General features: G+C 44.2%; 1 protein-coding gene and 1 long non-coding RNA gene across 5 annotated transcripts; one reads left to right on the forward strand and one right to left on the reverse strand.

Annotated features, from left to right (window-relative positions):
- The first annotated feature begins 12,013 nt into the window (after window positions 1-12,013).
- Window positions 12,014-50,494, forward strand: RRN3 (RNA polymerase I transcription factor RRN3). 4 transcript variants are annotated; one of them, NM_001257664.1, is given in 18 exon segments: window positions 12,026-12,169; window positions 13,703-13,808; window positions 15,284-15,340; window positions 23,151-23,240; window positions 23,341-23,470; window positions 23,926-23,985; window positions 25,035-25,098; window positions 26,124-26,193; window positions 29,841-29,939; window positions 33,001-33,093; window positions 35,716-35,854; window positions 37,804-37,934; window positions 39,611-39,741; window positions 40,609-40,793; window positions 42,557-42,665; window positions 45,455-45,607; window positions 47,218-47,305; window positions 48,602-50,494. In NM_001257664.1, coding segments are annotated over 18 exon segments (1,956 nt in total). In that variant the 5' UTR covers window positions 12,026-12,080; the 3' UTR covers window positions 48,764-50,494.
- Window positions 15,460-19,554, reverse strand: LOC144338356 (uncharacterized). The gene is made up of 3 exons (XR_013412381.1): window positions 19,146-19,554; window positions 18,265-18,838; window positions 15,460-17,676 (listed from the first exon to the last, which is right to left on the reverse strand). It is a non-coding gene; the product is annotated as an uncharacterized LOC144338356 (long non-coding RNA).
- Window positions 50,495-52,024: the final 1,530 nt, after the last annotated feature.

Below are 52,024 nucleotides of genomic sequence, written 5' to 3' on the forward strand. Positions count from 1 at the left end.
TTAAAATAGTTTTAGTTTCCTTTTGAAATGTCCGATTATAGGCAAAAGTGGGTTTTTAAATGGTATAATACTTTGAGTGGGAACTTCCAAAATTTTTAGTTTTTTTAATATTTCTTCCCCTTTCGCTGTCCTTTGTTTCAGCATTTCTATATTTATAATTTTAATAACTCACACTGGAAGAATTTATGCATTGCAGATGCTTGGAATAAACAACTGGAAAGACATCCTAGGAGAAATAAGCCAGTCACAAAAAGACACATGCAGGACGAGTCCACTTGTGTGAGGTACCTAGAATAATCAAATTCAGAGGGAAAAAGTAGGATGGGGGTTGCCAGGGGCTGCAGGGAGGGTGAAATGGGGCATTGTTTAGTGCCTGTACGTTTCAGTTTCACAAGATAAGAAAGTTCCAGAGGTAGATGGTGGTGATGATGGCACAACAGTGTGAATTTACTTAACACCACTGAACTGTACACTTATAAATGGTTAAGAAGAGGGCTGGGAGTGGTGGCTCACACCTGTAATGGCAGCACTTTGGGAAACCGAGGTGGGCGGATCACTTGAGGTCAGGAGTTCAAGACCAGCCTGACCAACATGGTGAAACCCTGCTTCCATTGAAAATACAGCCTGGGTGACAAAGCAAGACTCTGTCTCAAAACAAAACAAATGGTTAAGTATATATTATGTTATTTGTATCTCACTACAAAAAAAAAATTGGGTTAAACTGGCAATTTATAAGCCATGTAACATTTATACGTTTCTTTCTGTTTTTGTTTGTTTGTTCGTTTGTTTTGAGATGGATTCTCGCTCTGTCACCCAGGCTGGAGTGCAGTGGCTTGATCGTGGCTCACTGCAAACTCTACCTCCCAGGTTCAAGCGATTCTCCTGCTTCAGCCTCCTGAGTAGCTGGGATTACAGGCACCCACCACCACGCCTGGCTAATTTTTGTATTTTAGGTGGGACAGGATTTCACCATGGTAGTCAGGCTGGTCTCGATCTCCTGACCTCAAGCCATTCACCCACCTTGACCTCCCAAAGTACTGGGATTACAGGCATGAACCACCTGCCCAGTCTTACAAATTTCTTTCTAAGTAATAATTCCATGCAACAGTTGAGTACATTCAAAGTGTACCAGGTGAGCACAGCTATTTTAATAACTCTAGAACTACAGTTATGAACTTAGAGAAAAATCAACTTTAATGCACAGCAGAACAAAGACATCGTAGAGGATAGTGTGTTTGTATTTGCAGACGCAGCCTACAGAAAAGCCTTTTCTCGTACAATGGCTCATCAATACTAGTATGACTGGAATTTTTTTTTTTTTGAGACAGAGTCTTACTCTGTCGCCAGGCTGGAGTGGTGCAGTGGCATGGTCTCGGCTCACTGCAGGCTCTGCCTCCTGGGTTCAAATGATTCTGCTGCCTCAGCCTCCCGAGTAACTGGGACTACAGGCACACCACCACGCCCAGCTGATTTTTGTATTTTTAGTAGAGACGGGGTTTTACCATGTTGGCCAGGATGGTCTCCATCTCTTGACCTCATGATCCGCCCGCCTCGGCCTCTCAAAGTTCTGGGATTACAGGCGTGAACCACCACGCTTGGCCGTATGACTGGACCTTATCTTGGGTGAATAGAGGTCATTTTTAAGAACTGTGATTAGTGAGTTTCAGGTGCTTCCTATGGTATGCCTAGAAGCAGAAAATGCTTATCTTGAGAGAAAAATACAAACTGATATAATTTTCTGATTTTTTTTTTTTTGGTAGATGCGGAGTTTTGCCATGTTGCCCAGGCTGATCTGCAACTACTGGGCTCAAAAGACCTACTCACCTCAGTCTCCTAAAGTGCTGGGATTCCAGGCATGAGCCACTGTGCCCAGCCAGTTTTCTTAATTAATATAGTTATTTATATACTTTAAAAACAGTAGGGAGTCTCTCTAAGCGTGCTGTGGCTCCGGAAGCTACCTGATTAACAAAATTAAAAAAAAAAAAAAAGAAACTATAATTTTCTGGCTTATTCTTTCCATGTTTTAAAATACATGTTTTGGTTTTTGTTTTGTTTTGCTTTTTTGAGACAAAGTCTCACTCTTGCCACCAGGCTGCAGTGCAATGGCGTGATCTGGGATCACTGCAACCTCTGCCTCCCAGTTTCAAGCCATTCTCCTGCCTCACCCTCCTGAGTAGCTGGGATTACAAGCATGTAGCACCACACCTGGCTAATTTTTGTATTTTTCGTAGAGGTAGGGTTTCACCGTGTTGGCCAGGCTGGTCTTGAACTCCTGACCTCAGGCGATCCACCAGCCTTGGCCTCCCAAAGTGCTGGGATTACAGGCGTGAACCACCATGCCTGGCTGGCACCTTTTTTTTTTTTTTTTTTTTTTAAATCACTTAACATATATATAGGAGAACTTTCCATTTTGGGAGTCAAAGAGATTTTTTTGTTTTGAGACAGGGTCTCCCTCTGTGGCCCAGGCTGGACCTGGATCTTGGCTCTGTCCAACTTCCACCTCCCCGGCTCAAGCGATCCTCCCACTTCAGCCTTCCAAGTAGCTGGGTCTACAGGCACATGCTACCACACCCCGCTACTTTTTATAGTTTTTATAGAGACGGGGTTTTACCGTGTTGCCCAGGCTGGTCTTGAACTCCTGAGCTCAAGCTATCCACCTGCTTCAGCCTCTCAAAGTACTGGGATTACAGGCATGAGCCATCTCGCCCAGCCTATTGTTTATTTAATAGCCACTAAGTGCCAACTACTATAGAGGACATAAAGATGATTCAGTCTCTGCAGAAGTCATTTTCTTTCTCTCTCTTTCCTGTCGTACAGCACAAAATTAATGGACTAAATAGTCTGTCACTAGATAAACAAGCCCTAAATAATCAAGCACTTGCTGCAGTTTTTAGAAAGTTTAAAAAGCCGTATGAAACAAAGTATACTTCAAGTAATAAGAGGCAAAATATGCGAAGTGTTACTGCTGGGCAATTTATGGACTATTCTTTTCTACAATATATCTGCTGTGGTCTGAATATGTTCCCCAAGATTCATATGTAAAAACTTAACCATCAGTCTGGTAGTATTAAGAGGTGGGACGTCATTAAGTCATGAGGGCATGGGATTAGTGACCTCATAAAAAGGCTGGCAGGAACGAGCTAGGTCCTTTCATTGCCCTTACATCCCTGTGTCACTTGAGGACCCAGCACTGGTCCCCCTGGGAGGACATAGTAGCGAGGTACCTTACTGGAAATGGCCACCATGCCCTCACCAGATACCAACCTGCTGGCAACTTAATCTTGGACTTCCCAGCCTCCAGAACTGTGAGAAAGAAATTTCTGGGTTTTTTTGTTTTTTTATTTGTTTGTTTGTTTGAGATAGAGTCTCTGTCACCTAGGGTGGAGTGTAGTGGCACGATCTCGGCTCACTGCAACATCCGCCTCCTGGGTTCAAGTGACTCTCCCACCTCAGCCTCCTGAGTAACTGGGACTACAGGTATGCACCACTACACCCAGCTTTTGTGTGTGTGTGTGTGTGTGTGTGTGTGTGTGTGTGTGTGTGTGTGTTTGTAGAGTTGTAGAGACAGGGTTTCTCCATGTTGCCCAGGCTGCTCTCGAACTCCTGAGCTTACATGATCCGCCTGCCCTGGCCTCCCAGCATGCTGGGATTAAAGGCGTGAGCCACCATGCCTGGCCAAAATTTCCGTTTTTTATAAATAACCCAGCCTCTGGTACTTTCTTATAGCCGCACGAACAGATAAAGTCTGTACCTATCTGTCTATCTCCCTCATAGGTCAGTTTCCACCTGACCGTAACCACATCAAGTATCCCAGTATATCTCATATTTACAGAAAAATAAATGGGCAAATATTGTCATTTACAGAGGACCTGCTCTGTGGTGTACACTGTGACATATTTTGTGGTTTGTGCTTATGTGCTCTGATCCTTACAATAGCTCTAAAATAGCTCAAAACGTTATTCCCATTTTGTAGATCAGGAAATTGAAGTTCTGGAAACATAAGGCAATTGCCCAAAGCAATAGAGTAAATGACAAAGCTAGGATTTCTTTCTTTCTTCCATTAATTAATTAATTATTTGAGATAGGGTCCTGGTTGCAGGATGCAGTGGTGAGATCATAGCTCACTGCAGTCTGGACCTCCTGGGCTCAATTGATCCTCACGCCTCAGCCTCCTGAGTAGCCGGGACTACAGGTGCACACCAACACTCATGGCTAATTTTTTTATTTTTCTGTAGAGATCTGCCTAGGCTAGGCAGAGATTCTGGCTAGCCTGGTCTCAAACTCCTGGGCTCAAGCAATTCTCCTGCCTCAGCCTCCCAAATAGCTGGGACTGCAGGCGTGTGCCACGACTCCCAGCTGATTTGTTTATACCAGTGGTTCTTAATTCAAAAGCCATTTGGTATACTGTCACCTCATCTCTCTACCAGTGTTGATTACATTACAGGAGGGCACCTTATCTAAATTGGCCAATGATAAATTTTTTTTTTTGGCATCTTACTATATCTTTGTATCCTTAGAACAAATTCTCCTTTTCTGCTTAAGCTAGCTTGACTTCGTTTCTTTCACTAGCAAGCTAAGAGGCTTTGGCCAACAGAACTAGTCTAGGGTAGTTGTAAAATTTATCTCCAAGGAAATGCTGCTCTTTTGAAAACACAATTTTTTTTTTTTTTTTTTTTTTTTTTTTTTTTTTTTTTTTTTTTGAGACGGAGTCTCGCTCTGTCGCCCAGGCTGGAGTGCAGTGGCCGGATCTCAGCTCACTGCAAGCTCCGCCTCCCGGGTTCACGCCATTCTCCTGCCTCAGCCTCCCGAGTAGCTGGGACTACAGGCGCCCGCCACCTCGCCCGGCTAGTTTTTTTGTATTTTGTAGTAGAGACGGGGTTTCACTGTGTTAGCCAGGATGGTCTCGATCTCCTGACCTCGTGATCCGCCCGTCTCGGCCTCCCAAAGTGCTGGGATTACAGGCTTGAGCCACCGCGCCCGGCCAAAAACACAATTTAATGGGTCTTCTGGGTATATGATGATAGTAAAGCAAAATTTTGTTCTGGAGTGAAGAAGCTCTTTATGTTGTTATATTACAAACAATATATTACTCAGTGAAGTGAAAGGCCACACTGGGCAGGGTGGCAACTTTGCAGATAGCATGTTAATCCTTGCTTGTTTTTTGTCATTTCTGTTTTTGGAGGGGGAGGGTCTTAATTTTCTTTGTCCCTCCCCCCACCCCCCCTTATTTTCTCTGGGGAAGGCAAGACTGGAAAAGGAGGCTTTTATCCTGGCAAGGTGAGTTTGCCCACAGGACAATTTGACTGAATAGAGGCTCCACAAAGAATGGACATGACCAAAGAACTCCAACAGGAAATTATGCTATTTAGTTTATTTAGTTTCAAGGTTTTCTTTTTCTCCTTTTTTTTTTTTTTTTTTTTTTTTGTTTTTTTGAGACCAAGTCTCGCTCTGTTGCCCAGGCTGGAGTGCAGTGTCGCGATCTTGGCTCACTGCAACTTCCACCTCCTGAGTTCAAGCGATTCTCCAGCCTCACCCTCCCGAGTAGCTGTGATTACAGGCACCTGCCACCACACCTGGCTAATTTTTTGTATTTTTAGTAGAGAAGGAGTTTCACCATGTTGGCCAGGCTGGTCTTGAACTCCTGATCTCAAGTGATCCACCTGCCTCAGCCTCCCAAAGTGCAGGGATGACAGGCATGAACCGCCGGGCTCGGCCAGTATTTTTCTTGTATTATGCTCAGAGTTTCCTTTAAATCTTTTAAAAAACGGCAGGGCGCGGTGGCTCACGCCTGTAATCCCAGCACTTTGGGAGGCCGAGGCGGGCGGATCACAAGGTCAGGAGATCGAGACCATCCTGGCTAACACGGTGAAACCCCGTCTCTACTAAAAATACAAAAAATTAGCCGGGCGTGGTTGTGGGCGCCTGTAGTCCCAGCTACTCGGGAGGCTGAGGCAGGAGAATGGCGTGAACCCGGGAGGCGGAGCTTGCAGTGAGCCGAGATCGCGCCACTGCACTCCAGCCTGGGCGACAGAGCGAGACTCCGTCTCAAAAAAAAAAAAAAAAAAAAAAAAAAACAACTTGGCAGCCTTAGTCTTAGCTATGCTTTGGGAAAATAAGGAGCTGCACCCAAGCTTAAGAAGATATTGCTGGAAGTGTACATTGGCACAGCCTTTGGAAAGCTTCTTGGTGCCCTCCTGTAACCCAATCAACACTGCCTAGAGAGATGAGGTCATACCGCATCAAACAGCTTCCAGTGACTCTTTGCTGTGGAGAAGAAGGTCGCTTTTTTTTTTTTTGAGAGGAAGTTTTGATGCCCTATAGGCTGGAGTGCAATGGTGCGATCTCAGCTCACTGCAACCTCCGCCTCCCAGGTTCAAGTGATTCTCCTGCCTCAGCCTCCCGAGTAGCTGGGATTACAGGCATGGGCCACCATGCCGGGCTAATTTTGTATTTTTAGTAGAGACAGGGTTTCTCCATGTTGGTCAGACTGGTCTCGAACTCCCAACCTCAGGTGATCCACCCACCTTGGCCTCCAAAAGTGCTGGGATTACAGGTGTCAGCCACCACGCCTGGCCAAGAAGGTCACTCTTTATGCTCAACAAATGTATTGCATATGGCTGAAAAGTAGGGAGGATCCAGATGAACAATTTCTAAATAGAAAAACTAATAGTAGCCAGACATGATGGCTCATACCTGTAATCCCAGCATTTTAGGAGGTCGAGGCAGGTGGATCACCTGCGGTCAGGCATTTGAGACCAGCTTGGGCAACATGGAGAAACCCCGTCTCTACTAAAAATACAAAAATTAGCCAGGTGTGGTGGTGGGCGCCTGTAGTCCCAACTACTCAGCAGGCTGAGGCAGGAGAATCGCTTGAACCCGGAGGCAGAGGTTGCAGTGAGCTGAGATTGTACCACTGTACTGCAGCGTGGGCAACAGAGTGAGACTGTGTCTCAAAAAAAAAAAAAAAAATTGTAGATATCCAATTTGTTCCTTTCTCCTTTCCCAAAAGCTTTTTGCGCCTCCTCCAGCCCAACAATTCCATCCTAGAAAAATGCTTGTACACATGCATCAGGACACTATACAAGAATATTCAGGCTGGTCACGGTGGTTCACACCTATAATCTCAGCACCTTGGGAGGCTGAGGTGGGAGGATGGCTTGAGCCCAGGAGTTAGAGACCAGCCTGGGCAATATAGTGAGACCTTGTCTCTATCCAAAAAAAAAAAAAAAAATTACTGGTGCAGTGGCTCACACTTGTAATCCCAGCACTTTGGGAGGCCAACGTGGGTGGATCACCTGAGGTCAGGAGTTCGCGACTAGCCTGGCCAACATAGCGAAACCCTGTCTCTACTAAAAATACAAAAAGTAGCTGGGCGTGGTGGCAGGTGCCTGTAATCCCAGTTACTTGGGAGGCTGAGTCAGGAGAATACTTTGAACCCAGGAGGCAGAGGTTGCAGTGAGCCAAGACTGCGCCACTGCACTCCAGCCTATGCAACAAGAGCAAAACTCTGTCTCAAAAAAAAAAAAAGAAAAATGAAAAAGGGCTATCACAGTAGTGATTTACATAATGGAGGGAGAAAGGAAATAATTTAAATGTTTATGATAGGAAAATTGATAAGTCATGGTACATTCCTATAATGAAATGCTGTGTGGCAAATAAAATAAACTGGCCGGGCCCGGTGGCTCACACCTGTAATCCCAGCACTTTGGGAGGCCGAGGCGGGCGGATCACCTGAGGTCGGGAGTTCGAGACCAGCCTGATCAATATGAAGAAGCCCCGTCTATACTAAAAATACAAAATTAGCTAGGCATCTTGGCCCATGCCTGTAATCCCAGCTACTCGGGAGGCTGAGGCAGGAGAATTGCTTCAACCCAGGAGGCGGAGGTTGTGGTGAGCCAAGATCAGGCCATTGCATTCCAGCCTGGGCAACAAGAGCGAAACTCTGTTTCAAAACAAAAACAAAAACAAAACACGAAAAGAAACCACAACTGTGTACAACAGGGATGGATTTCAACATCCAGGACCATAATGTTGGCCAGCCTCAGTGGCTCACGCCTGTAATCCCAGCACTTTGGGAGGCCGAGGCAGGTAGATCTCCTGAAGTCAGGAGTTTGAGACCACCCTGGGCAACAACCCTGTCTCTACCGAAAATACAAAAAAATTAGCGGGGGGTGGTGGTGGGCATCTGTAATTCCAGCTACTCGGGAAGCTGAGGCAGGAGAATCACTTGAACCTGGAAGGCAGAGGTTGCAGTGAGCAGAAATCGCATCACTGCACTCCAGTCTGGGCAACAGAGGGAGACTCCGTCTCAGAAAAAAAAAAAAAAAAGCATAATGTTGAAAACAAACAGCAGTATAATACAGCATGGAGGTAACTTTATAAAATGCAAAGACAAAAAAAGCAAATATAGTGCATTGTTTAGGAGTATAAATATGGGAATTATACAAAGAAAACTAAAACGACTTTTAAAAATCATGATGGTGACTACTTTTGGGAGGAAAGCGGGTAGAAGGTGGAATCCGAGAGCAGCACACAGTAAGCGTCAATTGTTCTAGTTAATGTTCGGCTTCTTTTTTTTTTTTTTGAGACGGAGTCTCGCTCTGTCACCCAGGCTGGAGTGCAGTGGCCGGATCTCAGCTCACTGCAAGCTCCGCCTCCCGGGTTCACGCCATTCTCCTGCCTCAGCCTCCCGAGTAGCTGGGACTACAGGCACCTGCCACCTCGCCCGGCTAAGTTTTTGTATTTTTAGTAGAGACGGGGTTTCACTGTGTTACCCAGGATGGTCTCGATCTCCTGACCTCGTGATCCGCCCGTCTTGGCCTCCCAAAGTGCTGGGATTACAGGCTTGAGCCACCGCGCCCGGCCAATGTTCGGCTTCTTAAATTGAGTGATATGTTCACAGGTATTCATTATATTTTTATAACTTACATTAACATATTTTTTTGTACATGTCAAATTTTTTTTCCTTTTTTTTTTTTTTTTTTTTTTTTAGAGATGAGATTTTGCTTTGTCACCCAGGCCGAAGAGTGTCATGGTGCAGTCATAGCTCACTGCAGCCTCCAACTCCCGGGCTCAAGCGATTCTCCCACCTCTGTCTCCCAAATAATTGGAACTACAAGCACATGCCACCATGCCTAAGTAACTTTTTAAAAAGTATTGTTTGTAGAGACAGAGTCTGGCTGTGTTGCCTGGGCTGGTCTCAAACTCCTGGCTTCAAGTTATCCTCCTGCCTCGGCCTCCCAAAGCTCTGGCATTACAGGCGTGAGTCACCGCACCCAGACTCAGACTTTTTTTAAGTGAAAGAATGGGGGTGTAGGTGGGGAGACACACTTTGGGGGCCAAGGCGGGAGGATTACTTAGGCCAGGAGTTTGAGATCAGCCTGGGCAACAAAGTGAGACCTCGTGTTTATCAAAAATACAAAAAATTAGCTGGGCTTGGTGGTATGGGTTTGGGAGGCTGAGATGAGAGGATTGCTTAAGCTGTAGGAGCCTGAGGCTGCAGTGAGCTGCGATCGCGTCATTGCACTCTAACTTGGGCGAGACAATGAGATCCTCTCTCAAACCAAACCAGGTAATTGTCAAATTGCTGTTTTGCTATTGTTTTTTGTTTTTGCTTTGCTTTGCCTTGGAAGTGAAGAAGAGATTCTCATTTAAACAGCTATCTTGAAGTATCCTTGTGAGCTAGTGTGCAATTATTTCCTCTGTCCTTGAGACACAGATGATTCCTGTCCAACATTCCCAAGGAACTCAGTAAGGACCAAACAGAGACTCAGGAAAGACAGTTACTGATTTTACACTGTTGCAAAACAGAGCTATGGTTTATGTTTAACACATTGCTGGCGGGGTGTGGTGGCTCATGCCTGTAATCCCAGCACTTTGGGATGCCAAGGCAGGCGGATCACTTGAGGTCAATAATTCGAGACCAGCCTGGCCAACATGGTGAAACCCCATCTCTACTAAAAATACATACAAAAATTAGCTGGGCATGGTGGCGCGTGCCTGTAATCTTAGCTACTGGGAAGGCTGAGGCACAAGAATCACTTGAACCTGGGAAGCGGAGGTTGCAGTGAGCCGAGATCACGACACTGTACTCCAGCCAGGGTGACAGAGCGAGACTGTGTCTCAAAAAAACAAACAAAAAATAAACCAAATTGCTGTATTTTATTTTGTGAAATAGGGTCTAGCTCTGTCGCCCAGGCTGGAGTGCAGTGGTGCAATCACAGCTCACTGCAGCCATGACCTCCAGGGTTCAAGCGATCCTCTTGCCTCAGTTTCCAAGTAGCTGGGACTACAGGTATGCACCATCTTATGTTGCCCAGGCTGGTCTTGAAGTCCTGGAGAGAGATACATATAAACACACACACACACACACACACACACACACACACACACACACAGTTTTTTTTTTTTTTTTTTTTTTTTGAGACACAGTTTCGCTCTTGTTACCCAGGCTGGAGTGCAATGGCACGATCTTGGCTCACTGCAACCTTTGCCTCCCAGGTTCAATCGATTCTCCTGCCTCAGCCTCCCAAGTAGCTGGGATTACAGGCACCACCACCACGCCCAGCTAATTTTGTATTTTTAGTAGAGACAGGGTTTCGTCACGGCCAGGCTGGTCTCAAACTCCTGGCCTCAGGTGATCCACCTGCCTCAGCCTCCCAAAGTGTTGGGATAACAGGCGTGAGCCACTGTGCTCGGCCCATACATATGCATTTTTAAAAATTTATTTATTTATTTAGAGACAGGGTCTCGCTCTGTTGCCCAAGTGGGAGTGCGGTGATGTTATCTCCCTGGCTCAAGCAATCCTCAGTCTCACGAGTAGCTGGGACTACAGGTGTGTGCCACCACACCTAGATAATTTTTATTGTTTTTATTTTTTAAATTTTTCGTAGAGATGGGGTTTCACGGCGTCACCCAGCCTGGATATTTTTGTATTTTTGATAGGCCTGTATAGTTTCCAAAGTTGCAACCTTTTCCCCTCCCTGAGGGTAGGGGCAGCCTCTGCTCTCCCTCTACATCCCCTACAGTCCCGAGGTTTTGGCCTCTGCTGTTTCCTGTTTCCTATGCTTGGAACACCAGTCGCTCTTTTGTTGGTCTGGTTGACTCCTGTTCCTCTTTTAAAAATTTAAGTTTGGCCAGGCACGGTGGCTCACACTTGTAATCCCAGCACTTTGGGAGGCCGAGGCGGGTGGATGACCTGAGGTCAGCAGTTCGAGACCAGTTTGGCCAACATAGTGCAACCCCGTCTCTACTAAAAATACAAAAGTTAGCCGGGTATGGTGGCATGCGCCTGTAATCCCAGCTACTTGGGAGGCTGAGGCACGAGAATTGCTTGAACCCAGGAGGCGGAAGTTGCAGTGAGCTGGGATCACGACACTGCACTCCACCTGGGCAACAGAGACGGAGGTTGCAGTGAGCTGAGATCACGCCACTGCACTCCAGCCTGGGCAACAGGGCAAGACTAGGTCTCAAAAGAAAGAAAAAAAAAGTCAAGGGGGTAACACCTCTTGGAAACTCTCCTGCTGTTTCTCATTCCAGCATCATCACAGCCTTGAGGCTCTGGGGTAGATCACTTCGTCGAGCTCGTTTACGTGAGGATAACGTTATCTTGGTGGTCTGTAAGAATGTTGCATTGAGTACAGAGCCCAGGCTCCTGGGTCACCCGGGTTCAAATCCCCTTTCCTCCGTGAGGATCTGGGTCAATCACAGTGCTTCAGTTTCTTTGATTTAACTGAGGGAGGCTTTGACTCCAAAAAATTAACACTCGAGTGTACCCGGCCACAGCTTAGCACATCCAGAGTATTTCCACCCTTTCTTTGGGATTCTTGGGCCTGGATGGAGCAGGACCTTCCTGCCTCTCCTTACTCGCGCATTCGCGCTGAGTGGAACAAGTGGTCCAAGTAGAATGAGGGGCGGGGTTTGGCGGCGCTCTAGCTCGCGGAGAGCACACGCTCTCCCCACGCGGGGTCCCTGATTGGCTGAAGGTTGCGCCGGCAAGCGCAACTTCCGGGACAGAGGGCTGTGGCTGGAAGGAGCAGAGCATCCGGCCTGAGGCGCAGCGGTCGTGTTAGTTCGGCCCAATGGCGGCACCACTGCTTCACACGCGGTTGCCGGGAGATGCGGCTGCTTCGGCCTCTGCAGTCAAGACGCTGGGCGCGTCGAGGACTGGGTAAGATTCAGGCCGCTTCCTTCTGCGCGTCCGAGACCAAAGCTCAGGACTGCGCTTAGGGGAGCGGATTGAAAGGGTCTGGGACAAAGCTAATGGCGTGTGGTAAGAGCACGGGGTCGAGGGTCATCTCATGTTCGCGGGAATGAGCTCATTCCTCATAACTGGGTAATAGACATGGGTGGGGCCTGGAAAAGTCAGTATATTATCTGTTCTGGAGCCCCCCTTTCCCGACTGTATTTCTTCGTGATTTCCCAGGCCTCGGTACTGCCTTCTGCGCCTTGACTCCTCTTCCCGCTTCTTCGTCCAAATTTGGAAGGGATTCCCTGGGCTATTCGGTTTATCAGCCGAATGTTGTCACTCATGGCAAATTGAATATTACATCTTTTTTGTTTGAAATTTGTTTCGACACACGTATTTGTTTAGCAGTCTTTATTTTGCTCCGCTTTTAAATCCCTAACCCCCATAGCACACTTGGCGTTTAACTTTCAGAGTCATTAGGATGCTATGTTTTTTCATTAATTTACTCTGTGTAAGTAAAGCAGACCTTGTAAAACAATTAGCATAATATGATTCATAATATTTATCGATCTCCTGCTTACTATGTTAAACACTGGGGACAGTGGTTTATCCAAAGACACTAATGTCCCTGCTTTCTACAGAGCTTATATCCTATGGGGGAAAGGCAGTACATAGGCCAATAAATTACGATGGTTTCAGTTATACAACAGGGTAATGGGGAGGGAGAAGGGAGAGAAGGAGTACTTGAGATTTCTCGTGGGGAAGACATCTGACATTTGAGCTTCCACTTGAATGAAGACAAAAGTCTAGGCAGGGAGTAGTTGCTCACGCCTGTAATCACAGCACTTTGAAATGCCGAGGTGGGCGGATCACCTGAAGTCAGGAGATCGAGACCAGCCTGGCCAACATGCCAAAACCCCATCTCTACTAAAAATACAAAAATTAGCCGAGCGTGGTGGCGGGTGCCTGTAATCCCAGCTACTCAGGAGGCTGAGGCAGGAGAATTGTTTGAACCCGGGAGATGGAGGTTGCAGTTAAGCTGAGATCACACCACTGCACTCCAGCCTGGGCAGCAGAGCAAGACACATCTCAAAAACAAACAAACAAACAAACAAAAAAATCCAGCCACGTGGAGATTTGGGAAAAGAGTATTTCCGATAGAGTGAACAGTAAGTGAAATGAGAACCAGCTTGGCATGTCGAAGAGCAGAAAAGACATTATGGCTGTAGTAAAACAAGGTGTTGGAGATGAGGTGAGAGAGGTAGGCAGGGGCCAGATTAATGTAGGATCTTAAATACCACACTGAGAGATTTGAATTTTTACTATAAGTGCAGTGGGAAGACAGTTTTCGGTTGCTGAGCAAAGGAGGGATTGTTGGTTAGGAGTGGAAGCAGGGAGACCAGTAAAGAGGCTTTAACAATAGTTCCACTGAATGATGTTGGTTCAATAAATGTTGGCTATTATAATTTTTAATATTTTCATGAACTTAATAGCTTGTTAATTTTGGTTCCACAGGATTTCAAATATGCGTGCATTAGAGAATGATTTTTTCAATTCTCCCCCAAGAAAAACTGTTCGGTTTGGTGGAACTGTGACAGAAGTCTTGCTAAAGTATAAAAAGGTAAGAGGAGATAATGTATGAGGTTTGCTTTTGGTCAGGTCAGAATACAACTATTGCTGTTATACTAAAGACCAATAGAAATAGCAAGCTTAATTAAGATACCAGTTGAAATCAAATATTTAATAATAGCATGATGCCGTCAGTGCAAACTTAGAGTAATAGTGTCCTTTTTTTCCCCCACCTTGGCCCGTTTCACAGGTAATAATGAGAGAGTAATAATGTCTTTACTGAGGTTTCACCTCTTCACATGCTTTATTTACAAAGCATCTTTTAGCTTTAGCAAGTGCTAGAATTAAAAACAATTACAGAGTTTTATTTACTTATTTATTTTTATTTTTTTAATTTTTTGAGCCGGAGTCTCACTCTGTCGCCCAGGCTGGAGTGCAGTGGCGTGATCTCAGCTCACAGCATCCTCCACCTCCCAGGTTCAAGCAATTCCCCTGCCTCAGTCTCCTGAATAGCTGGGATTACAGACACGTACCACCACACCTGGCTAATTTTTAAATTTTTTTAGTAGAGATGGGGTTTCGGCATGTTGGCCAGGCTGGTCTCAAACTCCTGACCTTGTGATCCGCCCACCTCGGCCTCCCAAAGTGCTGGGATTACAGGCGTGAGCCACTGTGCCTGGCCTACAGCATTTTATTTTTTGAGGAACTTACCTAAGCATTACTTTAGGACAGTAAACCATCATCTGACTAGAGATTTTTGTTTCTGTGGTAGTTCAGAAGCATTTCTACTATATCTCAGGAGTAGAGGGAAAATGTTAAGTAACCGTATGTTTATATGTAATATCCATTTGTATCCATATTTGAGTGAATACTTTTTTAGATCCTCCTGAATAGATCATTATAGCTGGCTGTTTTTTTCCCTCATGCTTTTTGAGAATTCGCAGGAGTATCAACTGTTATATTCAAATGTCAATACAGAAGTATAGCCAAATGTAGTTTATCATTTTCCTTTTTCCAAGCCCTCTGGCTGCACTAACATGAGTGTTTAAATTTTTGTAGTCATGATTTTATAATCTGCAATTGACATGTGAAAGTTAGTGTTCCTTTTATAATTTCATCTGATGTTAAGGTATGGTTAAAAGTCTTGCTGTTGCGGCCGGGCGCGGTGGCTCAAGCCTGTAATCCCAGCACTTTGGGAGGCCGAGACGGGCGGATCACGAGGTCAGGAGATCGAGACCATCCTGGCTAACACAGTGAAACCCCGTCTCTATTAAGAAATACAAAAAAAACTAGCCGGGCGAGGTGGCGGGCGCCTGTAGTCCCAGCTACTTGGGAGGCTGTGGCCGGAGAATGGCGTGAACCCGGGAGGCGGAGCTTGCAGTGAGCTGAGATCCGGCCACTGCACTCCAGCCTGGGTGACAGAGCGAGACTCCGTCTCAAAAAAAAAAAAAAAAAAAAAAAAAGTCTTGCTGTTGCTACTAAATAGGAAACAAAAGCATAACTTAATTCTTTCCCCTTCTTGTTAAGGGTGAAACAAATGACTTCGAGTTGTTGAAGAACCAGCTGTTAGATCCAGACATAAAGGTAATTAATTTTGTGTTTGATCATTAGCAAAATTATTGCCACTTTATACAGACATAGTTTGTTCTTTGGCTCCTATTCTGTCTTCTAGAACTTGCTCTCTCCATGGTCCTCCCTTACTTTAATCTGGTGGTTCTCAACCAGGGACAGTTTTACACCCTAGGAGACATTTGGTAATGGCTGCAGATATTTTTGTTTGTCACAATTGGGAGGAAGGGGTGCTACTGGCATCTAGTGGGTGAATGACAAGAGATACTGCTAAACATCTCATAGTGCACAGGGCAACCTCCTATAACCAAGAGTGATCCAGCCCCAAATGACAACAGTGTTGAGGCTGGGAAACCCTGTTCTAATGCTTCCTTTCTATTAGATTACTACCTCTTTCCTCCGTGCTGTGTGCAACTCTCTTGTCTCTTTAAAGCTAAAACAAACCAAAAAACAACCACTGATTCAGCATTTCCAAGTTCGAGATATACCTATCATGTAGTAAAACCTTGATACATTTTGTTTCACCATTCTTCCTTTACTGCCCAATTTTGAAGAGAATGGTTTATTACCATGGCAACAGTAGTTAGATTGCCTGGAGTAAAATTCCAATTTTATTATCCAGTGCATGACCTTGAGCAAATTGTTTTAACCTCTCTACCTGTTTTTCACTGTGTAAAACCAATAAAACAATAGAGATTTCAAAAATATGGAGTGTTTTGTTTTTTAAGAGATGAGGTCTTGCTGTGTTGCCCCGGCTATATACAGGTGTGATCATAGCACACTACAGCCTTGAATTCCTGGCCTCAAATGATCCTTTCTCTTCAACCTCCTAAGAAGCTGGGACTATAGGTGCATGCCACTGTGCCTGGCTTTAAACATGGAAATATTTAACAAGGATTCAATGAGCTAATATGCAAGAAGCACTTAGAACAGTCTCTGACTCAAAATAAGGGCAGTAATTGTCATCTGTTGGTTTTGTTCCAGCTGACTTCGCTGTATCATTTCTCACTCACATTTAAGTCCACTGTTCTTATCACTGTAGTAATGAGAGGTGACAGCGTGCTGGCAGCCCTCGCAGCCCTCACTCGCTTTTGGCACCTCCTTGACCTCGGCGCCCACTCTGGCCGCTTGAGGAGCCCTTCAGCCCGCCGCTGCACTGTGGGAGCCCCTCTCTGGGCTGGCCAAGGCCGGAGCCGGCTCCTTCTGCTTGCGGGGAGGTGTGGAGGGAGAGGCGCAGGCGGGAAACCAGGCTGCGTGCAGCGCTCGCTGGCACTCGCGGACCAGCGCGAGTTCCGAGTGGGCGTGGGCTCGTCTCGGCTGGCCCCCACACTTGGAGCGGCAGGCCCTGAGAGGCTTAGCATCCAGGCTAGCAGCTGCGAAGGGTGCGCCGGGTCCCCCAGCAGTGCCGGCCCGCTGGTGCTGCACTCGAATTCTCGCAGGGCCTCAGCTGCCTCCCCGCATGGCAGGGCTGGAGACCTACAGCCCACCATGCCCAAGCCCCCCTTCCCCCACGGTGGACTCCTGCGCAGCCCAAGCCTCCCTGACGGGCACCGCCCCCTGCTCAGTGGCGCCTGGTCCCATCGACTGCCCAAGGGCTGAGGAGTGCAGGTGTGGTGCTGGACTGGAGGGCTGCTCTGCCCGCGGCCCTGGCACAGGATTCAGTAGGTGAAGCCAGCTGGGCTCCTGAGTCTAGTGGGGACTTGGAGAACCTTTATGTCTAGCTAAGGGATTGTAAATACACCAATCAGTACCCTGTATCTAGCTCAAGGTTTGTAAATACACCAATCAGTACTCTGTGTCTACCTGATCTAGTGAGGACTTGGAGAACTTTTCTGCCTAGCAATCTGTGTCTAGGTAAAGGTATTGTAAATGCACCAATCAGCACTCTGTCAAAACGGATGAATCAGCTCTCTGTAAAATGGACCAATCAGCAGGATGTGGGTGGGGTCAGATAAGGGAATAAAAGCAGGCTGCCCGAGCGCCAGTGACACAACCCACTGGGGTCAGCTTCCACACTGTGGACGGTTTGTTCTTTCACTCTTTACAATAAATCTTGCTGCTGCTCACTCTTTGGGTCCACACCACCTTCACTGCAAAGGTCTGCAGCTTCACTTCTGAAGCCAGGGAGACCACGAACCCACCAGAAGGAAGAAACTCCGAACATCAGAAGGAACAACTCCAGATGCGCTGCCTTTAAGGGGTGTAACACTTTCCGCGTTGGTCTGCAGCTTCATTCTTGAAGTCAGCAAGACCAAGAACCCACGAATTCCGGACACAGTAATTACCCTGACAGGTTACCCATTGTTTTAAATGCTGATTTCAGTGGACTTTTTTTGAGACAAAGTCTCACTCTTGTGGCCTAGGCTGGAGTGCAGTGGTGCGATCTGGGCTCACTGCAACTTTTGCCTCCCGGGTTCAGGCAGTTCTCCTGCCTCAGCCTCCCAAATAGCTGGGATTACAGGCACCGGCCACCATGCCTGGGTAATTTTTTATTATTAGTAGAGACAGGGTTTCACCGTGTTGGCCAGGCAAGTCTCAAACTCCTGACCTCAGGTGACCTGCCCGCCTCGGCCTCCCAAAGTGCTGGGATTACAAGTGTGAGCCACTGAGCCCAGCCTCAGTGGACTTATTTTTTTAAGCCTTCTATCAGCCGACACTGTTGGCCACCCACTTCTTAAAACAGTGTTTCTGGGCCGGGCGCGGTGGCTCATGCCTGTAATCCCAGCACTTTGGGAGGCTGAGGTGGGTGGATCATGAGGTCAAGGAGATCAAGACCATCCTGGCTAACAGTGAAACCACGTCTCTACTAAACATAAGAAAAAATTAGCCGGGTGTGGTGGCGGGCGCCTGTAGTCCCAGCTACTTGGGAGGCTGACGCAGCAGAATGGCGTGAACCTGGGAGGCAGAGCTTGCAGTGAGCCGAGATCGCGCCACTGCACTCCAGCCTGGGTGACAGAGTGAGACTCCGCCTCAAAATAAATAAATAAATAAAACAGTGTTTCTGATCCTCCTGTCTTGGATCCTTTAATCTCTAATCTCTCTCTATAGGTTCTTGATTTTAATTTGTTGTTGATTGGGCTTCAAAACTCGACTCTTTCCTCACTCTGTAGATTCTTCTGTGTCATCTCTTCATCTCCCTTCATGGCTTTGAAATCTACCTGTGTCCTAATATATTTGTGTCTGTAGCCAAGATTGCTCTTGTGGGCTCCAGACTGGTTTCATTTTCGTTTTTGGGGGCAGGGGCAGACCAGAGTCTTGCTCTGTAACCTAGGCTGTAGTGTAGTGGGATGATCTTGGCTCACTGCAACCGCTGCCTCCTGCGTTCAAGCCATCCTCTCTCCTCAGCCTCCTGAGTAGCTATGCCACCACGCCCAACTAATTTTTTTGTTTTTTCAGTAGATTTGGGATTTCATCATGCTCGCCGGGCTGGTCTCGAACTCCTGACCTCAAGTGATCCACCCGCCTCAGCCTCCCAAAGTGCTGGGATTATAGGCGTGAGCCACTGCACCCGGCCTAGACTTGTTTCTTTTTTTTTTTTTTTTTTTTTTTTTTGAGACGGAGTCTCACGCTGTTGCCCAGGCTGGAGTGCAGTGGCGCGATCTCGGCTCACTGCAAGCTCCGCCTCCCAGGTTCCCGCCATTCTCCTGCCTCAGCCTCCTGAGTAGCTGGGACTACAGGCGCCCGCCACCGCGCCTGGCTAATTTTTTGTATTTTTAGTAGAGACGGGGTTTCACTGTGGTCTCGATCTCCTGACCTTGTGATCCGCCCGCCTCGGCCTCCCAAAGTGCTGGGATTACAGGCTTGAGCCACCGCGCCCGGCCTAGACTTGTTTCTTAACTGTCTGTTAGATGCATTTACCCAGAATCATCATAGGTGTTCCAAACTTAGCAAGTCTTAAAATAAACTCTTGGCTGGGTGCGGTGGCTTGCGCCTGTAATTCTAGCACTTTGGGAGGCTGAGGTGGGAGGATCATGAGGTCAGGAGATCAAGACCATCCTGGCTAATGTGGTGAAGCCCTGTCTCTAATAAAAATACAAAAAAATTAGCTGGGCATGGTGGCGGGCACCCGTAGTCCCAGCTACTTGGGAGGCTGAGGCAGGAGGATGACATGAACCTGGGAGACAGAGCTTGCAGTGAGCCGAGATCGCATCACTGCACTCCAGCCTGGGCGACAGAGCAAGACTCCGTCTCAAAAAAAATAAAAAAAAATAAAAAATAAATAAACTCTTAACCTTTCTCTCACACCCACCACTTCTGCACACTTTTTTCTGTGCTTAACTGTTCATTACTTCCCTCATTATTGAGCTAGCAACCTTGGGGTCTTTAGCCCTCAAATCCATTCACTGATCAAGCCCTTAGGGGGAAAAAATCTTTCAAGCCTTTCTGTTTTGTTGGTTCTCTCTTGTATGGATTCTGGTAACCTCTTTAGCGGGTCTATGTTCTCCCAGTCCTCCTCTATCTCATACCTGTGTGGCCCCCACAACCACCATTTAACCTCAACAGTGTAGCCTAAATTATCTCTGGAAAGCACATGTCTTGGCATGTCATTCCCCTACTAAAAAACTTCATGCCTATGGAAAATGAAAATCAGTGTGGCCTGCAACCTTTTTTATGTTTCCTCTTGCTAGATACTTTATTCCTGGAATTTGCTACTTTACATCTTTATGCCTTTGCCTGTGCCTCTTTTTCCTGGCTGGAGGAGGTCCCTGTATGTACTTCATTTGCTACCTATTTGAGCACCGGCTATAGTTACATTGCCTCCCCTCTTGCCAGCTGTGTGACCAGGGGCAAGTTGCTGCGCTTCTGTTTCAGTGTCCTCATCTGTAAAATGGGAATCGGTAGTAGTACCTACTTCATGGAGTAAGGATGACATGAGTTACTGTATGTTAAAGTCTTAGGGCAGTGCTTGGCATACAGTGAGTGCTATATTAGTGTTTACTGTTATTATTACTGTAGTTTAAAAAGTTCCTGCTCACCCTTTAAACTGAGCTGAAGTGTCGTCTTTAATGGAGCTTTCCCTGGTTCTCTAAGCACATGGTTGCTCCTTCATTGAGTCCGTTTCCCACTGTTCCAGATCTCTCTAATTACAGACCTGGTTTACAAGGCCCTCCATGGTCTATTTGGTGCTTCTTTGTTCCCCAGATTTATTATCTGTTAGCTTGCTCACTATACATGCCAGCCATACTGAACGTCTTTCAGTTTTCTGAAAACGCACTTTTCCTTCTGTAAGAAGTAGAACTTCCAGAAAAGACTCAACTGTGTTACTGTTTAAAGACCGCTGAAGCATCACTTTCTCTTTAAAGCTTTTCCTGACTCCTGCCTTCTTTCCCAGATACAAAGGGACATTTTCTTGGTGTTCCACTGTATTTTGTATCAGCAGTTCTCATTCCTGGTATTTGAACATACCAAGAATTGCATTAGTTGTGTGGAGTGTTGCAAGTAGAACTTCTTTCATCTTGAGACAGGGTCGTGCTCTGTCACCCAGGCTGGAGTGTAATGGGCCCGATCATGGCTCACTGCAGCCTCAACGTCCCAGGCTTAAGCAGTCTTCCCACCTCAGGCTCCCGAGCACCTGGGACCACAGGCATGTGCTACCATGCCAGGCTAATTTTTCTAGAGACAAGGTCTCCCTGTGTTGCCCAGGCTGGTCTCAAATTCCTGGGCTCAAGCAGTCTCCTCCTGCCTTGGCCTCCCAAAAGTGCTGGGATTACAGGCATGAGCCACTGTTCCTGGCTGCTAGTAGAAATAATAATAGTTCAGTACTAATGCATCAAAGCCTGCAACTGATTTACTTTTTTTTTTTTTTTTCCTTTTCGAGACGGAGTTTTGCTCTTGTTGCCCAGGCTGGAGTGCAATGGCACGATCTTAGCTCACTGCAATCTCCGCCTCCGGAGTTCAAGCAATTCTCCTGCCTCAGCCTCCCTAGTAGCTGGGATTACGGGCATGCACCACCACACCCGGCTGATTTTGTATTTTTAGTAGAGACAAGGTTTCTCCACGTTGGTTAGGCTGGTCTTGAACTCTCAACCTCAGGTGATCCACCCACCTTGGCCTCCCAAAGTGTTGGGATTACAGGCGTGAGCCACCACGCCCGGCCTGATTTACTTTTAAAAATGGTACAGTTTAAATGTTATCCTTGTAGTTTTGTTGCAGTCTTTTTAGTGGAAAAGAGATGGGATAGATTTTTTTTATTTGCACACTAACTTAGCTTGTTTTCTACGTGCCTTTGGCCTTAGCGAGCTACCATTAATGTTATCCTTAACAGTTGTGGACGTTATGAAATTACCATAGTACAGATGAGTTATGGTTTTACTTTATTTTACTGCCAGGCTACTTGGGATTTCATCAGAAAATGGTTGATCTGTGGGAGTTTGTCACATGGATATGGCATAGTAAGCACTCAGTAGCTGAATTAAGGTGGGGAAAAGGAGACAGCTCCTTCTCCACATATAGGGAGGCGTGTGGGACAGTGGATGGAGGATAACCTTGACTGAGACAGACAGGTTTGGACCTGCTTCTTTACTGCCTTCTTGGTTGGGCAGATTGCTTATTAATCTCTCTTAGTCTCAGCTTCCTGAACAGCAAAATGGGAATAACTAAACATCGTGCAGAGTTTTTAGGATTAGAAGAAGATATGTATATAGAGTGTCAGACACCGTGCCTGGCATATGGTGTGTTCTCACTAAATGATAACTCCCTATGAATATCCCTGTAGGTATGACCTTGTGTTGCTTTTATTTGTATGTCTAACCCTTCCACAAATTAGGGGCTTTTTCTTTCTTTTTTTTTTTTTTTTTTTGAGACGGAGTCTCGCTCTGTCACCCAGGCTGGAGTGCAGTGGCCGGATCTCAGCTCACTGCAAGCTCCGCCTCCCGGGTTTACGCCATTCTCCTGCCTCAGCCTCCCGAGTAACTGGGACTACAGGCGCCCACCACCACGCCCGGCTAGTTTTTTGTATTTTTTTTTTTTAGTGGAGACGGGGTTTCACCATGTTAGCCAGGATGGTCTCGATCTCCTGACCTCGTGATCCGCCCGTCTCGGCCTCCCAAAGTGCTGGGATTACAGGCTTGAGCCACCGCGCCCGGCTGGGGCTTTTTCTTAATGTATGTCTAACCCTTCCACAAATTAGGGGCTTTTTCTTAATGTGTGTATGTATGTATGCATGAATATAATTAATATAGTAATATTTTACATAATTGACACTGTATTTTATACATTGCATTTCAAATTTAGCAGTTCTTCTAATGTCACTAACAATGATTGTGAACAGTAATTTGATTGCCTGAAAAATATTTCATGGAGGAATGGCATTTATACAGAACAAACACATCATAATATATTTAAACTCAGCCACAGGTTTAGTTTAGAAAAGTTATGTTTATTCATGACCCCAATTGATCAGCCTAGACTGAGTTTTATCAGCATGCTTTCTGGTCAGCTTGAATATAGAGGAAATAGAGGTAGCTATTGTTCCTTTGTGATCTTCTAATACTTGAATCTGCTAGATTTCTGCAATTTTTAAAAGTCCCAGGTGTCAACATTTGAGGTGATTTTGTGTTTTCAGGGCAAACAAAAGTGATCAGGCTGAAGTACTGCATTTAAGTCTTTTTCCTACATTTTAGAGTTGCTGGATTGCTTTTTTAAAACAGGAAAGTTTATTGTGACATATTTTTGTGTTTTGATACCCAGTTTTCATTTCCTTCCAAGTTTGTGACCTTTTCCCCCCAAGCTATTCTTGATAGATGATTGATATAAGATAGCTGTAAATTTCTGTTATCTTAGAGGATTTGTGATTTTGAAAGTACTCTTCTTTGTTTAACTTAAGGATGACCAGATCATCAACTGGCTGCTGGAATTCCGTTCTTCTATCATGTACTTGACAAAAGACTTTGAGCAGCTTATCAGTATTATATTGGTAAGTTCACCATTTATCTCACTGTCTAGTATGTAATTCAGAACTTCGTAGTAGTATATATTAATAACATGCTGCTTTTATCGTTCTTTCCCAACTATAGAGATTGCCTTGGTTGAATAGAAGTCAAACAGTAGTGGAAGAGTATTTGGCTTTTCTTGGTAATCTTGTATCAGCACAGACTGTTTTCCTCAGACCATGTCTCAGCATGATTGCTTCCCATTTTGTGCCTCGTAAGTCATTACTCTTTGCTTGCTTGGAATTTTTTTTTTTTTTTTAAATACTTCTTTATTAAAATACCACCTTCCCGTTATATATGAGAGATACTGCTACCATGGAAGATTCCAGATGCATATTGGCACCAGGTCTGGTAGACATATGTTCCCCGTAATGACCCCTATGGAGGTGTCTAGATTCATTTGTTGCTATGCGTTTTATGAATTGTAATTTGCTTTATTGAACTCCTGGTGAAGTCTTAGAACTCATCTAGGAATGTTTAGCTGTTTAAAAACTATAGTTGCTTTACTTTTTTTCAGATTGTGCTTTTAATTAATCATTGGGGTAACTTTGGATTATGGAAAAATGACTTTTGTATAGCTGTTCATTGTCTACGTCAGTAACTTTTTTGTGTAGCTGTTTATTGTCTAGATCAATGACAGAATAACATATTTTCTTTTTCCCTCAAAAGCTCGAGTGATCATTAAGGAAGGTGATGTAGATGTTTCAGATTCTGAGGATGAAGATGATAGTAAGTGTAAAAAGGTTTAAAGCCTGGGCACAGTAGCTTACACTCATAATCCCAGCACTTTGGGTGGCCAAGACAGGAGGATCACTTGAGGCCAAGAGTTTGAGACCAGCCTGGGCAACATAGTGAGATTTTGTCTCTACAAAAAAAACATTTTTTTCAAATATTTTCTTTAAAAATGCTTAAAGTAGAACTAGGCAGAGTGGTGTGTGTCTTTAGTCACAGCTACCTGGGAGGCTTAGGTGGGTGGATTGCTTGAGCCAGGAGTTCAAGCCCTACCTGGACAAGATGGCAAGACACTCTCTCTTTTAAAAAAAAAAAAAAAAAGTAAAGCACAGAACACCTGGCACCTATTCTGGTAAGCAGACTGCAACAAATGACAACCTTTGATAAAATGTTTTTGTTATATTTAGCATTGATATGCAGTCAGTTGTCCTGAATGCATTATTTATATAATTAGTCCGTTTAGTTTTCATTGATGGTTGTGAGAAAAAAATCTTTTTTTTTTTTTTTTTTTTTTTTTTTTTTTTTTTTTTTTTTTTTTTTTTTGAGACGGAGTCTCGCTCTGTCGCCCAGGCTGGAGTGCAGTGGCCGGGTCTCGAAGTTATTATTTCTGTGATAAATTCCGTTTTGGTTAGCATGTGTTTTTAGCTTCAAGTATGTCACTTTTTTTTTTTTTTTTTTTTTTTTTTTGAGACAGAGTCTTGCCTGTCGCCCAGGCTGGAGTACAGTGGTATGATCTTGGCTCACTGCAGCCTTTACCTCCTGGGTTCAAGTGATTCTCCTGCTTCAGCCTCCTGAGTAGATGGAACTACAGGCGTGTACCACCATGCCTGGCTAATTTATGTATTTTTAGTAGAGATGGGGTTTCACCATGTTGGTCAGGCTGGTCTCGAACTCCTGACCTCAGGTGATCCACCTGCCTTAGCCTCCCAAAGTGCTGGGATTACAGGCGTGAGCTACCGCGCCCGACCAGCATGTATTTTTAGCTTCAAGTGCGTCGCCCTTCAGTTTTGTTTTGATGCTCATACTCTCAACTTTTCTCCTTGCAGATCTTCCTGCAAATTTTGACACATGTCACAGAGCCTTGCAAATAATAGCAAGATATGTCCCATCGTGAGTATACTTTTCCTTATTTTGAATGTTCAATTCTCAAGAAAATTGTAATCAATTAGTAAAAATTATAAAATGTTAATAGCATTAAAGCTTGAGTCTTACATTGCATGTTTTTTTTTTTTGTGTCCACTTGAGGAAACTTTACATTCTACAAAAAGTGGCATTTCCATTTTCTATTTATTATCTTTGATTGTTTTTCAAAGTTTGTATGCAGATTCTCCCGCAATTTTGTATGGTGGTTGGAATTTTGCTTTTATCTTCAACAGATACACTATCCAAACATTTTCAGTGAGAAACCCCTGTGTGTGTTTGTGTCATGCCATATGAATAAAAATTGCACTTCTAAGAAAAGCTTTTCAGGTTTGTGGGTTTCTTTTGGAAGGGTGGACTTCTAGTTCCCTCTGTCCGTTGATTATTTGTTAACTTGAAACAATCCAACTTGATAATTTTTTCTTCTTTTAAAAATAATATACATGTGTAGTGGGAAATGTCAGCAAAAAGCTCCCTCTTTGATTTGCTGTCAATATCAGAGTTAACAGAAGCTTATTTTCTCTAAGTCATTATAGATTTTCTCGGAAGCTATACAATGTAAGTTCCAGTTCTGGCCGGGCGCGGTGGCTCACGCCTGTAATCCCAGCACTTTGGGAGGCTGAGGCGGGTGGATCACCTGAGGTTGGGAGTTTAATATCAGCCTGACCAACATGGAGAAACCCCGTCTCTACTGAAAATGCAAAATTAGCCAGGCATGGTGGCGCATGCTTGTAATCCCAGCTGCTTGGGAGGCTGAGGCAGGAGAATAGCTTGAACCCGGGAGGCGGAGGTTGCAGTGAGCTGAGATTGCGCCACTGCACTCCAGCCTGGGCAACAAGAGCGAAACTCCGTCTCAAAAAAAAATAAAGTTGCAGTTCTTTGAGGTAGGGGTTCTTGTTTACCTCCTGTATCTGTCCATATTTGCTTTTAGAATGGTAGTATTACTTTTCTAGAAAGTAAAGTTAACATGGATTGATTTAATTTTTTAAAAATAGGACACCGTGGTTTCTTATGCCGATACTGGTGGAAAAATTTCCATTTGTTCAAAAATCAGAGAGAACACTGGTAAGAAATCTTTTCATTGAGAAAATCATGGAAAACTTGTTTGCATGGTTTCATTTTAGATGATGTTAGATCTTTTTCTTTCTGTTTTTTTTTTTTTTTTTGAGACGGAGTCTTGCTGTGTTGCCCAAGCTGGAGTACAGTGGCGTCATCTTGGCTCATTGCAACCTCCGCCTCTTGGGTTCAAGCAATTCTCCTGCCTCAGCCTCCCGAGTAGCTGGGACTATAGGCGCCCACCACCATACCCAGCTAATTTTTGTATTTTTAGTAGTGGTGGGGTTTCACCATATTGGCCAGACTGGTCTCTAACTCTTGAGCTTGTGATCTGCCCGCCTTGGCCTCCCAAAGTGCTGGGATTAGTGAACCACTGTGCCCGGCCGATGTTATGTCTTTTTCTTTTAAAGGTTACTTTGTCTTCTAGACTTTGATGTCTAAGAATTTGACTCAGATTCCTTTCTTATCAAGCGGCTATTGGGGATTCCCAGTGCCTTTTTCTGTTATTACTATGTGCAAGTCAAGGTGTGAGTTCATTTCAGGAATATCTGTAGTGGCTTCATGCTTATACAAGAATTACTAGAAGATAATAGTTCTTGTATTACTAATTGTAAATATGCCTTATTTTAACCTGAAAGCAAAGCCTTCTGTAGAAGCATTGTGCTTGTTTTTGTACAATGTTCAGATCATCTGTGCAGTTTTTAATAATTAATAGTGATTGCCGTAGTATAAAACCAAATCTAGTAGCATACAAAAATAATTATGTGCCATGACCAAGTGCGATTGACGCTAGGTACGCAAGATTGAGTTTTTTGTTTTTTTGTTTTTTTTTTTTCCAGGGAGGGGACAGTTTCTCTCTGTCACCCAGGCTAGAGTGTAGTGGTACCATCTCGGCTCGCTGCAGCCTCTGCCTCCCCAGGGTTCTAGCGACTCTCCCACCTCAGCCTCCCGAGTAGGTGGGACTACAGGAATGGGACACCACACCCCACTAATTTTTGTATTTTTGGTAGAGACGGGTTTTGCCACATTGGCCAGGCTGGTCTTGAACTCCTGACCTCAAGTGATCCACCCGTCTCCACCTTGCAGAGTGTTGGGATTAGAGACGTGAACCACCGTGACTGGCTGAGATTGATTTAGTACCTGAAAATAAATTAATAAAATATTTTATAGCAATAGAACAAAGGACAAAAACCACATAATCATCTCAGTAGATGCAGAAGTATGTGACAAAGGCCAATATCCTTTTATGACAAAAACAGAAGGAAATTTTCTCAACCTGATAAAGGGCATCTGAAAAACCCACAGCTAACATCATATTCAGTGGTGAAAGACCGAAAGTTTTTTCTGAAGAATAAGAACAAAACAAGGATGTCTGCTCTTGCTGCTTGTCTAGCCAAGGCAGTTAGACAAGAAAAAGAATTAAAGGCATCCAGATGGAGTAGAAGGCATAAACTCTTTTGCAAGGTGATTTTGTATGTCATCCTAAGGAGTTCACACACACACAAGACATTTTAGAGAGAATAAATGAGTTCAGCATGGTTACGGGACAGAAGACCAACATACGGTAACCACTTGTCCAAGACAATTGAATAGGGGAGAATAGACTTCAACAAATGCTGCTGGCAGAAGTGGACATGAACATGCAAAAGAATGAAGCATATGGATATCCATGTACAAAAATGAACTCAAAATCAATAAAAGCCCTACATGAAGAGTAAAAACTGTAAAACTCTTGAGAAGAAAATAGGGGTACATGTTGGATTAGGCAGTAATTTCCAGATTTGATGCCTGAGTACAAGTGACCAAAGAAAAAATACATCAATTGTACCTCAAAATTAAAAATTGTTATGCTTCATAGGACATTTTCAGGAAGATGAAAAGAATCCCCAAATAATGGGAGAAAATATTTCTATATTTTATGTCTGGTAATGGACTTGTATATGTAAAGAACTCTTACAATTGAATAATAAAAGGGCAAATAGCCCAATTGAAATGGGCAAAGGATCTGAATAGGCATTTCTGCAAAAAAACACATGGAAAGAAGCTCAGCATCATTAGCCATCAGGGAAATGGTTTCACTGCATGCCCACAAGGATGGCTATATTCAGGATGAGAAGACAGTAACAAGTGTTGACAAGGATGTGGAGAAATGGGAACATTGGAACTGTCATATGTTGCTGTGGGAATGTAAAATGGTGCAGCTGTTTTGAAAATAGCCTGGCATTTCTTAAAGGTTAAATGTAGAATTACCATGTGACCTAGCAGTTCCATTTCTGGGTTTATACCTGAGAGAAATGAAAATATATGTCCACAGAAAAACTTGTACATGGATGTTCATAGCAGCATCATTCATAATAGCATCAAGTAGAAGCAACTCAAATGTCTGTCAACTGATGAACAGATGACAAAACGTGGTACAATGAAATATTAGCAATGAAAAGGAATGCTTTATATGTTACAACATGATTGGACCCTAAAAACATGCCAAAAGACTGTATTATATGATTCCATTTATATGAAAGGAATGGTTTACATGTTACAACATGATTGAACCCTAAAAACATGTATTATATGACTCCATTTATAGGAAATGTCTCGAAGAGGCAGATTCATAGACTAGTGGTTGCCAAAGTCTTCATTTTGTAGGGGTGCACTACTAATGGATATGGGATTTCTTTTTAGAGTGATTAAAATGTTATAAAATTGCTGGCTGGGCACAGTGGCTTATGCCTGTAATCACAGCACTTCAGAAGGCTGAAGTGGGAAGGTCCAAGAGGTGAAGACCAGCCTGGGCAACATAGCGAGAACCTGTCTCTCTAAGAGGAAAAATTAACCAGATGTGGTGGTGTGCACCTGTAGTTCTAGCTACTAGGGAGGCTGAGGAGGAAGGATTGCTTATCCCGGGAATTCAGGGTTACAGTGAGCTTTGATTGCACCACTGCACCCCAGGCTGAGAGAGAGCCAGACTCTGTCTCTAAAATAAAATGTTCTGAAATTGATTATGTTGATGGTCACATAACTCAATATATTAAAAACTTAAATTGTATACTTTAAGTTGGTGATTGTATGATTTATGAGTTTTATCAATACAGCTACTTAAAAACCTATAGTTGGCCGGGCACGGTGGCTCAAGCCTGTAATCCCAGCACTTTGGGAGGCCGAGACGGGCGGATCATGAGGTCAGGAGATCGAGACCATCCTGGCTAACACGGTGAAACTCCGTCTCTACTAAAAATACAAGAAAATTAGCCGGGCGAGGTGGCGGGCGCCTGTAGTCCCAGCTACTCGGGAGACTGAGGCAGGAGAATGGCGTGAACCCGGGGGAGCGGAGCTTGCAGTGAGCCGAGATCGCGCCACTGCACTCCAGCCTGGGGCACAGAGCAAGACTCCGTGTCAAAAAAACAAAAACAAAAACAAAAACAAAAACCTATAGTTGTGCAAATTAAAAACTTCATTTACTGAGGATAATTGAAATGATTATACCGAACATAATACATATGTAGAAACAGTACAGTTTTGTATTGCTGGATAGTCTGTTTTTTTCTGTTTAAATATTTGAAACTAAAGATTTCAATTGTGTAATTGATGTTTCGCTTACATAATTGTGAAACATTTATTCTCTGTTAAAATGTTTTATCTTATGTTTTCTGCTTTAGGAATGTTACGTTCATAACTTACTAAGGATTAGTGTGTATTTTCCAACCTTGAGGCATGAAATTTTGGAGCTTATTATTGAAAAGCTACTCAAATTGGATGTAAGTATTGAGCAATCTATTTTTATTTTCATTTACTGACTTGAATTTGTTATAATCACAGTATGTGGAAACAATAGTCAGTGATAGAAAAGAATCCACTTGGCCTCCACTTGGCCAGGCGTGGTGGCTCACACCTGTATTCCCAGCACTTTGGGAGGCCGAGGCAGGCAGATCACCTGAGATTAGGAGTTCGAGACCAGCCTGGCCAACATGGTGAGACTCCATCGCTATAAAAATTAAAAAAAAATTAGCCAGGCATGATGGCGGGTGCCTGTAATCCCAGCTACTCAGGAGGCTGAGGTGGGAGAATTGGTTGAACCCGGGAGGCAGATCTTGCAGTGAGCCAAGACTGTACTGCTGCACTCCAGCCTGGGTGACAAAGTGAGACTCCGTCTCAAAATAAAAGAAACCACTTGCACCATTCTTTGCTTCCTTCCTTTAAATGTGTCTTGAATTCCATCTGTGTATGTGCTGGGAGTTGTAGACAGTTCCTTCTCATGATTGGAGAACAAGGCATTAAATATATAGTTAGCCAAATGTAAAAGTATGGTTGTGGAAAATGCTATGAATGAAACATACATTATGAGTTAGAGAAACTGATAGAATCACAGTGGGGTCAGGAAGGGATTCCTAAGGAAGTGATTTTTCCTGTTTGGCCTTTCTTAAGGGCAGATTATAATTATAAACAGCTAAAACTTTGTTTAAGGAAGCCCGCACTAAGGTGCAGTGGGAATGAAAGAAAGTGGATTCTAGTGACACTGGGAGGAAAGGTGAACTGGTCCTCGAGACTGGTTTGGAGGAGGGGAGGCAGATAGTAAGGGAAAGGAATCCTTCAGAGGTTGCTCCCTGTGGAATCGAATCTTGGTGTTGCATTCATGGCAGGCAGAAATACCAAGAGGAGGCAGTTGGGAGAGGAGTTCCATCTTGGCCAGGTTCAGTTGCTGGTGGGCAGCCTACTAGAGAATACTCACTGGCAGTCGTGGCTGCAGGTGGGGACCTGAGCATAAACCTTTGGAAAGATACAGTTTAGGACAGGGGAGGAGAAGGGTGATCAGAAGTATGAGGAAAACCATGGGTCTGGATGCTCAGGAAGGATCTGCTGGAAGGAGGAGTTTGGTCAGCAGCATCAGATACTGCTCTCATTTTTTGGAAGGATGAAAAGTGCAACAGTCCTTGGATTTAGTGGTTAGAAGGTAGTCTTTGTTGCTTTCTGGAGGACCATGTCAGTGAAGAGGCAGAAACTGCATTTCGAGAGGGGATATGTGGATGGTGGGGAAGCAGAAGTAAGGCTGTAGTTGGTCGCTACAACCTTGGTGCAGGGTTGTGGTGGAAGGTGGAGACAGAGCAGGGCTAAGAGGCGTGGTTCAGGACTGGGGAGATGTGAGCAGGTTTGTGGACTGAGGGGAGAGGAGCTTTGGTGGAGGAAAATATTGATGCTGTAGGGAAGCAGGAAGATGGAACGAGGTCTTAGAAGAGCTAGAGCTTGGGCCCATTGGTGTAGTGTTCACTTGGAGTTGCACCTCTCTGGCCAACTGTATATGTACTCTTTATAGTGTTTCTCTGGTATATACTTAAAAGGAGCATTTTAGAATGTTTGCAAAGAAGGTCAAGCATAGATAATAAAAAATGGCATGGTTTGAGTGGTATGTTAAGATATTTGAATGGTGATATACCAAAATAAATATTGAGTAATTCACATTTGGCTTGCAGTTTATCATTTTTCTGCTCAGTTGATTGATGATATGTTTATTACACAATGTGTCTGTGAGTGTCTTGTGCATAGAGATTTTATTAGCCCATTTTCATGCTGCTGATAAAGACACAGCTGAGCCTGGGAAGAAAAAGAGGTGTTTTATTTGTTTGTTTGTTTGAGAAGGTGTCTTGCTCTGTTGCCCAGGCTGAAGTGCAATGGCGCGATCTCGGCTCACTGCATCCTCCACCTCTTGGGTTCAAGCAATTCTCTTGCCTCAGCCTCCTGAGTAGCTGGGATTACAGGCGCATGCCACCGTGCCCGGCTGATTTTTTGTATTTTTAGTAGAGATGGGATTTCACTGTGTTATCCAGGATGGTCTTGATCTCCTGACCTCATGATCCGCCCACCCCAGCCTCCCAAAGTGCTGGGATTACAGGCGTGAGCCACCGCACCTGGCTAAAAAAGAGGTTTAATTGGACTTACAGTTCCGTATGGCTGGGGAGGCCTCAGAATCATGGCGGGAGGTGAAAGGCACTTCTTACATGGTAGCGGCAAGAGAAAATGAGGGAGATGTAAAAGTGGCAACCCCTGATAAAACCATCAGATCTCATGAGACTTATTCACTATCACGAGAACAGTATGGAGGAAACCGACCCCATGATTCAAATTATCTCCCACCGGGTCCCTCTCACAATGTGTGGGAATTATAGGAGTACAATTCAAGATGAGATTTGGGGCCGGGTGCGGTGGCTCACGCCTGTAATCCCAGCACTTTGGGGAGCTGAGGTGTGTGGATCACCTGAGGTCAGGAGTTCGAGACCAGCCTGACTAACATGGAGAAACCCCATCTCTACTAAAAATACAAATTTAGCTGGGCACAGTGGCGCATGCCTGTAATCCCAGCTACTTGGGAGGCTGAGGCAGGAGAATCGCTTGGACCTGGGAGGCGGAGGTTGCGGGGAGCTGAGATCTTGCTGTTGCACTCCAGCCTGGGCAACAAGAGTGAAACTCTGCCTCAAAAAAAAAAAAAAATATATGAAATTTGGGTGGGGACACAGAGCCAGACCATATCAGAGCTAGAATAAATGCTGAATTTGTTGAGGCTACCTGGCATAGAGCATCATGTGATAGTTCTTCTCGATTTTATATAAGAATGTAGTAAAAGGGGCTTGGTTTATTATATTTAAATTCCTTCATGACCTAGGTCAATTTACAGGCTTGCACCATAATTGTATATTGTGTTGGAGTGCGATATAAGGCACTAATCTGGACACCTTGAACGTGTTTATATCAGATGAATTTCCATCCCAAAGTAACATAGTTGTATTTTTAAAATCCTTTTATTCTTTTTTTTCCCCTTTGTTATAGGTGAATGCATCCCGGCAGGATATTGAAGACGCTGAAGAAACAGCAACTCAAACTTGTGGTGGGACAGATTCCACAGAAGGATTGTTTAATATGGTTAGCATTTTATTAATGAAGTCGACATGAAGTTTATCATAATCAAAGGGTGGAAACAGCTAGTGCTGCTTATCTTTGTTAAGGCTTTAGATTGAAAGAATTAAAATAGTTTAGCAAACTTGAAAACGATTCCTTATATGAGTAATTTGCTGCCATGTCATTTAGCACTTAGCATAATTGGTTTATTTACAAGGCTTTGAATTTGGGTTTGGTGAAGTATGTTTCCCTTTTGTTCTTATAACTTTTAAGTGTTTGTTTTAGTAAGCCAGATGCTGTTTGTGAGGGCGTGGTTAATAGAAAAGCACACCTGTTTAATTTCTACATTTTACCACTTGTACGCTTTATAGCATTACTTCTTTGGGTGGTATCTGAAGTTGGGTACAGTGGAAGGAGAGCCTGAGACAGGGATTCAGGTACCCTTGGGACAGAGGGTGTCAGGGAGCAGAAGAGGGCAGGGGAGCTTCAGGGGTGGGTCTCACTTGGGAGGTCGCTACAGCCTGATCCCGCCAGGCACTCTGGGGTGTGGATTGCTCTACAGAGTTAGATCCCAGCTCGAGACCAAGGAGATGTCCTTTTCTGACGCCTTGTCTATCAGTCATTGGTTCTAGCGGGGAGGGGCTGGAAAGAGTGCAGCGGTGGTCCTGGCTCCTTTCTGCTCAGGGCAGCTCTCTGGAGAAAGTAGGCAGCTGTGAGCTGGTGGCCACCAGTTCTCATAGCAGCGGGGAGGTGGATATCCCGACCTGGAAAAGGGGGCCTGGCACCAAAAGCACCCACTCTGGTGGGCACCAGGAGCAGAGGTAGGGGACATCTGTAAGGTTTGCATGGCTAGCGCTCATTGGGTCTTCTCAATGAGAATCAGAAGCTGGTGCTGAGTCTTGGCTTTTATTTTAAATTTTGCAGGTGGTTCTGATTCACATCCCTGAATGAGACCGCTGCCTGGAAAGGTGTCTGCATTTCTTTCTTTTTTTTTTTGAGACGGAGTCTCGCTCTGTCGCCCAGCCCAGGCTGGAGTGCAGTGGCGCGATCTCAGCTCACTGCAAGCTCTGCCTCCCGGGTTCACGCCATTCTCCTGCCTCAGCCTCCCGAGTAGCTGGGACTACAGGCGCCCACAACCGCGCCCGGCTAATTTTTTGTATTTTTAGTAGAGACGGGGTTTCACCGTGGTCTCGATCTCCTGACCTTGTGATCCGCCCGCCTCGGCCTCCCAAAGTGCTGGGATTACAGGCGTGAGCCACCGCGCCCGGCCTGCATTTCTTTCTTTCTTTTCTTTTCTTTTTTTAATTTATTTTTTATTTTTTATTTTTTTTGAGATGGAGTCTTGTTCTGTTGCCCAGTCTAGAGTGCAGTGGCACATTCTCAGCTCACTGCAAGCTCTGCCTCCCTGGTTCAAGTGATTCTCCTGCCTCAGCCTCCTGAGTAGCTGGGATTACAGGCACCTGCCACCGTGCCTGGCTAATTTTTGTATTTTTAGTAGAGACGGGGTTTCACCATCTTGGCCTGGCTGGCCTCGAACTCCTGACCTCGTGATCCACCCGCCTCGGCCTCCCAAAGTGCTGGGATTACAGGCATGAGCCACTGTGCCCGGCCCTTTGGTTTTGTTTTATTTTTAATTTGAGACTGGGTTTTGCTCTGTTGCCCCAGCTGGAGTGCAGTGTTGTGTGATCTTGGCCCACGCCAGCCTCAACCTCCTGGGTCCAAGTGATCTGCCCACCTCAGCCTCCCGAGTAGCTGGGACTGCAGTACTGCCGCACCTGGCTACGTTTTTTGTATTTTTGTAGAGACAGGTCTCACTGTGTTGCCCAGGCTGGTCTCAAGCTCCTGAGCTCAAGTGATCCTCCTACCTTGGTTTTGGTAATCACAGGCATGAACCACTGTGCCTGGTCCATTTCTTTGTTTTACTTTTTTTTTTTTTTTTTTTTTGGTGGGGGACAGAGTCTTGCTCTGTTGCCTAGGCTGAAGTGCATGAACTCGGCTCACTACAGCCTCCTCCACCTCCCGGTTCAAGCTATTCTCCTGCCTCTGGCTCCCGAGTAACTGGAATTATAGGCGTGTGCCACCATGCCTGGCTAATTTTTGTATGTTTAGTAGAGACGGAGTTTTACCATGTTGACCAGACTAGTCTCAAACTCCTGACCTCAAGTGATTCCCCCCCGCCTCTGCCTCCCAAAGTGCTGGTATTATAGATGTGAGCTGCTTTGCCCAGCCTCTTTGTTTTATCTTTTAAGGGAAATAATCACCTATGATGGTTTTCCTACTAAACCACTTTCACATTGAATTTTTTTGTTGTTGTTTTTTTGAGACGGAATCTCTTTCTGTCACCCAGGCTGGAGTGCAGTGGCGCGATCTCGGCTCACTGCAAGCTCCACCTCCTGGGTTCATGCCATTCTCATGCCTCAGCCTCCCGAGTAGCTGGGACTACAGGTGCCTGCCACCACGCCCAGCTAATTTTTGGCATTTTTAGTAGAGATGGGGTTTCACCATGTTAGCCAAGATGATCTCGATCTCCTGACCTCATGATCCGCCCACCTCGGCCTCCCAAAGTGCTGGGATTACAGGCATGAGCCACCGCGCCCGGCCCACATTGAATTTTTTAATGTTAGTATTTACTTTTTGTCTTCAAAGGATGAAGATGAAGAAACTGAACATGACACAAAGGCTGGTCCTGCACGGCTCGACCAGATGGTGCATCCTGTAGCCGAGCGCCTGGACATCCTGATGTCTTTGGTTTTGTCCTACATGAAGGATGTCTGCTATGTAGATGGTAAATCACACTAGCTACTGTTTATTGAACACCTGCAGTGTACCTGGCTTTGTGCTGGTCATTTTCCATCCATTATCTCTAGTACTAATAAAAATCCTGTAAAAATATCTATTGAGTATGAGTTTAAGATGGGTTAAAGAGGTCAAGTTACTTGCCAGTCACGTAGCTTGAAAATGGGACTGGGATTCCAGCTGAGTTATATTTGTCTTCCGTCTTTTCACTGATTGTTGTATTGAAAGATTATAGAGTTTGGCCAGTTTTAGATCAAATTACGCTCAGGTTGCTGAATGCATTTAAGAATGGTGTAGAGGGCACTAATATATGGTGTTCTGTTACGTATTGAGTTTAGAGGGTCTTTGCCTGGCACCATTGTTGTGCCAGTGTTAGTACTATGTGTGCTTCTTGCCTTCATGGAACTTTAAAGGCTTTGCCATGCGAAAACAGAATTTTTTCCCATTCACATTGCTAAGATTTAAGATGAGCTCGGTGAGTCAGAATAATAGAACTGGAATCTGAATTGACTGCATTACTATTTTAACGGTTTTGCTGTTATGAAAATAATACATGTTGATTAGAGAAAATGTGGAAACTACGTGAAAGGATAAAAACGATTTAAGGCCGGGCGCGGTGGCTCAAGCCTGTAATCCCAGCACTTTGGGAGGCCGAGGCGGGCGGATCACGAGGTCAGGAGATCGAGACCATCCTGGCTAACACGGTGAAACCCCGTCTCTACTAAAAATACAAAAAGAAATTAGCCGGGCATGGTGGCGGGCGCCTGTAGTCCCAGCTACTCCGGAGGCTGAGGCAGGAGAATGGCGTGAACCCGGGAGGCGGAGCTTGCAGTGAGCCGAGATCGCGCCACTGCACTCCAGTCTGGGCGACAGAGCGAGACTCCGTCTCAAAAAAAAAAAAAAAAAAAAAAAACGATTTAAATGGCCACATTTCTTCTATACAGAAAACCATTATGAGCATTTTAAAGTTTGACGTTTTTCCCCTTTTCTGTTAGCGTGTGTATATGTAGTGAATTTTTTAGTGGATTTGGGGGTCACACTAAACATAAATGTTTTGTAATCTGCCCTTTACATGGATGCTGAAGGTGAACATTTTCTCATATCATTGTCTGTTATTAAAATAATTGTTATTGAATCCCAGCGCTTAGGCCAAGTGGGGAGGATCACCTGAGGCCAGGAGTTCAAGACTAACTAGCCTAGGCAAGATAACAAGACCCCATCTCAAAAAAAAAAAATTTAATAATGAATGTTATTGATCACATGGGTTTAACTGTCTCACTGTTTTCACCGTTATAAGTAACAGTTATAATGAACATCCTTGTGCCATTATATTCAGTTGTTTACTAGCAATAAAATGATTGGATCAGAGATCTTTTGCTACATGAATTGTAGAATTGCCCTTCAGAAGGGTTTGCATTTCTGACCTTGCCACAGTGTGTGAGGTGAGGACCTGCTTCCTTGCAGGTGTTAGATTATTATACTCAGAGGAAAATCTGTGCAAACTAAAAGTAGCATTTTGTTTTCATCATATTTTAATGGATAATGTCTTTCTTTTTTTTTTCTTTAATAGACACGGTCTTACTCTGTAACGCAGGCTGGAATGCAGTGGTGGCACAAACATGGCTTAGTGCAGCCTTGACCTCCTGGGCTCAAGCGGTTCATCTGCCTCAGCCTCCCACGTAGCTGGGATCACAGGCATGCCACCATAATTTTTTGATTTTTTGTAGAGACAGAGCCTCACTATGTTGCCCAGGCTGCCCTTGAACTCCTGGGCTCCCTTCCACTTTGGCCTGCCAAAGTGCTGGGATTGCAGGCAGGAGCCACTGTGCCTGGCTGGATGATGTTTTTTAATGGTGTTGTGTCCTTTATGAAAAATCTGGCAGATGAAACTTGAAAATATGCCTTTATAAAAACTGAGATGCCAAATTTTCTCCGTAGGTAAGGTTGATAACAGCAAAACAAAGGATCTGTATCGCGACCTGATAAACATCTTTGACAAACTCCTGTTGCCCACCCATGCCTCCTGCCATGTGCAGTTTTTCATGTTTTACCTCTGTAGTTTCAAATTGGTGAGTAAAAATGTGATTAACATTATCTTAGCTTATTTTGTTTTTGCCTGAAGTTTTTCCCTAAAAACTGGGGTGGATGAAGACCATGAAGTAAATAATTCTTTTCCTTGAGCTTACTTGCTAGTCTGCTTAATAAAATTGCATACTCTTTTCTTTTTTTGTTTTTTTCCTGTCTTTTTTGAGACACAGTCTTGCTCTGCTGCCCACTGCTGCAACCTCTGCCTTTTGGGCTCAGAAGACTCTCAGGCCTTACCCTCTTGAGTAGCTGGGACCACAGGTTACCACACCTGGCTAATTTTTGTATTTTTAGTAGAGGCGGGGTTTCATCATGTTGGCCAGGCTGGTCTGGAACTCCTGACCGCAAGTGATCTGCCCGCCTCCTGCTCCCCTAAAGCATTGGGATTACAGGTGTGAACCACTGTGCCTGGCCCACATTCCCATCCCGGTACACTTGGAGAGAAAACAGATTGCTTCCTGCCAGCCCAGCTAGGTGCTCCGAAAATGTCATCCTGCCTTTTGGTCGCTAGGTGGTGCTCTTCCCTTAAGCCTTTCTCTATTAAAATCTCGTGGGGTAATTAACTGTATTTCCTTCATTCTTCCCAAGGGTTAAGTTGGAAAGAATAGCCCAAACCAATTTATTAATCTAGAATTTTAAAAACTTTAGGCTGTGGCTTTTTTTTTTTTTTTTTTGGTGGGGGAAAGAATATAGAAAGCTTTTCCTTCTCTGCGGTGGTTTTGTGGCTTCCTAGAGGTCGGGAGAGTGTTGGTCATGGGAAAGGAGGTTGAATTCTGTCTGCCCACATGAGCGCGCCTAGCTTTAGAACGGCGCTATTTAGGAGAAGTTGGAAGTTACACCCTTTGGTGAGAAGCTGTGTCTGTTTTTTTCCATCATTGGCGGAATTACTGAAATACCAGCTGTACATTAGTCCGTGTTTCCGTTCATGGTTGAGTTCAGTGTGTGCAGAGACTGGAAGGGAGCTTTGCACTCACAGGAGTGCCCGTGTGGAGCTCCGTGGGATGTGGGTTATTGTTGATCACCAGTTCTGGCTGACATTGGAATCACTTAAAGAGCTTTTATAATACGCAGATTCCAAAGCCCTGTCACAAACCTATTGAATTTGTACCTCCCAGGTTGAATTTTTTTGTTGTTGTTTTTATTTTGTTTTGTTTTGTTTTAAAACGGGGTCTCAGTCTGTCACCCAGGCTGGAGTGCAGTGGCATGATCTCGGCTCACTGCAACCTCTGCCTCCTGGGTTCAAGTGATTATCCTGCCTCAGCCTCCCTAGTAGCTGGAATTACAAGCACCTGCCACCATGCCTGGCTAATTTTTGTATTCTTAGTAGAGACAGGGTTTCTCCAGGTTGGCCAGGCTGGTCTCGAACTCCTGACCTTGGTGATCCACCCGCCTCGGCCTCCCACAGTGCTGGGATTACAGGTGTGAGCCAGTGCGCCTGGCACCAGGTTGATTTTGATGCTTAGCTAGGTTTGGGATCCATTGAATTAACACCTGAGATGCCTTTTGTTTTTAATGTTATTTTCTCAATATGTTTAAAAAATGAAGACCATGACATACTAGAACTTTTTCCTACATTGGTGAAGTAAAAATCTTAGGATTTTGATAGCCAGATTATCTTAGGCATTAAAAAAGATCACACCGACACCCTCTCTTTTTATAGGGATTCGCAGAGGCATTTTTGGAACATCTCTGGAAAAAATTGCAGGATCCAAGTAATCCTGCCATCATCAGGCAGGCTGCTGGAAATTATATTGGAAGCTTTTTGGCAAGAGCTAAATTTATTCCTCTTATGTAAGTAGCCTAATTTTCCAAGTACTTTTTAATATCATGCTTTAAAAAGAGTATAGCATTGTCTCAAGTCAGAAGTATCTCCCGTTTTTTTGGGTATGTTTTTAAAGTGAATAAAATTCCTACTCTGTGCAAGATGTTTATATTTCTAAGCAGTGATTTTAGAATAAAGTGTCTCCTTTTTTTATATATAAAACCCCGTATGTAAGGCTTTTGTCATCTCTTCTGTGTGGTTGCACTTAAAGATCCGTTTGTTTTTGTGGATAGAGAACAGTGTTGTATACTGTTTTGATTCTTTTTGTAGGTTTATCATTTTTTCATTTGCGTTCCGAATCTATTGTATCTGTTAAAGCTGAAGAAAAACCCTTTTAAAGGTAATAGACCTATCTAGAAGGCCAGTTTCTTCCAGTGGCCCATGAAGATATCTTTGGACAAGGATGCTGTTGAAACCCTTCCCCAACCACAAAATTATTGACCATAGGACTTGACTAGGATGCATCAGGGAATACTGAAGTCCACCAGACTGTCTTTCTTTTGGGAGATGTTGGTGAACGTGTCCTGTTTGGCCAGTCACCCTAAGAGGGTGCCTTTGAGATGGTTAGGAGAACCTGCTTTCCATCCCTTGGGACGTCCTTAGGGGCTCACCTGTTCCTAGAAGGTCAGAGCTGCTCTGCTTTGTAATTGGAAGCTTGTCTTCCTACGCACCCATCCATATCCTTCCTTTCTTTGCTTTTCCTCTGTGCCCATGGGTATTATTTAAAGAAACATATGAACTTAGCGTGGTTTGTAATGAAAGGCAGTTGTGTGTTTTTATGTTATTCTGGTTTTTCTATGAAATATGAAGTTGACTTGAATTTTTCTTTTCTCTAGTACTGTAAAATCGTGCCTAGATCTTTTGGTTAACTGGCTGCACATATACCTTAATAACCAGGATTCAGGAACAAAGGCATTCTGCGATGTTGCTCTCCATGGTCCATTTTACTCAGCCTGCCAAGCTGTGTTCTACACCTTTGTTTTCAGACACAAGCAGCTTTTGAGCGGAAACCTGAAAGAAGGTCGGTGTTGTGGGAGTGCGGGACTGGATTTTCCTTGGGTTCTTGTCACCCTTTAGAATGGTGATTCTTTACTTTTTTGAGATTTTTATTAAAAACTCTGGATTCAGAAAACTGCATGTACACTCAAACTTTTAATAATCATTTCAAGCAGCTCATAGGCCCCTGCAAACCCCTTAAGATGGATTTGAGGTTAAGAAAGAGGTTTCTGCTTTTGAAGGTTTGAAATGTGAAGATGTCTGCAGAGGTGAGGCTGAGCCCTGGGCTGTGCCAGCGCCCTGTACAAAGCTTCAGGTGGATGCACCTTCTCTTTGTTGTCCTTGTAACAGCCCAGTAAATGGCAGGTGTTCTCCCTTTACAGACAGCACCAAAGCACAGGGAGTCATTTTCCCAAGATCACGTGGTTATTGGCAGGATTAGAAAACTGAAGGCAGGTTCAGCTGAGCCTAAAGTTTGGGTTTATATAGATTAAACTCTGCCTGAAGCCTTGAGACTTAATTCACCAGTATTGCTTTGCTAATTTCTAATAGTTACTTATAATTCAAATCTGTCAGTTGGAACTTACTAGATTAGTGTATTTTAGTTGAAGAGAGTCTCCAAGAACAGTGTTTATAAGTCATTGTAAATTGTTCTGTTTATGTTTATGAATAATTCACATGGTTTTGTGGGCCACTTCCTCTCAAGCGAGGTCCCTCAACCTCACACGATTGACATTTGGGTGCATCATCCTTCATCGTCGGGGGTTGTCCTCTGCACTGTAGGATGTTTAACAGCCTCTGCCTACTAGCTGCCAACAGCAGTCCCCGACCACCCCCAGCTGTGACAACTAAAACTATCTACCAAAATTGCCATGTGTCCTCTGCGGCGGACATAGTCTCCTTGGGTTAACAGCCAGAGCTCTAAACTGAAAGTTGTATGTGTTGCATTATATATATTTACCTACATTCTACATGCTTCTGAAAAGATGTTGTATGAACTAGTCGGATGAGGTTTTATCACAAGGTTAGTAAATATAAGCTCTGCTTTTCTTCGTATAAATTAATGCCAGGAATCTGAATTGAAGATCTTGTTTTTGTAAGCTGTGACATCCCATTTAGGTAATTTTTATCAAAATATGCATCAAAGAAACTCCTGAGAAAATACACTTAAGTACAAGTTGGTCAGCTTGCCTGTTAAAATAAATGTGATGTCTTTCTTTTACTCATGTAGGAGAGAATTATATTCATTAAGAAAGTGGTTTCTGTCTAAATTTGCCTTCTGTTGAGGTAGAAGGCACATTTGGAGTTCTCTTGTTTGGAAAAAAAAAAAAAACAAAAAAAACTACAAATGACTACTGTGTACCTGAAAACAGCGCTCAGCTTCACTAATGAGACGTGCAAGCTAGAATCAAATTGTTGTTTTGTTTTGTTGCCTGTCATGATCGTTAGCTGAAACCAAATCACAAGGTGTTTTTCCCCTCTGTATTAACTCAGCATATACTGAGCTTACAAACGTGTGAACTTCCAGTTGTCATGGAATCTTACAGCCTGCTACTTCCTGAGTTTTCTTTAGAGAAGCTGCCTTGGTGATCAATGAATGTGGTTAGCCTAGTGATACTCTTCTGGGCCATACACTGTGTGATTATCTGCATGGACCTTTATTTAAAGCATTTCTGCAAATAATTAAGTTTTTTTTTTTAATGTGTGATAATTTGTGCTATTAAAGATATCTTACACTTTTCACTTACATTTGTACCTCTAAAAAAATCTTTTTTTTTTTAACCAAAGGTTTGCGGTATCTTCAGAGTCTGAATTTTGAGCGGATAGTGATGAGCCAGCTAAATCCCCTGAAGGTTTGCCTGCCCTCAGTGGTTAACTTTTTTGCTGCAATCACAAAGTAAGTTATTTACACTTTCTTGATGGGAGTTATTTAAAATATTTTTATTTATGTTTATCTAGTATTGTAAGAGTCTGTTAAATTTCTGTGAAATTAGTAACATTATAAAAGGCCAGGCGTGGTGGCTGACACCTATAATCTCAACATTTTGGGAGGCTGAGGTGGGAGGATTGCTTGAGGCCAGAAGTTAAAGACCAGCCTGAGCAACGTCGTGAGACCCTGTCTCTACAAAACATTTTAAAAAATTAGCTGGGTGTGGTGGCCTGTGCCTGTAGTCCCCACTACTCAGGAAACTGAGGTAGGAGGATCACTTGATCCCAGGAGGTCAAGGATGCCGTGAGCCATGATTATACCACTGCACTCCAGTCTGGGCTCCAGAATGAGGCCCTGTCTCTTAAACAAAAACAACCCAGTCCTTGCAGGAAATATTGTAATACAGCTATTGTTTTTGTACTTTAATGGCATTGGAAATTGCTGCTACTTCTTATCCAAAGGGCATAATTCAGCAGAAGCCTAGGCACTTTGAAATAAGTAAGGCAGCCAGTAAGCTGAGAGGGGCAAAGCCATAGATGCTTATTAGAGTGACTCCTGTAATAGTAACAGAAATAAACTGGACGTGAGGCAAATGTTGACCAGTAAGAGATTGGTTTAGAGAGTACTGTTCTCTCAGGTCTGGTAGCTATGGTTAATTCATAGCCTTTCCTCTGTGCCAGGCAGTTCTCAGCACTTTACGTAGAACTCATTTGATCCTCAACCCTGTAGGATGAAACCCTGTTTATCAATGGGGAGGTGGAGGTACAGAGAGGTGACATCACTTAACCTGAAGTCATAGAGCTAGACTGGCGGCACAGATTTTAATGTAGTCTGGCTCCTTCGTAAGCTTTCACTAAGTTATTCTGCTTTATGGAGAAAGCAAATTGGAGAATTGAATATTTAATGAGGATATTCAGGCCGGATCATAGCCTATAATCTTCAACAGGTAAGAGCCAGCAGCTTGCTGAGCTCCTTCAGCCTCTTTAGTTCTCCTTTGCGAGGCGTCTGGTTCAAGGTGGGCTCTCTTCTGAGATCTCAGTGATAGTGGAGGGTTAGGAAAAGGCATCGAGAGACCAGCAAGCAGCAGCAGTGGGTGGCTGGAGGCTTCAGCACGTTGGTTAAGATGGTGGGCAGCTCAAAGAGTGAGGACGGATGAAGCAAGCAGAGGCCGCTGCCCTAGTATATTCTCGGGGTGGGGACAGAGGACTGCATTTGTGAACCAGCTGGTCCAGGGGCTCTCGATTTGGGGTTGGCATGCGCATTAGAGGTACAGAGTGTGCTGCCATGTGAGGCTGAGAGCAGGGGAATGAAATAAAGGTCTCTGCCTAGGTACAGATATTGTAAATAAAGGTGTGTACTGTTCTGCGGCTGTTGCTTTTGCCTGCTTGATGGTTTTGAGATTGAACCATATTGCCACAAAGCTTTATTTTGATTTTAACTGCTGTGTTATGTTCTGGGAATCTTTTTTATTGAGTCTTTGTTGAGATTTCATTTGTTAGTTTTTGTCTTTTTTTTTTTTCCCGAGACAAGGTCTTGCTTTGTCACCCAGACTGGAGTGCAGTGGCGTGATCTTAGCTCACTACAAGCACCGCCTCCCAGGCTCATGCAGTTCTCATGCCTCAGCCTCCCGAGTAGCTGCGTCTACAGGCGCCTGCCACCACATCCAGCTAATTTTTGTATTTTTAGTAGAGATGGGGTTTCACCATGTTGACCAGGCTGGTCTCAAACTCCTGAGCTCAAGTGAACCGCCTGCCTTAGCCTCCCAAAGTGCTGGGATTACAGGTGTGAGCCACCGTGCCCGGCTGGCTGTGTTCGTGTTTTAGTTTTCAGGAACATTGCTGTGTGTGTGTCCTTGTGTGTGGACACATGCTTCCTTGTCACACACCCGGAAGTGCGGTCAGCTGCAGGGTTGTAGGAGATGCAGATCTTCAACTTGACCTGATAGTGCAAACCACCCTCCAGTGTGGTTTTGCTGATGTGGCCTCCACCAGGAGGAGGGGTCAAGTGCCGTGAGCCTCGGCTAACAGGACAGAAATCGAAGTATGTGGCTTGAAGTTGCCATGGTGACCTGGGAACCTGAGGTGGAGAGTGACAGAAGCGAGATCTAAGTCCTCATCTTGGAGAAGCTGTCCAGTAAATAATTTTTCAAGTTGCTCAATCATTTAGAGACAACTACCAGAAAAATTAAGAACGTAATTGTCTTTTTGATTTTATGCTTTCTTCTGTGCATTTAACTGTTCTCACTCTGCATGTCTAGCCTGTTTCTGAGGTCATGACTTAGTCAACCCCATGTTCCTCCTTCAGTAAAGGCTTATTTCTTGTTCGGGGCTTCTTCAGCAAGTCTCTTCACCAACCGCTATTTCCTCCGGAGTAACTCCTGAATCCCTTTTCCACCAACCCTCTACTTCTTTTGCAAACAGTAAAAATGAAGACACCTGTAGTTATGTAATCTAAGAGTTTTGCCTTGCAAACAGTTATTTTTAATGAGTAATATCTATTACTCAGTAAAATCTAAGCCCAGTTTTGCATTCTGAGTGATAGCCACATTTTCTTTCTCCGTAGCAAACTTGCAAATAGAAGACCCAGAGAATGGTACCCTAAAAGTGTTACTTTCTGCTTTATATTGTTATTTTCACTAGCACTTGTTATGTTCAGCGGTTTCTCTGTGGTGGGTACAGTTGTCACACGCAGCTCACATCTGCACAGTCACTCCAGCGTGTTAATGCCTCTGTCTGTGTTGTTTTTTTGTTCCACAGTAAGTACCAGCTCGTCTTCTGCTACACCATCATTGAGAGGAATAATCGCCAGATGCTGCCAGTCATTAGAAGTACCGCTGGAGGAGACTCGGTGCAGACCTGCACAAACCCACTGGACACCTTCTTCCCCTTTGATCCCTGTGTGCTGAAGAGGTAGGTACTTTAAACTTTGACGCTGGAGGAGGTGGATTTATATGTGATACATGTTTGCTCTTCCCAAGATTGGGATTTAGGGCTCTTCGCCAGAAGTGGCCCTTCCTCGCTGTTGATGAGCGTCTCGTGGTCTCCCTGCGAATATTTCACAGGCCCAAAGTGGAGGATGCCTAGCAGGACTTGCTGAGTGGCGCAGGCACCCCAGAGTGGGTGGATCTTTGCCTCACTAGGAGCCAGATTGATACCAAGGGTTTTTGTTTTATTTTTTATTTTTCTTTAAACTGTTATTTAAACATATAAGGTTGTGGGGATAACAGTGCCAGGATAGGGGAGGGTGCTGTCTTTTCTTGCTGCATAATTTTCTGTCAAGTGCCTTGTTCCTTCCTCTAGAGACCACATCCCATTCTGTTGCACAGGATAAACAAAAAACAAACGATTGGCTGGGCACAATGGCTCACGCTTGTAATCCCAGCACTTTGGGAGGCTGAGGCGGGCAGATCACTTGAGGTCAGGAGTTCGAGAGCAGCCTAGCCAAGATGGTGAAACCCTGTCTCTACTAAAAATACAAAAATTAGCCGGGCGTGGTGGCAGGCGCCTGTAATCCCAGCTACTTGGGAGGCTGAGGCAGGAGAATTGCTTGAACACGGGCGGTGGAGGTTGCAGTGAGCTGAGATTGTGCCATTGCACTCCAGCCTAGGCGACAGAGTGAGACTCTGTCTCAAAAAACAAAAAAAAAAAAACAAAAAAAACCACGATTTATGTAGATAAATTATTCTAGAAAACCAGTGGGCCAGCCTTAACTTGGCACTTGTATAAGGAAGCAGGATTTTTGCTTATTATGGTTTCTAAAATAACTAGCAGCATCATGACCATCTGGGATTGTCTGGTCCCTGAAGTCTTGGTTGACTGAAACCAGATTAGTTGTTTTTCCTAGACTTACTTTTCAGCAAATTACTACAGAAATATAAATAAGAGAGTTCCAGAATATTAGTTTCATTTTCATTTGGATATACTACATATAACTGACTTGTCAGTCTTTGTAAAGTTTAGAAACAATTTCACTTGAAAATGGAAAGATGAAAAACGGTAGTTCAATACTCCATTGGTGTCAGTGAATGAACTCTTATACAGAAAGAGCCACATTAGTTACAGCATTTACATAGAGGGTTTTTTTTTGTTTTGTTTTGTTTTTTTGAGATGGAGTCTTGCTCTGTCGCCCAGGCTGGAGTGCAGTGGCGTGATCTCGGCTCACTGCAAGCTCCGCCTCCCAGGTTCATGCCGTTCTGCCTCAGCCTCCCGAGTAGCTGGGACTATAGGCGCCCGCCAGCATGCCTGGCTAATTTTTTGTATTTTTAGTAGAGACGGGGTTTCACCGTGTTAGCTAGGATGGTCTCGATCTGCTGACCTCGTGATCCACCTGCCTCGGCCTCCCAAAGTGCTGGGATTACGGGCGTGAGCCACCGCACCTGGTAATAATTTAATGTAATTATTTGAGCTGTAGTTTTCACTTCTTGGTTTTGGGTAATAGGTCTTGTGAGAAAAGATCCAAACTAGTTTTGACTTCTGCTGAAGTATTTAACTTGACTTTGAAATGTGATCTTTGTTGACAGGTCAAAGAAATTCATTGATCCTATTTATCAGATATGGGAAGACATGAGTGCTGAAGAGCTACAGGAATTCAAGAAACCCATGAAAAAGGTCAGTTTGTGATTTATTGAGCACACTCTCTCGGAATCTCCTTTCTGGTTTCAGGTCATAGTCAGATAGTAAGCGGCAAGTCGCTCATGCGTGTAATTCCCGCACTTTAGGGGGTCAAGGCCAGAGGATTGCTTGAGACCAGCCTGGGCAACACAGTGACACCCTGTTTCTACAAAAAAATATTAAATTAGCTGGGTGTGGTGGTGCACACCTGTAGTCCCAGCTCCTCTGGAGGCTGAGGTGAGAGGTCAAGGCTGCAGTGAGCTGTAAATGCGGCTCGGCACTCCAGCCTGGGTGACAGAGCAAGACCGTTTTCTTTAAAAAAGCACACTGAAACCATGTCTTACTCCTTCTACCTTTATAAATTCCAAACCCAGGTTTTGTTGTTATGTAGAGTCAGTCTGTGGCTTTTTTTGATAAATTGCTTAAACGGGATACCTCACATACTGACATGTGAGAAGCAAAGGTTGATTACAAATTAGCTGACCAAATTTAGATCTTTGCTACTTGCGCATGCTCACCAAGTAACAATCTCCAGTTGACCCATGTTAAAATTGCCCCAGCAGTTTCCATTGGTTTTATAGATCTTCATGGATGGGTGGCGAAAATGCAGGTTGCAACATACCCTCCAGATCACATGAGGCGGAGCTGAGACAGTTACAGTTAGAGAGGAAAGTTAGAATCCAGTGATGAAGAATTTTGCTGCTCTGTTGCTTGGGAGCACATTTGTTTTTGCGTTAAAAGCAGCTTCAAGATGGCTTTTTTGTTGTTTTTAATAAGGAACCATTGGAAAGGTCATTTCATCTTTTTCTTTATGTTTTGCGTTTGTTGAGGGGCGTGTAATTCATTCACATTGTGTTAGGTACGAGAGCTCTAACACTGGGCAAGAATGACTCGTCATGTTTCCTGTCCCCACTGAGCTTCAAATCTGTTTGCAAGTCAGACTTTAAACAAATGATTACAACATATGATGAGCAGGTATGTGGGTATGTTGGTAAGAAGGAAGTGCTTCTCAGAGGGAGCTTTGTTCTGTTGCGTTTTGTTTGTTTTTTTAGAGACATGGTCCCGCTATGTTGCCCAGGCTGGATTATTCGGCACTCTTGAACTGAAGCAGTCCTCCCACCTCAGCCTTCTGAGTAGCTGGGGCTACAGGCGTGTGCCACTACACTGGCTTTCTTTTGAAATTAAGATACTTTCTTCACCATCTTTACAGACGTAACACCTTCCTGAGGAAGGAATTGTTGAAAGCTTTTCATTCAGCACTGATCTTACTGATGATTTCTGATGTTTCTATAGGAGATAGTGGAAGATGAAGATGATGACTTTCTGAAAGGTGAAGTGCCCCAGAATGATACCGTGATTGGGATCACACCGAGCTCCTTCGATGCACATTTCCGAAGTCCTTCAAGTAGTGTGGGCTCCCCACCCATGTTGTACATGCAACCCAGTCCCCTCTGACCACAGAGATTTGTGACTGAGATGTGACATTTGGGATTCCCCATCACCCATCATGCCCTCAGCACCCAGCTCGTGCCATTGGGCATTGATGGCATTGAACTAGAACGAGTGCCTGCCTCGGCTGTGGCACTGCCAGGTTAGACGGAGTCAGGCATCTGAAGACTAGGTGGGTTTTTTTTGTTCCCCTTACAGACAAAATGAAAAGACTGTCATGTGCAATATTTTACAGTGGGGTTGATGATACATTTGGAAGGATTTGCTTGTTTAATATGTACATTTTTTGTGTTAACAGCTTTTTGACACAGTTACCGGGTAATTTCTAATAATAGGCAGCAGACTGTTTTCACGGGTCGCTGTTCTGACATGGGTTTTGTCAGGTCCGTGGTCCTGGGATTTTGCTGATCAGCTTTCAGTGAAGAATCCTCTAGGATAAAACTGCTATTTAAAGACTTTAACTAGAAAGTGTTTATTTTGGCGACATTGTTCACCTTCTGCTGTATTGGCATTTGTCTGTTGGGATTTCAAGGGAGTGTAGAGAAGATAGAAGGAAAGCTGAGAGCTGGCGCGACGTGGTCTGAGACACAGCATTGGAGCTGGCACTGAAGGAGATCTCCAGGGACTTCAGAGACCAATAAAAGCCCATAGGGAAGAGAGAGAAGATTTAGGGAAACAGAATCAGACGTGTAATATCCTTGGCACAGCGAAAAAATGGATTTAAAAGACAAAAAATGGAGGTCCAGGTAGATGTAATTCACATGGACTGAAAGTGAGCCTGGGCTTGTGTAAAACACACGAGATTGTATTTGACCCCTTGGCTCTCAAGCGTCCCGTTAGATCTAGAAATGCTCCTTGGTAGCCATTAGATCGAGTTGGTTTTGATCTGCATCAGTTGGTTATTGAGATTTCTTTGTTCAAACAGGAACATTTGTTTAGATTATTTGGTGTTACGGTTTTGCTCACAACAGTAGGTGGAAGTTCCTAGTGCGGTGTTCATGTGATGGCTGTGCGTATCGTAGATTCGGCCTGGTGAAATCCTTCTCAAAGCCTCTTTTTGTATTTTTATGACTAAATGGAGGAAGTCTTCAGAAGACCTCGCTTTATAACAAATTTGTGCAAAACACTGCTAGAGTCATTTTGAAGCTCAAGCATTTTCACTTTGTTTCTTACATGTGTATTTTTGTTTACTGGTGAAAATGGCCATCTTTAAGCATATTTATTTTCTGCCACTTCTATTTATTTAAAGGCAAGCAATATTTTCTTGATCATAATATTTTGTAATGAAATACTTCCTCTTTCCCAGGGCTTTGTATGCACTTGTATAATTACATTGAGGGAAATGTAGAGTTTGAATTTCAGTCTGTAAATACTTTTTTGGAAAATAGAAATTTTTATTGCTTTAAAGTTTTGGATATGGGTGGTTTTCTTTTCGGGTCTTGGTAGAAAGTCATTTGAGAACGTTAAGGTTCTCTTTTTAACTGCTGGTAAAATGTGGATTTTTGTATGTTAGATAAAATGAGTAAATGAAATTCCCCAGAAATTAATAGTTTAAGTGGGGTCTTTGTGGGTTGGGAAGTAGTTTTAATGTAGAAAGACATTTACAAATAAGTCTGTTTAATTTCAAAGGAGTTTGTGAAAAAAAATCCATGGTGAAAATAAAACAATGACATGGTTAATCTGGAACTTCCATTCTTATACCAATAAAAGGAGGTACCTCAATACATGTTCTTTCAATTGCTGTGTTTTGTTTTTTTTTTAAATTTAATGTATGAAAGCATTTTGCTGTGGAAAACTCCTGAGGCAATGCTGTTGAAGAGGGAGAAATTGTGCTGGTGTGGCAGGGAGCTCGATGAACTTCCCTGGATGCCGGGCTTAGGATGGCTTCCATGTGCACCATATGAAGTACCCGTGACTCTCCCTAATCACACCCAGCCAAGAGTGATTGAGGCTTAAGCAGGTCCAAGGGAAGGAGACACTTCTTGCAAAAAGTTACAGGCTTTTGAAGGGACATCTATGGGGAAAAATACTGTAAAATCTCCTTATAAGTTACATGCCAACAATGGGAATTTTCCCTTTCACTAAAAAGCAAGCTGTCAGTTGTAGGCGTCTCCAGGGTCTGTCCTTTTGTCTGTGTGCTCTGGTTTGGTCTTCCTTGATGAGAAGTGGCTGAATTTTTACAAGTCAACTTACAGATTGCCACGGGCTTCCTTTCCTAACCAGCTGTTTGACCTTGAGCAAGTTACCTAACCTCTCTGAGCGCTAATTAAACTGTAAAATGGGAATAAGATACTAGTGTAAGGCTTTAATAATTCGATTCATGTGCAATTTAATGGCCGTTGTTTTCTTGTAAGAAAGGAAGCACTTTCATGGGAAGCTTTTTTTGGTTAAAGGTAACTTCCGGCCAGGCGCGGTGGCTCACGCCTGTAATCCCAGCACTTTGGGAGGCCGAGGCGGGCGGATCACGAGGTCAGGAGCTCGAGACCATCCTGGCTAACACGGTGAAACCCCGTCTCTGCTAAAAATACAAAACATTAGCCGGGCGTGGTGGCGAGTGCCTGTAGTCCCAGCTACTCAGGGGGCTGAGGCAGGAGAATGGCGTGAACGTGGGAGGCGGAGCTTGCAGTGAGCCGAGATCGCGCCACTGCACTCCAGCCTGGGTGACACAGCCAGACTCTGTCTCAAAAAAAAAAAAAAAAAAAAAAGATCCATTTCTTCCATAATGGTAGCAACTTAGATCTGAACTGGAGAGGAGGAACCAGTGTGTTTCCCTTGCTAGGCAGTGCTTATGATGGTGGTTCTTAACCCTGGGTATGCCCTAGAATCAATCCCTCAGGGCGTGCTGAGAAACTAAGGATGCCCAGGCTCACATCACACACCAGTTCAACCTCTGATTGAATCAGTCTCCAGAAGAGGGATCTGGACATGGATGGTTTTTAAAGCCCTCTGGTGATTTGAAGGTGCAGGCTGCCTTGAGAACTGTTCATTGGTTTACAACTGCAAGTGTTTTTGTTTCAACTAATTGAACATCCAAAGCTCCACCATGTTTTCTTCCATCAAATGCTTTCCTTTTGTGTGTTTCAGTCTGACTGGATCGTTGAGTAGGATTTATAATGTATGTAATAATTTGGGGCCAGGTGTGGTAGCTCATGCCTGTAATCTGAGCACTTGGAGAGGTGAGCAAAAGGATCTCTTGAAGCCAGGAGTTTGAGATTAGCCAGGGCAACATCATGAGACCCCCATCTCTATGTTAAAAAATTTGAAAAA

The sequence above is a fragment of the Macaca mulatta genome, chromosome 20, assembly GCF_049350105.2.
Source record: "Macaca mulatta isolate MMU2019108-1 chromosome 20, T2T-MMU8v2.0, whole genome shotgun sequence".
In the NCBI taxonomy this organism is placed as follows: domain Eukaryota; kingdom Metazoa; phylum Chordata; class Mammalia; order Primates; family Cercopithecidae; genus Macaca; species Macaca mulatta.

Coding starts and splice junctions, on each gene's coding strand:
- RRN3 (XM_077983966.1), top strand. CDS start 12,081: ATGGCGGCACCACTGCTTCACACGCGGTTGCCGGGAGATGCGGCTGCT. Junction 15,341..23,340: donor TGTTAGATCCAGACATAAAG/GTAATTAATTTT, acceptor TCCCAACTATAG/AGATTGCCTTGGTTGAATAG. Junction 47,306..48,601: donor TCAAGAAACCCATGAAAAAG/GTCAGTTTGTGA, acceptor ATGTTTCTATAG/GAGATAGTGGAAGATGAAGA.